This window comes from Ictidomys tridecemlineatus, chromosome 2, assembly GCF_052094955.1.
Source record: "Ictidomys tridecemlineatus isolate mIctTri1 chromosome 2, mIctTri1.hap1, whole genome shotgun sequence".
NCBI lineage: Eukaryota > Metazoa > Chordata > Mammalia > Rodentia > Sciuridae > Ictidomys > Ictidomys tridecemlineatus.
Window position 1 is genome coordinate 128,495,137 of NC_135478.1, and position 72,089 is coordinate 128,567,225.

At 38.0% G+C, this 72,089-nt stretch overlaps 1 long non-coding RNA gene across 1 annotated transcript; it reads left to right on the top strand.

Moving 5' to 3' along the window:
* The first annotated feature begins 14,691 nt into the window (after positions 1-14,691).
* On the top strand, positions 14,692-25,155 carry LOC144370076 (uncharacterized). Its single transcript, XR_013430031.1, has 2 exons — positions 14,692-14,824; positions 21,132-25,155. It is a non-coding gene; the product is annotated as an uncharacterized LOC144370076 (long non-coding RNA).
* Positions 25,156-72,089: the final 46,934 nt, after the last annotated feature.

Consider the following 72,089-nt stretch of genomic DNA (forward strand, 5'->3'; position numbering starts at 1 on the left):
ACTTGTTTCATTTACTTTCAATTAAGCCATTGAGTCTTACCAGAACTTCTGGATTATGCTATAGTTGAACAAATTCAAAGGACTTATGTTACATTTTTGTTTAAAATCAGGAGAAAACTGATCTAAATTAATTTCTCCATTGCTTCACTGTATTATGGATAATATGAGAAAATTATCCTGGCATAAAGAAATAGAGAAGCTCTTTTCAGAAGTAAATTAATCTTTCTTTGACTTAATCCATTCATGTTATCCATTACTGGCTTGGTTCCCTTATTTGAAATTTAGTCAACCATTTTTTGCCATCAAATGATAAGGTTCTAAGAGCATTTTTTTTCTATGTAAATGCTTATATAGATTTGGTAGATGTCAGAGCAATGGATGTGGACTTGGGCTGGAGGAGTTCACACACTATCGAATTTTCTGTGCACAATCCAAGCTGAATCATAGGTCCATTGGTGTCTCTTACAGGCAATTTCAATACACTTATTGACACCACTTGGATGCTAGACATTATGCTTAACACTAGAAGTGCAAGAATGAAAGAATAAAACACATGGAGAAGTAATCACATGTAATCTGGAACATCCTGTGATGGGGGGGGTCTCAGTAAATTGAAACTAAAGCAAATAGAAGGTGTGCAGACATAAAAATGTTAGGAGAGTCTTCTCACAAAACTGCTTCAGCTGTGACTTAAAGAATTATCAAACTTTAGCAGCTAATGAAGGTAGAAGATTGATTCAGACATGAGGGAGAGTGAAAGGCAAAATTACATGTACAAACATTTGAGGGAAAGGCAGGGGGCAGATCACAGGATGCCTTGTTGACCATTCTGATGACCTTCCACTTTGTTCTGCAGTTGTTGGGCAGCTACTGAAGTCTGAAGAGCTGGAGAAGCAGCATTGCTGGGTAGTTCTGAACAAAAAATAGAAAAGAGAGCACGATCCAGTACCTGATAGTCATTGATGACACATGGAGCAAGAGATAATGATAGATATAAATGATGAACACAGAAAGAGAGAATACATGTTACTTGAAATATGACATTACTCTTCTAAGAATATGACAAAAGCATTTTTAAAGACTAATCTTGGTTTTCTGAAACTCAAATGGCTTTTTCCCCCCACAACTGCATATATATGAATCCTTGCTAGGTAGTGTGGAGCCTCCACACTCAACAGACCTTTGGAAGGTCTCTATAAATTTATAAAGTTGTTAACCCTACATGGGAATGGGACATTGACTTATTCTGTCACATTCTTAATGAAGATACTTTGAAAACCAACATAATTCATGGGCTATTCTGTGGAGTCCTCAGAAGGTTTCAGTGACTCATTCAAGCACAAAATTAGTTTTGTATGAGGAAAATCTGTTACAGTGTGAAGCTTAGGAAAAAAAAAAAAGTTGTATCCTGGAAACATCCTGGAAGGAAACAGATGGCGCAATCAAAAGATGAACTGAAGAAAGTCTAACGAAGTGACAATTTTGCTGATGGTGCCAGGCTAGGAGAACCAAGAATAGATAGGAGAACTTGAGAGCTAGCAACCTTTCACTCCCAGACCTGAGGGTGCAAGAGGAGAGAGGGGGTGTTCCCCAAGTTGTCAAGAGATATAGCTCTGGAAAGAGGCAGCTGGAGATCCTGACAAGAGGGAGGTCATAGGTAGAGGTAGGGGCCCATACCAAAGTCCAAAAGAAGATGGGGGACAGGTGTCAGAACTCTTCTTTCACAGGACTACAAAACTAGCTGCAAAACAACAATGAGCAACAGAGCTCAGAGATGGTGTGGAAAATAGCTACCACCCATACTCAGACTGCAAAACAGGGACAGGGATGAGGGCTACTGAATAAATGGCAATGGACAAGGTTGTCATTGCTACTCTTCAGATGTTAGCATGGCAAGTCGGGCAGTCACTTTCCCAGTTTTGCATTTTGCAGAGACATGGACATTTGTATACACTGTTGCTTCAGCCTGGTCTACACCCACACCTAGAACTTGCCTTTCTAATTCCTGCGTGGATGTCACTTCTGTGCCAGATCTCTTTTGAGACCTATTTCCTACCAGTTAGAACTAACCTTCTATCCTTTGGGCTTGGTGGATAAGTCCAATTGTGCTATTTAATACCCTGAATTATGCTTTTGACATTTCTTTATAGAAACCTAAGTGCATAAATAAAACCAGCAAGAAAAAAAATGAGCAAAGAACCTTGATCAGTTAGCCTAAGAAAGCTCAACCTCAGAAGTGATTTTCCTGGGATCAAAGAACCTAGACATTCAGAGACGGTCCAGGGATTATTTAATTGTATTTGGTTTTGTCACTCTTCTGCCTGCCTTCTATTCTCTTCAGTTAATCAATTATCAATGCCTGGAGAAGATAAATGAGACCTTTTCTTTCAGGCTGACCTAAAATGTCTATACCAAAGGGGATGGAGGAAGATAACTAAAAACAGTAATTATTATTATATGAATTGCTCATTGAAATAACAACATTTTGGTGCAATGAGGATTTTGGCTTAATAGGTTTCTAGTGCATTAACTCAGCCAGTTTTATAGAATTATAGACTTATTTTTTCCAAAATGAGTAATCTACTTAGTATTCATAATCTTCAGAGCAGTAGCTTAATGTTAAATAGCCCTTAAAATACACTCAGTAAAATAGCAGCGCCTGTTTCCCCTCTTTCTTCAGAGACTTTTGGAGCTCTCTCCACAGCCCTGCTCAGACACCCAGAAGCTTACACTATTATTTTTGAGGCATAGCTAGTTAATCAAGTGTAAAGGCATGTTGCTCAGCCTCGCAGAATTGAAAGTTATAAATAACAAATAATGCAGAACTGAAAAAAGCCGAACGAATCACCCTAAGATTTATAACCCCGGTGTTTTGTGAGGAAACATATAAAAGGAAGAACGTTCGCTGGAATTCTGAGGGCTGCCTCCTCAAATGTGAACATTACAGATCGTGAAGGAAAAATAAGTTCCAGAGTGGGCATTCAAAGAAGTGAGACCCCGTCTTCCTGCATTGTCACAGAGAGGTGACAGTGCACTTAACTCAGAGCCTTATTTTGAAGGTGACAGTAGCCAACAAATGTGAAAGTGATGTGCCAATTATGATGATTTTATAAAGATTAATTGTTACACTGAGCATATCCATATATCAATAAGACATTCCGGCAGTTAGCTTATTGATCAGAGATGTGTCTTGATGCAGAAAGAAATGATAATTTATGCTTGAACATCTTGTGATTAAAAGAAATAAAGTTGGGTTCAATGAAGGATCATTAATATTCATCATAAATTGTTCCATTTCCATTCCCTGTTTCCTTTATAGAGTTCTGGCATGATGTGTTCAAATTCATTAGAGGAAGCCAAAGTCCCAGGCATGGTTCTGAGATTTGAAGTTAAGAGCTGGGGAAGTGTGACTATGTTTCTCCACTGATTTCATCTTCCACATAATTCTGGAAATGTCCTCAGTGTCTTCTGCTTCCACTTCTTCTCCTTTGTCAGAAGAAAAAAATTGGCAATCATTTCTTAACTCCATCTCCTCTTCTTTCCAACCATGACTGCCCTAAATTAGTCACAATGATATCTTGACTAGGCTATGTATTACCTTGTTTTTCCAACCTTCATTTTTACACAAAGTGATCATAGATCACAGTCTAAAAGTCCAAATTCCAAATCCCCAAATCATTGTTTCCAGTTGCTCCACAATCTAGCCACCACCTTTCCAAATCTCATTTGTTTTGGCTTTCCATTACTGTAACAAAGTATCTGAAGTAATAAGCTTATATTGATGAAAGGTTAACTTTGGTTCACAGTTTTGGAGGTTTCAGTCCATGTTTGAGTAGACCCTTTATGTTTGGACCACTGATGAGGTAGCATATTATGGAGGTGGTTTTTTGGTAGAGTGAAGCTGCTCACCACGTGGTGGATGGAAGCAAAGAACACCCCACCAAAACTTCCATTAGGCCTCACCTCTTAAAGGATTCATTCTAGATGTCAATCTGAGGACCAGGGCTTTGGAGAATATTCCAGAGTAAAACTACAGCATTGACTCTTGCCATTTTTTATTTGTGCTATATTACTCACTGGTATCAAATACCAAGACTGTCCAAAGTACCAAAGCCTTTGTGATAGTAAGTACATTTCCACTCCTTATGTGGTATGTGCTATTCATCTTCCAAGCATAAGGTCACAGATTTTCCCATTTATCCGCCTCCATAGCCTAAGTTAAAGTTTAGCATCTGTGTCACACTACTTCTGCTGTCATCATTATCATTAGGGTGAAATAAAATGACCAATTTATGAGTTTCTTTGCTTCAGTGTACCAAGATCACATGTTATGTCTGACTTATCCACTTAACCCCAGTTCCAAACACAGTGTGCTGCACACATGGTAAGTCCCTTACTCTAAAACTAAATAATATGCACTCCTTTATTTTTCAAATATGTAGAGAGTATCTGCAAATACTATAGGGTATCTATGTGGTGGGACAGTCTCTGTGGCTATTTCACTTCTATTACATTCACATTCACACTGGATATGTAAATAAATGATAGATAGTAGTGCCATGTCCATGAATGCAATATGGGAACTTTCCTATCCACTGTGTACCTACTGAGCAATTCTCCTTAATAACATCATTCTAGATCATCCACTGATACATGGGCTTAAGCAATGGAGCTGATTATCATGCAAAATATATACTTCATGAATTGGATCTACCTTTATTTCTTTTAGTCATTAAATGTGCAAAAGTGGATGATAAATTTTTTCTACTTCAATATATTTCTGTGACATAAAAAGCACTAAAAGGGAATTAAAATTTCATAGAAAACTCTAATATGCACTGTACTTATTTCCCTGTCAGACAAGCTGTTTTTAGTAAAGACTTGCAGGAGATTCAGTTTCAATCAGTGTAAATTTAAATAAATTCAATTCAATCCATACTTTCCCTTCCAGCTATAAATCTAGTGAGACCTGCAGAATTAATCTGCCCTCATTCTCAATGGAAGATCAATGAAAAAGACATTTTATTGATATTAAATGAAAACTTACAACAGATAGTTAATCTAAATCTTTAGTAAAGAAAATATAAAAATAGAGTGATATCAAATGCTGTCATCTTAAATCAAGGCATTTAATTTTAAACATCTATTGTCAGAGAAAGATAAAACTACTTCAGAAACAAGTTTTAATCAACTTTAAGAAAAGGGGGCTGAGGGTGTATCTTACCGATAGGGCATGTGATTAACTGTATAAGGGCCTGGATCTAATTTCCAGCACTAATAATAATAATAATAATAACAATAATAACAACAACAATAATAATAATAACAATAATGATAAATACTAGTTAAGGGAATGGAAGATATTTTTGACACAAATCCAATTTCACTTCTCTATGTAAATCCAACTATATGATTCTCAAAATGTAAAATGTCACACCCAGTATAAGTCATTCCTTTATTTATCTGTATTTAGTGGCAAAGACTTGTGCTATAGTTACAAGAGACAATGGTTACCAACTTTCAAGGAAACTAAGCTGTCTTCAAGACCCTTTCAGCTGAGAATCCAAGATTGTAAGTATCTGCAACATTACAAACTTGTCTAATAATGGTCCTACCGTGATGCTATGGTTTGGATATTGTAGTGTCCCACAAAAGTTCATGTGTGGGACAATGCAAGAATGGTCAGAGGCAAAGTGATAAAGTTATAAGAGGTGTAACTTAATCATGGCTTAATCCATTGATATATATTAACTAGGTGGTAATTGTAGGCAGGTAATTGACTTATAAATTCTGATCATAATTACCAAGACCATGTTCAGACTGTTATTCCCAAACCTTTAAAATGCCCTTTGATGAAAGTTCTCTCTTGCGAGATGCTCCAGTTCCTTAGAGTATATGTTCTTTTTTTCAACAACTGATTGTGGCGGGAGGTGGTTGGTCATGGGAGGTATGTATTTTGTATCTGATGAATGACACACTCTCCTTCCTTGTTTCCATGTCCTGAACTGCTTTCCTCTGTCGCACCCTTATGCCAGGATGTTCTGCCTCATCTCAGGCCCAGAGCTATGGAGTCAACCACTGATGAACTGGGACCTTTGAAAACATCAGCCAAATAAACTTTACTCCTCTAATCATGCCTGTCAGGTCCTTTGATCACAGTGACAAGAAAGCTGACTGAAATACGTGAGGTTATGGGGCAACGTAAAAGAGAAATCACAAAACTGTATTAGGATTGTTCACACAAATCAATTGTATCACATCCACAACCAGATATTACTGTGAAACTCTTTAAAAACTGCTAATTCATGGCCATGTTTTAGATAAGACCACAGCCAAAGAGGTCTAACCATAACTAACATGGATTATGTTCTAAAAATAAGTCTGTTGACTGTTTGACTGATTTACATGACTTATAAATTCTGATCATAATTATCAAGACTATGTTCAAACTGACTGTTACCCCCAAATCTTTAAAGTGCCTTTTGATGACAGTTCCCTCTTGTGATATGCTCCAGTTCTTTAGAGTATGTGTTCTTTTTCTCAACAAATAAGAGACCTAATATATTAAAATTTATTTACTTATTTATTTGTTCTAATTTGTTATACATGACAGCAGAATGCATTTCAATTCATAGTACACATATGGAGCACAATTTTTATTTCTCGGGTTGTACACAAAGGAGAGTCACACCATTCATGTCTTCATACATGTTCCTAGGGTAATGATGTCCATCTCATTTCACCATCTTTCCTACCTCCCTACCCCCTCCCTTCCCCTCCCGCCTGATTCATAATAGGGGCGGGGGGGGGGGGGAAAGCATGGGAGGAATGGAGAAACTTTGGCTAGACTTAAATATTTTAACCTAGGAGTGTTCCTCATGGTCTTTGATTGGGAGGCATCATGATTTGAGCTAGACCCAGTATCATTTCTCTTGGATAGTTGACACAAAGGCATTTGTAGAGGGACACCAGCCATTGACACAGGATATCCACAATTATTCCAGAAAAAGACTTCAAAATTCCTAGAGCTGGACTATGGATCCATGCATGTTCTCTTACCTTCACTGGTTGTCAATCACAACAGACGGTTTCATTCTCCTCAATCCAAACACGTTTTCCTGTTCTCCATTATTGCCGCAGCCTGTGGACCAGGTCTAAACTAGGGCAACCCAGTCAATTTCTCCACTACCCCAAGGCCCCACACCATTGCTTACAATGTCTGAAACTCAGCTTTAGGGAGGAGACTCCCTTCCTGTATCTGACCCTTTCTCTTTTCTCTCTTTTAGCTCTAGGGTCTTTTAAAGAATTCTTTCTTTCTTGGGAGGCAGCATGGCTTTTGTAAAAACACTAGCTGGGGGGTAATGCCACTGGATTGTTGGCACACATGCTGCCCTATAACTAACTACTGTGGAGAAACTTTATGAGTTGATAATTTATATTAATATCTGCCTGGTTAAATTACTTGTGTGTTTTCTGTCTCCTGACTGGGCCCTCAAACATATAACTGCTTGAAATACAGCTTTTTCAAATGGACCCTATTTACAATGAATTATGTCTAGACTTCCTGGCATCTCTTACTTTTTTCTGCTTCTTAACCTCAGACCAATTAGGCTTCGAAACTAAATCTAACACCCAATTTGGGACTATCTATCCTTTTAATGCCTTTTTACTTCCTAATTTGTGGTTCCTTTGCCAAGATATCAGTTTAAATCAGTCATTTGCCTCAGGCCTAGTTGGAAAAATGTCTGCTGGAAGATGAACTTCTTATCTCTGTCTCAGACTGGCATATTTCAGTAACATCCAGTTGTTAGCTATTTTGTTTTAACCCCTTTATATATTTGCACTAATCTTATTTTTCTACTTAGTAGTCTAGTTAATGCTGATATTAATTTTTTTGGGGGGGAGGGGGTACCAGGGATTGAACTCAGAGGCACTCAATCACTGCACCAAATCCCCAGCCTTATTTTGTATTTTAATTAGAGACAGGATCTCACTGAGTTGCGCCATTGCTGAGGCTGGCTTTGAACTCGCAATCCTCCTGCATCAGCTTCCTAAGCCACTGGGATTAAAGGCTTGTGCCACCACTGCACCCGGCTTGTATTAATATTCATAAAATTAATAATAATGCTGACATTTATTATATACTTACTTTTTTCCCAGGAACTATGTTAAAGACATTTAATTTCCAGAATAGCCCTTCTAGGTAGATATTGTTCTATATATAAGCCAATATGCATTGTTCTTCAGGAAAACCAGGTGCCAATCCATGGGTAATTATTGGAAAGTAAAGTCTCAATCCATGGGTAATTGTTGGAAAGTAAACTATTATTGCTTAGCTCATGTCAGTCCAACAGAGATTGCAATTCATTTCCCTGTGATTTTTAAAATCAGTTTTATTTTAATTAAATGCTTCACTACTGAACTTAACAATCACTCATGGTATTTAAATTAATATCAATATTTGCATATCCCTGTTCAGAGACATTTGATTCAGTAATTGTTTTAAAGATAATAAAAATCATCTGAATGTGTGTTCAACTGACTGGACTGACTTATGGAATGTTAGTGAGTACAAACATTTTGCCCCAGTGACTCTAGCTATTAAATTTGGGTGACAGAAAGATCACTAACTACACTTTAGTTCAATTGTATTAATTAAACTAGACCTTATTTATTGAAAGGATTATTTCTTCTTTGAACTACAGCTTATAAGCTCATGCCTAGAGTATATTTAGTCAATTTAAAATCAACTGTTGCTGTTTGGTGAACAAATGAATAATTTTTTTTTAAATATAATTATACACAGACCAAATAATTGGGAGAAACTGTGAGGCTAGAACCAGGAAACAGACTATGAATTCAACTAATTAGCTTTTATTTAATAATAGATGCTGTTAATTTATCTTACATCAGGTAACACAATATTTCAATTACCCTCCTTCACAAGTCTGATTTAGAAAAAAATAGTATTTATACATAATCTAAGAGAAATCATGAAAATCAGGTAAAGTAGTATATTCCTCATAGAAATTTTAGATAGTCAGATTTTGTATCACCTTTGCATTAATGAACTTCTAGGGCTGTAGTGAACACCATAAACAGTGATGTATATGTGCTGATAAGATAAAGTATTACACAAATATAAGTGAACAAGAATAATACACCTTTTGCAATCCTCCAATATGGCTCCTTTTCTTTTCCTGCTACTCTTATCTTTTTCGAGTCAATTGTTTATTACTGGTTTTAATTTTTTTCACCCTCTCCAATTTTAATATATTCCAAACTCTTTAAACCTCCTTTATTTTTTCTGATAAATCAGAAGAGAAAAAGATGTCCCCCAAACTTTTCTAACCTAGATCATCAGTCATAAGGAAGGAAGCTAGAATATAATCACTCTACCAGTATACCAAATGACAAAGCATTCTGTCATGTTCATTTCTATGGATTTTAAAATATTTTCTATTTTTATTTACATTCAATAAATTTCACTTTCTAGGATTCACATACTATGTGTTTTCACACAGGTCACCTAAACATTCGCACAGGGTGGGCACGAGGTGGGCATAAGGTCTCCATTACCATAAAAATAATCCTCCTGCTGCCCCTGCCTAGAATCCAAGCCCTCTCTCATCTTCCACTCCTGATTAATAGAGATTCCCCCCTTTGGCTTTATAGCCTTACATTTTCCATGATGTGACATAAATAGAATCACATGCCTTTTAAGTTTGGCCATGTTCGCTTTGTACAATGCACTAACATTAATTCACATTTTCTTCAGGTGTCGAGAGTTCATTTCTCTTTGTTTGAATAATATTTGTTGTACAGGTTCATCAGTTTTTGTTTGTTTTTCCATTCATCCCTTGAAGTCCATCTGAGTTATTTCTGGTTAGTTTTTGGCTGGTAGGAATCGTGCTGATGCAAACAGTTTTCATAAAAACAATTTTTTTATTTGTGTAGTATAAATACTTGGGAGTGGGATTTTTAAATCTGAAGGTAAGTGTATGTTTAACTTTATAAGAACTGTCCAACTATTGTAGAAAGTGACTGGACCATTTTTCACTCCTATGGATGATGAATGAGATTATCATTTGCTGAATCCCCTCACCCACTGGGCAGTGTCAGATAAGTCAAGTTTTTCCTAATAATTGAGAAGTAGTATGTTAGTGTGTTTTTTAATTTACATTTCCTTAAAAATAAGGATGTTAAACATCTTTTAAGGTGTTGGTTTCCCATTTATTATATCTTCTTAGGTGAAGGGTTTTTTTCAAACTTTTGGTCCATTATTTATTTATTTGTTTGTTTGTTTATTTATTTATTTATTGGTTGCTCAAAACATTACAATGCTCTTGACATATCATATTTTTGGTCTATTTTTAACTGAAATGTTTTGTTGAACTTTGAGAACACTTTATTTATTTCAAGATCAAAATCCTTGCTGATTGCAGAATTTGTATACTTCTTCTAATCTGTAATTTATCTTTTCATTTTCTAACAGAATTTTTCACAGAACAAAATTTTTATTCTTCATGGTACCAAATTAATCACAGATTTTCTATGTGATCACAGATTTTTCTCTTAGATTTCATTTTAAAACTGTAGTTTTATTATTTGCATTTATTTTCAGAATTCAATTTAATGTGATATCTTTAAGATGACTTTTTAACATAAAGGTTAATATTAATACTTAACTTGTATATAATTAGTTCTTTCAGCAAACATTTCTTAGAAAGATTAAACTTTCCCCATCAAATTCACTTTATATTCTTGCCAAAAAATATTGATCATATTCGTGTATATCTATCTCTAGACTCTCTGCTTTATTCCATTGAATCTATTTTTCTCATTTTTTTTTGCCAAAATCATCCTTTCTTGGTTATAGCAGTTTTTATAGTAAATCTTAAAATCAGGTAGCATAAACTCTCCAATTGCTTTCATTTCCAAATTATTTTGGCTATTCAAGGTTATTTCTTTTTGCCTATCAGTTTTATAATCACAACTTTCAACATGTGTGGGTGTTAAGAACAAAGAAGCAAAAACAGGAGCAGACCTCAGATCAGCAAGCTGTCTTCATTGGGCAGTGATGGAATGGCACGTGGCACATTTTCAGGGGAGGGAATGGTGACTGGGTTACAAGAGGGGTCTGCTTTTTATAGTCTTAATGAGAGTTCATCATAGCAGACTGTTTGGTGTGACTTAATCATTAAAGATTTAGGATGTGCCAGCTAGGCAGTCAGGAAACCAGCTGCGTAGGTTCAAAATCTAACTGAGGAAAACAGCTGTAAAAGCTCAAAATTCATTGTTACTGGGATAACAATCCAGAGTCCAGAATCCACTTGTTTGCCTTCTGCTCCAGGACTCAATGTTACTGGGAACATATGAAAGACCAGAATTCAGGGCTCAGTGTTTGCCTTCCCCTCCTCCCTCCTGGATCTTACTCTCCCTGTGGGCTGTCATTCCCCTTTTCTTGGGCGATGTTATTTTTCATATCCTTCAATGGAGAAAAACAGTCTGCTGATACTGTGGTTATAATCATATTAAACCTACTGAACAATCCATGAACAAGTAATTCATTAACTAGATCAAGTTAGCTAATCCACAACTGTAGTTTATCTTGCTATGATTTCTTTTACTAGTGTTTCATAGTTTGCAGCATACAAACCCTGTGCTTTAGTTTACTTCCAAAGTGATTGGCCAGCACACGGGCCCCGTTTCATTTCTTTTGTTTTATTACATCATCAACAAATGTAAATAAAATCAACAAAAATGTAAAATTATATATAAGATACACACTATTCTCTATTTTTAAAAAGTTGAAGCATTTCATTTCTTAAAGGGGCTAATTATGGTTTTGTTTGCTTCCTTGCTTTGAATTGTGACCTCTGTTTATTCATTGCACAATATTACTTGCCCTATGACATTGATTCTATATCTTATATCCTTGATAAACTCACATATTGGTTCCAGGAGACTTTTTTTTCCTTTGGATTTTCTGCATTTTTTTTTTTTTATGAAGATGACTGTGGCATCGGTGAATAGAAAAAAGTTTTATTTTTTTCCTTTCTACACTTTATTTTTTTCCTCCATAAATAGTACTAGATTTAGAAATTCATTGTCTATCTTCTGAATATTTGATAGATTTTCTAGTTCTCTCTTTTGTTACTAATTTATAATTTTCATTATTTCCAAACAATATTGGTCCCTATCTATACACCTGCTCTGTCACATCGTCCTGAAATCTTGTTGACTTCTGGGACAAAGTAACAGGAAGGACAGAGAGAAACAGAACATAGGATGGATTCTCCCAGCACTGCTAGGGCCAGGGGGAAGGTTTTTTACCTTACTTTTGTCAAGAAGGATTTTTTTTCTTCCAATTTTAAGTTTCTGAACAGCAGCTGCTACCACTTCCTCCTCTGAAGAGGACTTTGGGGACACAGACTTACCTTGGGAATAGGCTGGGAAAAAAATGAGAATGAAACAATAAAGGGGGGATTTTCCTCTCTCTCCATCCCTTAGGGAACTGGTGCTCAAAGCAGTAGGAGAGGTTTCTCTTGGAACTTTTCTGTTCCAGCCTGTTCCGATGTTCAGATATTCTGACTGTCCCAGTTCTACACCAAGAGACTTGGGAAGAAAGGCTTACACACCTCCACACACAATATCTTACCCTGAGAGAGTTGTTAGATGGTTTCCACCTAACAACTTAGTTGTGATCAGTGGAAAAGATAAAGTACCCCTTACTGCGTTTTAACACACACACAAAAAAAAAACAAATAATCTTCTGTTTACTTGACCTTGTAATTTGTCAGACTAAGTACTTGCAATCTTTTACAGTTTAGCTGACGCTGCTTTCTGGAAACTTAGTGTTTACAAAAATGTGCCTCTCATCTTCTGTTCACTCTCTCCCAAAGAAATTAGAAGATGGCCATACACCCAAGAAAAAAAGGACATTTTAAGGAGCCAGCATCACTGGGGCCAGAATTTAAACGGGTTCTTCTCTCAAGGCCCCACGGGATAGAATGTTATTCTTGGATGCTACATTTCTAACCTAGTGGAGTGGCATGGGACAGAAGGGATCCCAGGGACCCTTCCTTCCTCCAGTACAGTGATAAGTTGGATAAAAACCATAGTGCTTCGTCGTAGAGTGTTTGGGGTGAAAGATTAACCTTATTTCATCTGGACCTTAAGGAAAAATTCAGGTTGTTTTTGTTGTTGTTGTTGTTGTTGTTGTTCTTTATTTTTTGAGCAGCACTAGGAATTTAACTCAGGGCCCACTACCCCTGAACTACCACCCTTTTTTCAATTATATTTTGAGACAGATTCTCTCTAAATTGCTAAGACTGGTCTTGGAATTCTCCTGCCTCAGCCTCCCAAGTACTTAGGGTGACAGGCATGAGCCACCATGCGCAGATCTCCTCTTGATACTAACCAGGCAATCAGAACTTCCCCTGAAGTCCAACCTCATCCTTAGGGTCTTTAACTCGGCATTTTCATCAGTTGTTCAGTTTCATCTGTGCAGATATTTCCTGCCAGCAGCTGAAAGGCAGAGTGATCTAAAATAGGATTCCAGGGTTCTAGATCTCTTGCCCAATCTTCAGTTTAATCTTCTATCTCATTTGAAGTAGATCAAAGTATGTTATGTGCACATATGAACAAGTAACAACAAATTCCACTATCGTGTATAATTACATGCACCTGAAAAAAAATAATAAAACAGCAGAAAAAATAAAATAAAATGAATACAGCAACTCCTAAAACTACCTTCAGTTTCCTACATTCCTCATCACCAAACTGACAGGACATAGGCATGATCTTGTAGCTTCTGTGCTGCCTTCAAGCTCATCAGAGACCTAGATTTCCTTATAAAGAGATGTATCTTTGCTGTCACAGTAGGGATGTACCCTTCCAGGCTTGGATTCAAATCACAACTCTGCCGAACTTGAGAATGCCACTTAAGTTCTTTGAATTTTCCTTCCCACCTCCGTATGAAGAAAACAGTATTTTCTATTTCACCAAATTGGGGAGGTTAAATGAGGAATGTGTATATAAATTCCTAACAAACATAGTTTAAACCAAATATATTTTCAAAGAAAGGCAATTTAACTTCTCTCCTTAAAATGTTGCCCTTAGGTCTGAATTTCCCATATTCCCCTGCTAAACACAGCCTGTGAAATGGGGATGAGAGTAGGGACTCAAAAGATTCTGCAGTCAAATAAGGCTAAGCAATGCTAGGTATTTGGTTTTAGACTTGAAGACTTGCACTGCTAACTGGCTTTTTGAGGGCTCTAAGTACCAAAATCCCAATGGCCTCATTGAACCCTGAGAATCCCAGACTAATTGGGATTTGGAATATTTCCTTCTTGTCTGATCATCCTCAATTTCTGTTGAAAGTATGTCTCAAGTTTTCTCTTTTAAGCCATGACTTCTAGGACTACAGAGTCAATTCTAGCACCTCCCCCCACCCTCTGTTTGTAACTCATAGAGCACAGTAGCTTCCAAGAATCCCCCTGAGAAATAATTCAAAATACTTTCTTTAATCCTTCTCTACCAGCCAACTCACCCAGTCCTCTGGGGGTTCTTGCAAATGCTGCCTTTGAGCCAGGCTGCCTTCTCAGTCCTCAGGCCCACCACTAATCTCCACTAATCTGCAAGGTGTTGGTGATTAGCACAGTAATTATCATAGTGACAGCATGACAGTCTGGAAAGCATCTGAGCTTCCAAGCTGTTCTTATGAAAATTCTGCCTGAAAAGGTGATGAGAGAGAAGAATCAAGAAAACACTGCTGGGCCCCAAGCTTAACACAAGCTTTTCCAAAAGCCTTTTGCCTTTGGTGAGTCATGACGCAATACCGGGTGATCAACCAGGGATGGTTCTCTTTTGTTAACAAGCCATTTCCTTTCTTTTCCTTTTTTGTACATTGTACCTGATGGAGCAAACAGATATTGAGTTCAATGGAAGGAACTAAATAAGATAAAAAGCAAAAATAGCTTCTTGTTTTGTTTTTGGTACTTCGAGACTCAAATTTTAACAGACACTGCAAGTTTCTATGTGGTAATCAAAGAGTGGGTTTGTAAAAGGTGAGATGAATGTCTGTTGTAATAGAGGTGGAAGGGGGTAGCTGGGAGGAAGAGGAAAAGGCAAACACTGCTTCCTCCTAGAAGAATGTGAAAGAGTTTCTCAGAAGGAGAAGGATTTGCACAGAACTAAAGGGAATCCTCCATTAGATCTATCAATCAAGGCAACTGAGTCTCTCACTGGATTTTCTCCAGCATATAAATACATGCCTAAGTACACTGTAGATTCCAAAACAGCTTTGGGTTTTCTTATTAAAACTCTAAGATGTTGAAGATTATGTCTGCTAGCACGGCAGAAAAAAGCCTTTAGGCAGAAAATCCTAAATAAAAGTGTGAAGTGTTGTAATCCAAGTGGCTTTCAGGAACAGATAGAGAGCACAACACTAGAGAAAAGTTGGAGAACTGGGTTGAAGTCCCTAGAGTGCACACTCATGTAACTGTGTAAACTGGGTTTATAAATGTCATCTCCCTATGCCTCTGCTTTTTCAATTAGAAGGCAGTGACAATACCAACCTATATGGTTTGTGGAAGTGGCTTTGGAGTTGGGCAGATGACATTGAATCCCTACTTCACTGTCTACTATTCATTGTATTTCAATCATCCGAGTTGTATATATTTCTTTTCCTTTATAACACTAGTGATATCACATTTGCTTCATGTGGGATCATTTTATTAATTAAGTATGATCATAAATCTAAGAGTCTATTAGGGCGTGACCCATCAGACCTGTAACAAAGTCACTTTCTTCCTGGCCAGCCAGTACTCCTCTGGCTTGGAGTCCAAGGTGGTTGTTTCTTGTTTTGTGGTATTGCATTCATGGGAGGGGCCATGAATTTTTAAAATTTGAATGACACGCCAGGTATGGTGATGCTCGCCTGTAAATCCAGTGACTGGGGAGGCTGAGGAAGAATGAGCAAGTTCAAGGCCAGCCTCAGCAACTTAGCAAGGCTCTAAGCAACTTAGGAGTAACTTGTCTCAAAATAAAAAAATAAAAACTTGGAGGTGTAGCTCAGTGGTAAATCTCCCCTGGGTTAAATCCCCAGTACTACAATTAATAATAATCATAATCACAATTTTTGAATGAAAGTAAGTTTTGAAGGAAACACTGAGACCCAAACTTGAGTTCTAATCCCAACTCTCAAAAAAAAAAAAAAAAATTAGATTTTACTGATTATACGATCTGGGGCCAGTTATTTTATTTTATGAAACTGAACTACCTAAACTTGGGAAGAAATTCCTACATTCTGTAGGTGGTGACTATCCAAAGATGACTAAGGCTACAGCACAACTTCCAGCAAACCGAGCAGGGGCCAGTGACTGTTCTTTCCCTTCTCTGTTCCACACTTTCCTTGGAGAATATTTTCCCTCAGATCGTCATCTGTGACTGATCTTCAGTGCACTGTGCTGGTATTTGACATTTATCTCATTTGTATGGAGATAGAGTTTCTCCCTGAATGTGTACCTGGGACAAAAGTGAATGTATTCTAATTAGGTTTGAAAAATAAATTGGAGCATTCCAACGGGGCCATCTGAACAGAGCATAAGGAAGATCGATGCTCTCACTGCGGACATCCTGCGCCCTGCAAAGTGTCTTCTTATCAGCTAGGCAAAGTTATGCCATGCCTTTTTCTTTGATTCTCTGGAAGAGTTTCAAAATTACATTTCCACTTCACAGACAAGTATAAAACCGTGACCAATTTTTAACATGAAAGAGATTATATTAATAAAAGGAAAAAGAAATGTATGTATATACATATGTAGCTCATTCATTCACATAAAGCAAACATGCACAAGGTATAGAAAATTTTCCCATAAAAAAAAATAAGAGATCTGAAAATTGAAAACTAGGCTATGAGCTCCAAATGAGATCTGTCAATTAAGAGTCTGAGGTCACTGGCCTGTAGGTATCTTCACTGTGGTCATCTCACTTGCTGCATTTTGAGGAAGTGAAAATGCAACTCATCTGACGAAGGCTTGGGTCTGAAGTAGCACCAGAGAAGACAACTGGCTTTGTTTCATCAGCCTCGGCACTGAAAACCATCATTCCATAGTGTGAGTTGTGATAATTGTCTGCAGTCTGCTGGATCATAGCCAAATACACAATGTGAAAGCTGAATCCCCCCAAAATGCCCTTCAACCTTAGGCAAGACCAACCCTATCCAGCTCCCCAGTTCTCCCACTGGCACAACAATCCCTGCCATTCTGAACCACCCTGGGTCAGAATTGCAGAGCTCTCTCAACGCCACCTCCTATTTCTGTTAAGCCATCAAAGAAAAAGATATTTTGTTCAGGGATGCATCTAAGTATTTTCAATTTCCTAGTAAAAGGCTCTGTTAGCCAGGTGCAATGGCGTACACCTGTCATCCCAGAGCCTTGAGAAGCTGAGGCAGGAGGATCACAGGTTCAAAGCCAGCCTCAGAAACTGTGAGGTGCAAAGCAACTCATTGAGACCCTGTTTCTAAATAAAATACAACATAGAGCTGGGGATGTGACTCAGTGTTTGAATGCCCCTGAGTTTAATTCCCCAGTACCAAAAAAAAAAAAAAAAAAAAGAGTTCTGGTATGGTTTGGATCTGCAGTGTTCTCCAAAAACCTATATGTAAAAGGTTTGGTCCCCAGGTGGTGGCACTATTGGGAGATGGTGAAAACTTTTGGAATTGGGGCCTGATTGGAGGAAGTGAATCACTGGAGGTCTCATCTTGAAGGGTGTATCTTGTCCTGGCCACGTTCTGTCTCTTCTCTCTCTTTCTTTCTCTCTCTCTCTCTCTCTCTCTCTCTCTCTCTCTCTCTCTCTCTCTCTCTCTCTCTCTCTCTCTCTCGTCTTTGTAATGTGGCTACCATAAGGTTACCAGATTTGCCTTGTGCCCTGCCCCAATGATGATTTCCCCCACCGCAGTGGACTCAAGTGAACATGGAAACTTCTGATACCTTGAGCCAAAATATATCTTTCTTCCTCTGTGTTGATTTTTTTTTTTTTTGTATTTTGTCACAGCAATGGACAGCTGACTGTTGTTAGGTAGCCCCTCAGTCATTAGTTGCCACACAGCGGAACAGACAATGAAGGAGGACTGAAAACCCCAGGAAGCCTATCTGATAGGAAAGTGCCTGGAAAATAGGACTTGGGATGTCAAAACCTCTCCCAGGCACGCTGACAATCCCTGGCGAAAAATTATTTTAAGATCATGTCACACCCTGACACGTGGCCTGAACCCTCCCTTTATCACAAAATTGTCACAACCTTCAATCACCCTGACACCAAAACATCAAAACCCTAATAAAGAAAGTTTGCTGAGAGCTTTTGAAAGGGCGATAAACCAATTAGGAATAGGAAGAAAATAGTAACCCAAACAGGGAAATTCAGTTTCCTAAACTCCACTCGGTGAGCACCACACCATCCTCTCTCTGAGGCAGTTTGTACAGTTCCTATGGTGTCAGTAAAAAGCCAAAAACTGGACCTGGTGGGACTCTCTGGAAACTTCTTTGGAAACCCCAAAACACCTGGAGGTCAGGAGGGACCTGCCATCCTTCCACTGTCTCAGAGGACTCACTCTCCCTTGAGAGTGTGCTTTTTTCCTGTTTGCATCCCTTCTAAGAAGCTCATGCCTGCAACTCTGATCAACACATCTGAAATTTTTCTGGCATGATGCCAAGAACCAGGGACCTGTAAGGGCTGCCTCAGCTTTCAGGCATGTCTCATGTCCTGTAATGCTGTTGCTGAGGTCCTGAAATGTAGTTACTAACTCACAATCTGTCCTTCTGCCTAACACTTCTTCTAACCAAAATCACCAGCATCAAGAGCACCAGCACACACACACACACACACACACACACACACACACACACACGCACGCACACATCCTTTTTCAAGTCTTTATGGCTTTGGTTTGTCTGAAATGTGTTATTCAGCTTGGGAAATTTCTACCTATTCCTCAGAATATCACCTTGAAGAGAGGCCTTCTAGCTTCTTGCTCTTGCCAGAAGCACACGTTGAGGGCTCAGTGCTCTCAGAGCCACCACAGCAGACTTGTAAACAGCAGCATCCTCTTAGGAGTCTCTGTGAAGCCAATGACTGGCGTCTCAGAACAATGATAGACATGTAGTGCAGAAAGGAAGGAATGAAAAAAACAAATCCATTCCAACATTAGAAGGAGAATAATGGGGATAACATTCGTAATGTTGATACTGGAATATTCTCTATGCTCATTTTGAAAAACCTCCGACTGTGTCACACCAATTCTGATTGCTTCCACTGGAACCTTTTTCTAGAAATATATCATTTTGTAAAAGAGGGTTATTTCATGAATAACAGGAAGTGGACATAGGCCAGCGGCTTTCTTCATGCTTTGCAACCTCTAAAATATATTAGGGAAAGGAAAGAGGTAGGAGTCTGAAACTCTTTTTGGAAGATTTCTCTGAGTACTTTTTGTTAACAACAAAATGTGCTACAGAGTTATGTTTGACATAGGCAAACGGTTCCCTGGAGAGTCATTAATAAGCCCTTGTGGGATTGAAAGCTGGAGAGAAATAGTAAATGAATTGTGAGGAAATATTAAATCAGTAACAACCTCATTTATGGAACATATGCGTTATTCTAAATGCTAACAAAATCTCATTTTTGTTAGAAGGCTTATGCCACTATAAGGACAAATATATATAAAAAAAAGGAAAAAGAAATATATTTCCAAAATTTCCAGATAAAGAGGGGAAAGTGACATTCCTTCTTTTCTTAGACCTTTTCCCTTTGAAAATTTATAATTGTAAGTCCTTTCTGTGTCCCTTTGAGATGTATGTAAACCTTTTTAAAAGCTAAATAAGCCTCTCTGCAGTTTTACAGCTAGAGAAGCTTTTCCAAAGTGCCTGGGAGCCATCTCTTTGAAATGTAAATGTCAAGGAAGTTAGTGCCCCTATCTCCCTGATTTGGGGTGTGGGGAGAGTGAGATTTTAATAAGGTGACTGACTCCAAGTTCTAAAACTTGCTGCTTGTCAGAGAGATATGAAAAGTTCCTTTTCTCCTCTAGTAAAGGCAACTAACACAGAGAGATGGCTGCTTCAACTATCAGGTAAATTTAAAAAAAAAAAAGTGACAAAGAGCACTTAGCTCCTCTTGATTACTAGTTGTTGTTCATCCTGGGAAAAGGGTGACCTTTTCTTTCCCTTCTCCTTCCCCTCTTCCTCCCTTCCTTCCCTTCCTTCTTTTTTTCCCTGTTTTTCTCCTATTTTTTTCTTTTATGTGATCTCTTTAGCAAGTTCCCTATGCAAAGTTTTAACACTTCTTTTAAAAAAAATTATTGAGTTGTAGATGAACGCATAGTATCTTTATTTTTTATATGGTGCCGAGGGTCCAACCCAGTGCCTCACACATGAGAGGCAAACACTTTACCACTGAGCTACAGCCTCAGCCCCTGAAGTTTCAACACTTCTTTGAGTGCAAGTATTAATACTTTTCAATATTAAAACTCTTTTTTTTCAACATTTGTGAAGAGGTTTTTCTGGATTGACAGATTTTTCTTCTATGTATTCCTCAACATGATCAACCAATTTCTAACTTTCTATATTTTAATAATCTAGGCACTTATAAAAATAGTCAAATTTAAGTTTATTTAAAAACTAATAGACATAACAAGAAAAAATTTTATTCATACAATAATCCAGATAATCCAGAAAAGAATGGACTTCAAAAATCCCCATGGCCTAGTTACTATTTGTATGCTTGCTTCCCAAACAACAACAACAAAAAAGGTGAAATGTACTTATATGTGCCTTTATATATAGGTTTTTACAAAATATATACGAATATATACATAGGTACATATGTAAATAAATCGGTATGGAGCCTTGTGTAGAGAGTGGCTTTGCACAACACTTATGGGCTAATATTTTATGTCAAAGTTGAAAATATGTATCATCACCTTTTTCTTTTCTTTTCTGCTCTTCTTTTCTTTCTTTTTTTTCACAAATTGTAAATATTTTATAAGTCAAGTATTCAAAATATTTAAATTTTGATTTTTCCTGGATGAAAATCAGGATGATCAAAATTGTAATTTTTGGTTTCTTTTCTTACAGGGATCAATGGTATCCTTGACCTGCTTTTTACAACTACAGCACTGATTTCCTTTGACTCCTTCAAGAATCTTTTCCAGCAGCAGTGATATAGTTAACTAAAGGGTCAATAGGTACCTGGTTCTGTGATGAGGCGCTTTGACCACAGAGACCATCCAGCTAACCAAAGTCCTATGAAGACAACATGCTCTAACACAAATGACTAGATTGTCTAGTCAAATGAAATCAATTACTCAGAAGGCAGCCTTACTAGTAATTTCAAGAACACAAATAACCGAGAAACAAAAATGAAGTCAAAAGAGCTTGAGACATTCTTTGTAGATCCCCAGCTCCATCCTTCCCACTTTGGACACATACTCTCTGGTCCAGGCTAATTTCAATTGTGGGTCATTTCTTAGAGTGATGAATATTTTTATTCATCTATAAGGTTTTTACCTTATAGAATGAGAGAGAGAGAGATGTATTTGATATGACTTTCTCTGGAGAGGGAGCTCTTAAGAATCCATAGACGGTTGGTTTGTTTTCTACAAAGAATCTTAAAACAGAGACAATAGACTATTAGGATTCTACAGATATGGATTCTGCTTTGATCAAATGTCATTTCTCTCATTGACAAGAGATCAAATTACTAAGTTATGTTTCCAGAGAGTCAGGCTTCTTTATTCTTCAAGGTTGAATTGGATACAAGCCAGCTGCTCAACTTTTTTTTTTCTCTGGAAGGTAACCAGACTAGATGAATTTCTCCACTATCAAGTAGCTGTCAGAACTTACCTGTCTTGTCTGAATCTTAGCTGTAAATATCAGCATCTTCTTTTCTGGATTTCCATCAACACCAATTGTGATTACTGAAACCATAATGCAAATGCTTAAATCCTTTCAAGTTTTAGCATCTTCTATCACCCACACATGAAAAGACACCAAGCATAGAGAAAAATTTCAAGTCATCACATACATCAAATTACCTAGAATCTGTTTGTTTGCTTTGAATGCATATTTAGGCCCCAATCTTTGATCTACTAAATCAGAACTGGTGGTGATTGAATCTATTAGGAAACTGCATTTAAAATTTTCAGTATGATCCTTATGCATACAAAAGTCACAGACCATCTGTTTAAATATGAGCTAAAGTTGGCGGAATGTACTGGTAAAAATCACACACAATGTGTATTAAATGTGTATCCCAATGCTCAGAACATAAGATACTCTGAATGTTGATGATTTTCATGATAAGACCAACCAGTCAATTGTTTTGTACTGTGCTCTTCAGAGGTTGACCTAATCAAGGGCTCAACCTGTTAGGTCAGGAGCCATCATTTATTTGGAGATAACAGAGGTAAAAAAAAAAAAAGTAAAATATTTTGACCCATAGCACCATTTTTTAAAATAATCTTCACTCAGCAGAAATTTATAGGGACCTAGAGGCTGCATACATTTTGATGATTCTTTATCACCAAAGCCCTGTGAACGAGGTGCTGGAATGAACTGCCTGCCATATTTTGATGGGACATTCTTTAATCTCTTAGAGGTGGGATATGCAAAACCTGGATGTTAGGGAACAAGTTTAAAGATCAGCTATCTTATATTTCTTCATGTTTAGTGTTGAGGCAGCAGTAGACACAAGGAAAGAGGGCATGGTCTTAAATCTGGACTTGGGTACTGTGTGCCTGAGGCAAGTTTCTTTCCTTTCACTTTTGTAGAAATGATATTTCATTCACTTCCTGAAAGCCAAGGAAGGAAATTTACATGAAAATATCCCAAACAGTATCAACACAGAGTAGGCAACCATGGAAAACTTGTTCCCATATCCTATTAAATTACATCAAAATTATTCAACAGAAAAATATTTGACCTCCATCTTAAATACTGAGTTTTGGCTCCAATTGATTCTTTCATTGCTTTTCTTCTGCATTTATCACTGAGCTATACTTTGCTCTCCTGGTTCTGGTATTTGTTTGCATGACCAATCTCTTCCTCCTTCACCCATCAGGCCTGTACCAAGCAGATCCCATATACCTGCTCCCTCTTAGTTCTCTACCTTCAGATGCTCCAGTCTTAGCTGCCTCATTTTCTTTATGGATCTGATCTTGCTGGTTTCCAGAGGAATGTTTTGTTTTTATGCTTAATTGAATGGTATCACATTATCCAAAGGTAATTTAGTTATTTGAAAGTTTTGGCTGTATACTTCAAAATCTCTATGATACATATTTTATTTTTAAAAAAATATATTTGATTTCTTCAGACTTATCAATATTTTATTTCACATTTTTTCAAAACTCAATTTCCAATTTGTTAAGCATTGAACTTGGAAACCATTGATTCATTTTTGATGAAATTTATCCAGTAATCACTATCTAAGACTGCAATTAGTTTTAAAAATTATCCAAAAACTTTTTAAGAGAAAAAGTAATTGCCTCATACCATACCCAAAAATTAAGTCAATGTTGATTATAAGAATAAAGGTAAGCACTAAAATGATAACATTTTTAGAAGAAAAGTGGAGAAAAATGTCCGTGTCTTTTCAGATATGACTCCAAAAAGAAATAAGCCATAAAAAAGAACACAAATGGATTAAAAAAAATGTAAAATTTTGTGCTTCAAAGGCATGGAAAACAAGCCACAAACTGCAAATTTGCAAATCATATGATTGATAAAAGGATTACAAAGAACTCTTATTTTTCAATAACAACAAAAACAAATCAATTTAAAATGACGAAAATATTTTAATAGGCCCTTCATCACAGATGATAAACACATAGATGCTTAATATTGTCAGTTGTTAGGAAAGTGCAAATTAAACCAAAATATCATTGAACGTTTACTAAAATAGTTACCATTTTAAGAGCCGACAATGCAAAGTGCTGACAAAGGTGCAGAGAAGGAAGAACATTTGCACAGTGCTGGTGGAAATATAAAATTACACAACCACTTTGAAAATAGCTCAGCATTTTCTTAAAAGAGAAAATATAAACTTACCATATAGAACCCAGCAATTCTACTCCCAGGAATCTATTGAAGAAAAAATGTAAATATGTCTACATAAAAATGTGCACATGAGCATTCATGGAAGCATTATTCATAACAGCCCTAAATTGGAAATGATCCAAATGTCCATCAACACTTAAACACATAAGCAAAAATGCAGCATCTGCAATTTATTGAAAACTATTCAGAAGTTGAAAGGATGCACACTAGAACATGGACGGACCTAAAAACACATGCTAAATGAAGGCACCCAGATGCAAACAGTACATATTATGTGATTTCATTTACATAAATTGCCTAGCACCCGGACACTTTTGAAGACGAAAGCAGATTGGTGTTTGCTAAGGAAGGGAGCAAGGACTAACTGCAAACACACAGAAGAAAAATTTTGAGATTATGAAAAATCTCTAAAACTGGATTTCAGAGATGATTGCACCACTTCATAAACATACTAAAATAATTAAATTGTGCACTTAAAATTTATTTCATGATATGTAAATTATACTTTAGTAAAGCTGTTTAAAATTAACAGAAATAAAGGAAGCAAGCAAACAAGAAAGAAAGCAAAAGGAAGAAAGGAGCTGTGGAAAAGAAATCTACTAGAGTTCTACCCTTGCAGGCTGCCAGTGTCTCTTTATCATTAGGGTCTATCTCATCAATACTTAAACTTATCCTCACGTCTTTGTCTTAAAAATATCCTTCCTTTTCACTGTCTCTCTACTCCCATTCATATGATCTCTGTAACCAGACTCACACTCTCTTCCTTCCTGATTTCTTTCTAACCCCAAATAATTTGCAATCTGGCTTCTGGCTTCATTTCACCTAAATTGTTTATTTCTTAAGTCATAAATGACTTTCTTTCATTGAATTAAATGGATTTATTAAGGCTTTTCTTTTTGTATAATTTGTGTAATTTCTGATGCTGTCGACTTATTTAGCTTCTGTGTAAAACTCTGCCTCTCTTGGGTTCCTTGATATCAGACATTTTTCTCCCTCATTTTGGGCAAAAGTGTTGGAAACATTAAATGCTCATCTTGTGATCATCTTTCAGTGTTGGTTGAATCTATCCGAGGGCTCTTCTATAACTCTCTCCTTCCACATGTGGTCTCCAGTTTTACCCCAAACTGAATCATGTCTGTTCTCCTCCCTTGCCATCCACATGAATAGCTTCGCTTCACCAAAGTCAGGTGCCCAAACCAGAAATCTGACATCATCTTGGCTACTTTCCTTCCCTTCAATGCTCCACATCTAGCCATTTACTAAATCCTGCTAAATCTCCCTTCTAAATACTTATTTCATGATCTCACTTCTCCTCTGTGTAATGACTACCATGACCCCATGCAGGAGACCACCATTTCAAATCGCCTGAGTCTTCTACCTTGTGCCTTCCTCCATTCATTCTCCAATCAGCATAATGGGCTTCAGTCTTGTAGAATCACCCTTCCTCTGGAGTGCCAGAGCTCTCTGTGCTTCTCCTATTATGTTATTTTTCATACGAGTTGCATGCTACTCAATTAAATGTAAGATCTGTGATAGTGAGGTCTATGCAGACCTAATTCTTCCTTGTATCTACAGGGTCTCCCACATGGCAGCATTTCACATAATGCATAAATTGAAAACAAAGATTTTTGTTGTAAGCTCAAATGATTCAACGGAGTGATGCAATTAAAAGAAAATGTCTCACTGGGAACCTCAGCAGCACAGAAAACATGTCTGCACAAGAAGGAATAGTCCTGTCCTTTCTGGTCCCCACTGGTTTACTTTCAGAGTCCCAGCAGTAACAGAAACAAGTCCATTTCAGATCCAATGTTTACTCTTTCTGGTGGTCAGACTATGATAAATGAAGAAAGCTCCCTAAGGAATGGGAATATTTAAAAGTAATTTTAAGGTCTTGTATGTATATTTCTTTTTCTTTGCTACAAGGTTTATGACAAAAGCCACTAGAGGGAAGTTAAGGACATATTGATTTTAGTTCAGGAAGAACTTTATATCAAAAGATATAAATATATATAAACATATCAGAGATGGAATAGAATGATTTTGATTACTAGTCAGTGGACGTGTTAAAAATATTTGAGGTAATATGCTGTAATTTGGCACAATATCGGCAAAATTTTTAGTATTAAATGGAAACATTGATTTAGGTGACTAATAATCTTTCTTTGAGTCAATAGTATCTATGGTAAATCAGGAAATTGTTCCTAATTGCAAATCAATAGTTACATAATGAAGTGATCAGAAATATGATCTATTAATATAATTCCAAATTGCCTTAAGAAGTTAAACTTTACCCAAACAGATTTTATGGTGAGCTAACAATAAAAGTAACTTTGTAAATGCCAATATGTGAAACTTATATATGTGATTGATAATTGAATAAAAGTCAGAGAAGAATCCTTTATTACCTTGGAGAATTACCTCAAATAAATATAGATTTTTTAGAAAGTATAAATGCTAATATTTAGATATAAGAAAGCCTTTTCTGACTAATAAAAATAAATAAATGAAGAAACTAATAAAGCATATTTGGAAAATTCTTATCCTGGGGATAAATATTACAGAAAATAAAAAAGAAATGTTTACCAATATGCTGTGGACAAAATAACTAATGGTTATACCAATGGAAATTAGCAATGTATACATGCCTGAACCAAATGCTTGGAGGTGAGCAAGGGAAAAAACTGCAGTTAAAATGACATTTATGTAAATTATAGTACAATGTAAAAAAAAAAAATAGCCAGGAGTCAAAGAATGGGGGTCTTTTAGAAGAAAGGTGGAAAAGGTCTCCCTTCAAAGAGAACCAGGCCCTAACACCTGCTGAGAATTCCACCCCACCCTCCCTCTGGGAGTTCTTCCTTGTCAGCAGTCCTGTGGAAAACAACTGAGACTTTTGAGTGTTGGACGCAAAATATGATAAAACTTCTATGCAGATTCTTTGTTTCTTTTCAATATTCAGGGGAGGAAGAAACAAAGAACAGGATGAAAGTTAATTGTTTCATGTGAAGTAGGGGCAGTTAGGATCCCTGAGGCTTTGCCTAGGAGATAATCCCAGGAAACAAACAGTCAAGGATCTTGCAGTTTCTATTTTTAAAAGGATCTGGCCAATTACTGTTGACAAGCTCATGAATATGATAATTACCTCAGCCTCCCGTTTCCTTCTACTCCCCAGTTAAAATCCTCCATATGCATTCATCTCTAACACTCTCTCTCTCAAGGCCCTCGCCATGTTTTCTGCAGCATAAGTTAAACTCTCAAGTTGTTAATACTGAGCCCCTGCTGCTCATAATTCCTGTCTATTGCCCCCTCAACTGTTGGCCATTTTTATCTGATAAACATACTCACCACTGGCTTTGCAAGCAGGACATTGCAGTTATTCATTTATAACCCACAATTTATTAACTCTGTTACAGTCATGGACATAAAGGGTTTGGGTGTGATTCCAAAATTTGCTGTTCCCTTTGAGATTTATTTCAAGGCACTTTGTGACCCTATAACTTTGAAAGGCCCATATAAAAGAAGGTTTATTATTGGAGCTCCAACCAGCAGGGTAGCTTTCCTTATAGCCTTGGCAGTGGTTCTATGAGAGATTTCTCTTTTTAGCCCTTTCTGTGGAATAGATTTCAGTTAAAATTTAACAAGTGCAAACTCAAGCAAGCAGGAAGTGTGTGTTAACAAAACATCATTCCACGAGTTTGTCTCTTCTGAGATAAAGTAATGACAAGTCTTAAGAAGCAATAAGATACTACAGATGGCAGAGAGTTTTTCAGTTATTTATATATTTAAAAAATAACTCCTATTTCCTAAAGACGCGCGTGAGAAAATGGTAGGATTGATTGATGAGGAAGATTTGCTGGCAGTGAAAATCTGGGGGCTTAATTTTGCAGATTCCCTGTAATTTTCTTTCTTCTTATAAAAAATTATCTTTGGAATTATAATGAACATAGAATGATTAAACTGAAAATCAGCAGCAGTCAGCGGCAGCAGGTGCCTTTTGGCCATTTACCTATGATGGGTATCTACTGTGTGAATTAAGGAGCAACAACATTTCCATTCATCATCACAGTTCCAGTATCCAGCTTTACCAAAGGCATGCATGGTCATTAGATTGCAATCAGTTTAATCCTGTTATCAATAGTGAGGATACACAGCCTTTTCCAGTTAGTATGGAAATACAACTTTCTTTTGCTTATATGATTGCAAGACTAAGAGTAAATCATTCCAATACAACAGCAATAAATAAAAACAAAATATTTTAAAAATCAATTCATCCATTTGTCTTTATGTGAAAATAATTTATTGCCATAAACATTTATGATTATAAATCAAAAACACTAGACCCCAGTCCTGACAATTAGTCAAACTATCACTGCACCAAACTCTTTCTATCAAGCTATTGAGGACAGTGACCTTGTACTCAGAGGATTCCATACGAATTTTGGAGGAGAAGATAGCCTTTCCAAGGAAGGAACAGAAATTTCCTTGAGTCACTACTAATCCCAAAGTCCTGTATACAGAAAATCCACTGAATGCACACATCCAGAGGTGACTGAGACAACAAGTCTTCACCATTACATTAAAAAACTAAAACTCATAGATTTGTTCATAAGAATTATTAACTTTTTGTTTCTATTTTATTGATGATGATAAAATATTTGCCATAGACTGAATGTTTGTGTCCCCTTCCAAAGTTTATGTCATGAAACCTAACCCCCATGTGATGGTATTTTGGTTTACCCATGAATGGGATTCTAATTCTCATAAAAGGCCCCAGAGAGCTGGCTTACATCTCTCATCATCTGAGAATCTTGTAAAAAGATGACTCTGTATGAACCAGAGAGTGGGCCCTCACCAGACACCAAATCTACCCACTGATGCTCTAAACTTGGGCTTTCCAGCCTCAGAAGTACAAGAAAAAAATTATGTCATTTATAAGCCTTCCAGCTTAATGGCAATTTGATACAGCAGCTCTCATTGACAAAGGCAAGATCTTAAAGCATGAAAAACCCCCACATAATGCAGCCTTATTGCATAATAACATTGCTCACATTTGCCTGTGTGTTGTGATCACATTCATTCCCAAAATTATTTTAATAGTAGTATGCTAATGAGTAAATAAGTGAGGCAAGCTTAGCATGTAAATTGTGGATTTGTACCAAATCGCTTTGATGTATACTGTTCAAATAAATGTCTGACATTTGTTAATTTGACAAATGTTTTTGAAAGCCTTCTCTGACCTGAGCATTGCTCTGTACCTGGCCCTGGAGAAATAGGGCTGAAGGTGAAAACATGGCTCCTACTCTCATGGGAATATATATCCTCATGAGCCAGACAGGAAACAAATTAATTTTAATACATCAACACATTTGGTCACTCTTTTATTTAGTGGAAAAGTAGAAAATAGTGATATATGCTGAGCAGGACATACTGTGGAGTGGATGAGTGGGCGGAAGAGCAGAGTGAGACTGTCTAGAACATTGTCTCTGAGTGGCAACTGATGAGAGGAAACTATCAGACATGCATGTCGTAGGAAAGATATTCACTCCAGGAACAGCTTCTAGTCTGATGCCCCCATAGCAGAAATAGAAAAATCTAACCAAAACAGACACTGGGATAGAGTGTCAATGGCTGCTAGCTCATGACTCACAGGGAATGAAGTCAGATCAGGAGCAGTATGTGGGGGAGGGCATAAGGAAGCCTGTGGGTCATGCAAAAAGGTAGGGAAGAAGGTAGAAGAAGCCTCTGGGCAATTTTAAAGTGGAAAAACTGTGAAGTGAATTTCATTTATAAATGATATCCTAGGCTACTCTGGAGACAAATTGTGTAGGGGGTCAAGGGAGGAAATAAATAAGCAAGTGAGGTAGCTATTGCTGACATCTAGGTGGATGAGGAAGAAACTATTTCCTGAGATAAAATTGTCAATGGGGAGAAGTGCAAGAATGCTGAATATGTTTTAGAAGTAGTGATGCCACACACACATACACACACATATACACCACACACAAACACACACACACACACACACACACACACACACACACACACACACACACACATGCACTTTAGCGAGGTATCTCCAGAAACTCAGAATCAATAAGATAGATAGATGAATGGATAAATAGAAAGGTATAAATGTGTAGACGGGGTTTTATTAGAAAGGAGAGGGCAAACATGTTTATGGATGCTAAGGAATCCCATGATCTGACATCTATCAGCTGGAAACCCAGGAAAGCCTATAGTATAGCCTCCAATCTCAGAGTCCAAAGGCCTCCTCCCATGTTTTGTTTGATTCAGGTCTTCCATTGATTGGATATTGTTCATCCATGTAGGGAACAATCTGTTTTACACAGTCCACTGATTCAAGTGTAAATCTCATCCAGAGACAGCCCCCAAGACATACTCAGATTAATGTTTGATCAAATATGTAGACAACTCTCCATCCAGTCAAGTAGCCACATAAAAGGAACCATCATGTGCTCTATACTGGAATTTGGGGTAGAATTGGGATGAGAAAAAGTGTCCTATGATAAAGGTTGTGTCATTCCCTATATCATTCCCTTGCTTTTCTTAGTTATAAACTAAACACTCTAGGGAAAAAAAGGCAGAGGAGAGAGCCAACTTAGGAATCTGTCCCTGTGCCACTTGATGTCTATCAAAGAAGTGATGAATGAGCACATTCAATTATTAAGTGCTTATCAAAATGGATGAAACGTAGCAATAAAGAGATTAATTTAGGATGGACATCAATGGACACACATACACTGGGTCAATGATTTTGAGGTATTCTCATGAGACACTCTTCCAAGTTTGTCATTCTTTGTATTTGCCATTGATTTTCAGAAGAGAATTTTACATTCATAATCCATAAGTCATATACAGAAAGAACAGCTGACAGTAGACCTGTACAGAGACATTCCTCTACATACATCAGAGGGCATAGGTTAAGTCCTCCTTCTAGCATTTAATTATGTGATCTTGGTCCATATCTTTTTTAAAGTTAAATCTTCAAGTATTTCATGATGGAATTTTCCAATTAATATGCTTATAAAACTCAGCTCTTTACTGCACATGATATATGCTCAAGAATCTCCTATGCATCCTACCGGTAACCCCTTCAGCAAATCCATGTAGTAAGCATTACTGCTCTCAGTTCACCCAACTGGCAAGTGATTTGCATATGCAATGTGTTAAATTCAGGATCCTGCAAACTATTGGGGAAAAAAAAAAAGCCTTAACTTAAGCTGGGGAAATACACACTTAGGAAAATGAAGCTAAATAAAAGGGGTTGAAAATAAAATTTTAATGAGATGCCTTTCAGGTAATTGAAGATCCATAGTGGGAAATCATCTAGAAATAATCTTTTGTGATAATGTGTAGATGTTGTTTTATTATTCTGAGCTTTAAAGCTGTTCAACTCTCCAAACTAATAAAAAATGTAAAAAAAAATAAAATAAATAATAAAAAATAAATAAGGTGAGCGTGTGGTTTCAGGAAATTCTTACCTCCTCACTGTTTTCCCCCATGCTTTCAGATGCTTTGTGTGCTCTTTTTCCTGCCCCATACCTTTTAAAAGGTACTTTCATGGGTAAAGAAAATCCAGGAACAAGAAATATCTTAGTTTGAATAGATTTGTAAGAAATTGATTTAGACTAGGTATGGTTTGAGATTAGGGCCTACCATTCAACTAATTAATTTAGAATCCTCACGGTCCATCAGCTATACATACAATTAATAGCTGCAAATGAGCATAAATAAGAGGAAGTAAATTAAAATAAATAGAAATCAAATACAACAATTATAAATTCTGAAAGAAATACAGGGTTTTTTTTTTTTAAATCACATTTAGAACAGTTAATACATTATCTTCCCCAAAGAACAAAAGCATATCCATAATTCTGCCAGGAGACTGGTTAATAAAATTCACCCAAGTTCACAAAATATATGTGAAAGTCAATCAAGGCAAAAATGTTGGTGTGATGAGAGTAGAAATCTGAATGAAGCTTTCAGGATGACTTCTAAGCTCCCATTAATAATCAGGAGGAGATACAAATCATTCCTAAGGGAATCTAGCTATTGAATTAAAAGGCTCCTTTTCTTTTTTAAATTTGATCTGTGTGCTTCCAGATTTAAAACAGTTGAAGAGGGAAAGTCCTCTGTAAGCCTGAAAATTCAAAGCAAATATTATCTTTGGTCATTGCCTACCTCCATACCTTGTATTCATGGACAAACTGGAAATTTATTTATCTGAGTGCATGATCACACCAATTTCATCTCTTAGTTGGGTCAGATCATAAATAAGGCTACATCAGCTGAGTTCAGCCTCTAAATATAAGTTTTATGTTTAGTCTAAAAATATTTAACTCACATGAAGTGCAAAAGGTCCTGGATTCTGAAATATATTTTGAAATTTCCTTTGTGGATTGAAATGACTTTGTGCTTTAATTCATTTCTTGTTCTGCAGGGGAATGTGTGAGGAAAACATTCTCACTTTTAATGAAACTGTCATGGGAATGAAACCAGCATTTTTTTTTGTTTGTTTAATGTAAAGAAACTATATTTCTATATTTTGAATGGACCTTCTAAAGAGAACCTAAAAATCCATACAGGTATCAGTTGGAATTCATGATACAGGTTTATTCATCAGAATAATCATCTTCAATTTAGTGTTTACCTGCCTAGGTGACCAGCATTATTGAACAGGGGGAAAAAATGATTCTAACTTGCTGAAGTGAAACATTTAAAATACGTTGGAGTTTAGAAACCATTTGTATCTTTAACAGCCTCCCGGAAAAGTGCTCTCTGGGGTACCAGGCCCTTCAAGCAGATGTTACCTTGAAAGGAAGCTCTTTCCCTGTAGACCCCAAACAAATTATCACTACGTTGGTTGCAGTCTCCAGTCCCTGAGTCAAAGCCATATGTTCTCAGTCGGATCTACTGGAGCAGTTTGGGTTTGAACTTAGAAACAATTATTGTACTTAGATTTTAAAAATATGGCAGTATTTAGTGAAATACATTAAAGAAACTGGCCAATGACTTATAAATACTGCCAACCCCATGTTCTCTTAGTTCCTTACAAATTCTCCTGAGAGAGTTGGATATCACAGGTGATGCAGGGAGAGAGATCTCCACCTCAAAACCTTAGCAGTCCTGTATTTCTCTGAGGCACAGATACTGAGCCTCTTTTTAGGGCAGGCATTTGGGGTTTAGGAAGGTAGCCAAAAGTCACAGAGCTAGTCACCAGACTTTGATTTGGGGCCAATGTGATACCAGAGCCATTTGCACTCCTGTGTTCAATTGCTCCAAATACAAATGCTGGAAGGTTGGATTAAACATGGTTTTCTGCCGCAACATGCGACTAAGTCATTCAGGGTCACTCCAGGTGAATTTGGGTTGGCATGGAATAACCACACTGAGACAGAAAAAATACCTTTTTCTTGGGATTCTTCAGCGATGGCTCCTCTGCTCCAGCTTCCACAAGGGAGACAGAAAAAAGAAAGAAGGAGAACCTTCTGAAGCCACCCCAGTGAGGGGGGTCAGGTTTCAGGGGCTTGAGTCTAGCTTCCTGATATCTTGTGGTCACCAGATTGACAGACATCTTGGAAGGCCCCACCCACCTCAGGTGCTGTGTGGGATCAAAGGCAGAGCAAGTGAAAAGGACACATATGTGCACAGCCCAGACAGAGAGGCAACGTCAGTCCAGTCCACTTACGTGCTCAAAATGCTCACAGCTCACAAACATAGCTCATGCCTGGCCCGTGACTGTTTCATCTGATTGAGCTCTGAATTCCCACTTCCAGTTGTTCTCTCCCCCTCTGTGGTCCCAGCACAAAGAACAGATTATCCAGGTCAAGATTCTGGACCTCATACCCCAGCTTGAAGGGGAGAAAGAGCTGGTAACTTTCAGCTCACTACACGGAGGCTCATGTCGAGTAGCCTGTGATATCCCTGGAGTGATGGATTCACCACACATGGCAGCAGGCAGTGGTAGAAAATGTTCTGAGAGTTGTAGGAGTAATAACATGGGTTGGTCTGCACAAGAGAACAGTGGAACAAAGGAAGATGGGGAGAGATAGTAGGGATACTACCTGGAATTGAAAATTTGCTGGGTGCCTGACCCATGGCAGGAATTGACAGAGAATGGACAAGGGAACTCAAGGACACCCCATAGGGCTTTCCTATAGTGTCAGTTCTTACAGATAAAGAAAGTGAGACTTAAGAGTGAACAACTTGCCCAAAGTCACAACCACAAATTTAAGAAATTAGAATAAAGCAATTAATTGTATGTACTTATCTGATGATTTCTATCAGTTGGGCTGGAAACCATGGTCAGAGAGAAAAGTGGCAGAGAAAAATGGAAAGATAGAGGAGAAGCACCACATGGGAGATATGGTAAGACAGATTAAATGAGACCACATATGTATTTTCCCTGATACCAAATTCCGATCATTCTCTGAGATGCTCTCCCAGCATAGCACAAAACTGGTGCAGAGTATACCAATAGCACTGCCCGTGAAGAAGCACCCTGAGAATCATCAGGGGAGAGCAGGACTTGCGGAACACAGAGTTCTGGGGAGAACTCATCCACCAATTGCTTGGCTCATGACTTAGTTCATTCATTCATTGTTACAACCAGTCCTTCAAACAAAATGCAGACATAAATTCCTTGACTCAACACAAGATGAGAAGCAATCTCTGCCTTCCAAAAGCTTGTGGCTTTCTTGAGGAAATGGTTGAACAAAATTCTATGGAAGCTTAGGAAAGAGGATCATGTTGTGTATTAAGAACATGGAACAGCAGTATTTAGTCTGCAAACTGATATCAACAAGCTGATTATACACACACACACACATTTCTTTTAGGGAGCCCATTCCATTTTCCTTCCTATTTCTATAGAATTCCCAACAACTAGCTATTAAAGCCATTGCACAATCCTGGTTAGAGGTGAAGGACTAGGATCTGCTTTCAAGTGGTTTCACCTGATAGCATGAAGGAGACAGTAACAAGGGTGTTGCTGTAGTGAAAAGCCCCCTTCAGAGTCTAATGAACCCCAAACTTAGTCAAAGGAAGCTTTCAGATATGGGTAGGAAGGCATGCTTTAAATAGGTATCATTCTATCCTCCGGAAAGTCAAAGCCCATTACTAGACAGAGGTGACAATAGAGAACTATACAAGTACAGAACAAATTGTAAAACAATATCAACAACACAAGGACCAGTGAGAGGAATGAAGATTCAGTATAAATGCTACCATATTAAATAGATACATCCCACAAAGAAAAAAAATATTTTTGAAAACCTCTAATTCTTTAGCAGATTCAAGAAAGGGATATGGCTATCAAATGAGAACAATCAGAAATGAGGAAAGATTGCTTTCTGCTGGAGAATATGATCATTAACATTTCAAAAGCTAGAATCAATGACATTGAACAGGAAGGAAACGCAATCTTATTTAGAAGAAATTTTTGTCAACTTAAGAGGAAAAATATTAACAGATGAAGATAAAAAAAGAAAAAAAAAGAAAGCTTTAGAGCTTCAGAGCTTGGATAAAAACAGAAAACAGCTCCAGGTTTGAGTGTGTGTATGCTCACCTGTGTGCCTGAGGGTGCTCATGTGCTCACGTCTCTGCAAGTGTGTGTTCATGTGCTCATCATGTATGTGCATGTGTGCTTGTGCTTAACCAGAAGGAGACAGAAAACAGATAAAGTCACAGAATCTGCAGAAAGGCTATCTTCCATCTAAAGAAAAATTTCGAAGAGGAAAACATAAATAAAGAAGAGGAACTGATATCCAACCATATTTTGATAAAACTTTCTATTTTTTCAAAATAAAGAGAAAGATTGTAAGATATATAAAATATGAGAAGAGAAAAACTGACTATTTGTAAAGGAAAAGAATTAATCAATTTTCCCTAAGCTTTTCTTCTACAATACTAAGTGTGAGAAGATAATTAAACCCAAAGAGAATTTTATTGGGAAGAATGCAAAAATGTTGTCTTCTCCATCCCGGCTGTTCCCTTGACACATCTGACCTGGGTTGGTGCTGCTGTTTCAGCAGCAAATGCCTGCTGGGAGCCAGGGAGAGTGTCCTGATTCATTCCCTGGGAGAGGCACCTGTCCTCTGTCCTATGAGAGGATCTTCCTTTTCCATGATTCTCTGGGTGTGGGTGTGACAACCATGTGGTGTTGGGGGCAGTGTGTTGCTTTGCAGCCTGATTTCCTTAGAAAATACTGGCTACAAACAAACTGTTTCCAGTTTCCTGGGGCAGACAACATAAAGATACTTTTACTTCAGGGTTAAATCAGTCTGTTTCTGTCTCTTTGTCTCTGTCTCTGTTTCTCTCTCTCTTTCTCTCTCTCTCCTTTTGTTTCTTTTTTATATGAATGATATGTCTTTGGAGAATTTTGCCTATCATCTTTGCAAAAATCTTCATTATTTTATTCATCGTGCCATTAAGAAAATAAATGAGAAAAAAATTGCATCTGCCCAGTATTCTCTGATGTCTATCCCTTGTTTGATAGGTGTTAAAGGGGAAACTTTTGTCTTAGAACGAGGCAAATTCATATTTTCCTGCCAGTTCTGTGTCGACCACCACACCCCAATCCTTTTCAAGATAGTTCTCACATTTGATACATGTTGTTGTTGTTATTGTTGTTGTTTAATTTCTTCCAGCCCTTTCTCTGAACCCAATAGAGATTAGAGTGGAGCTACCTGAATAAAAGGTGGGAGCATCCTCTTCCTTAGTAAGATTTTTGCCTCCATTTATTGTACCCACCTGAGAGGCTTTGCTGGGACTTTCTCCAGGTCTTTTTTCTCAGGTCCAACTTCTAATATTTGGGCAGTATAAGCAGTTGCTTTCTCACCATGTAAAGCCACAGATCTTTGGACCTATCTATTCCCTTTCCATTCTGATTGCGAAGTAAGTCACAGATCAGATCTTCCCCTCCATCTCTCTCTGTCTCTCTCTCTCTTTTTCCTTGTCTTTAATACTTTGACAAATAGAGCTTATAGTAACCAATATACAGTAAAAAATATTCTATTATCAAACTTCTTCCACTAGAACTACAATTTCAGGCCACAATTTTCCGGCTATTGAAGGTGACCGTTACTAAAGATTGTTTCACTTCAAGGCACGGATTTCAATTGTTTATATACTTCCAAGAAGCTTTCGAACTGCATGCCACCCACACACCATGATGCCAAGTGGCTTCATCTTCTTTTTCTTTTCTTTCTTTCTTTTCTCTTTTTTTAGTTTAATTTTATTTTTTTTTTATTTTTATTTTGATACCAGGGATTGAATCAGGGACACTCACCTACTGAGCTATATCCCCAACCTTGTTTATTTATTTATTTATGTATACTTTTAGACAAGGTTTAACTAAGTTGCTTAGGGCCTCTCTAAATTGCTGAGGCTGGCCTTGATCCTGTGAGCCTCCTGCCTCAATCTGCCAAGTAGCTGGGATTATAGGTATGCCCCACTATACCTGGCTCCTATTTTTCTTATTTTTTGATGTGCATGGATTTGGGAGATAATTTGGAAAGACATGAAGGTTTAAACATAGAGTCTAGTCTTGCAGACAACTTTGTAAGGCTGAAATGTCAATTTTGTCAACTTTTAGGATCTTGGAAAACTTCTACTCAAAAAGTGTTTCCTCACCAGCAAAAATGAGTTTCCTAGTTGAGCAAACAATTGGATGTTTCTGAAGTCAATGTTTTGACAAATAAACATTCCACCACAGCTATACCTGGCCTCTGATACCTGCTCATCATTTATCTTGTCTATAGATCTTGGGTTTTTTATGCTCCAACAGGTTTGTTCCTTTAAGTCATTAGAATAAGGTACCTTATATGGTGTTAGCTGTCCCTTAGAATAAAATATATGTTTGCATCAGCAATTACGCTGGAAATCGGCAAATCTTCTAATTTAAGAAGGCTTGAGCTAATGAAGTATGTTAGGCTGAGAAAAGCCTCTTCTTTTTAAACTGTTCGCTAGTGAGACAAACATCATATTTTCTTGTTTGTTCTGCAAAGACTAAAGGATTTTTACTGAGTCAAGGGAATTTGATCTTTGGTATTAAAACTTTCTCAATTGCCTTGAAAATGTAGCCATGTCCTGAGACTCTCTCATCTTGTCCATACTCTCACATGCAGTTTGTGTGGGTTGCTACTGTCAGTTCCCAATTAACCAAGTTCCCATAAGCCTTATTATATTGGGTCCAGTGCATAACAAAAGTGGCCCATTCGTATGAGGCAGAACGAGGTGATATTTATGCTTTTAAAGTCTTTATAGCACAGAAATTGTTAGAGCTCATTTCTTCTGAATAATTTAAGTCAAAATCTCTTACCTGGAAACAGAACTCTGACCTGAATATACTTTTGGGAACCTGCTCAGTCTGTCATATGACACTCAGAGAAGGACTTTTTAACTTTCTGAAATCTTCACCTAAAAATACCCAAATCTGTTTCCTTGGACTTTAAATTTATTTATTTCTCTACATCTAGTTAGCCTTTCTGTTTTACTGCACAAAATATTTTTAATTATGAAAATAATTTAAAAAAATAATATAAAGTAAGATGCATAATATAAACAGTGAGACTCTCTATCAATAACCCAGTCCCTGGCTGCAGAAGGAACTACCATTAATATACCACTTACCAGGTAGTTTTTGTGCCTATACAAATTGCTTTGTTGTGTTTTTAACAGAACGAGAACATTTTGTACATAATGTTCTACAAAATACTTCACCTTTGAGTAGGAAATAAAAGCTGAAGGGAAATCAAGAGGGAGCGAGGTACATCATCCTCAGGACCATGACAGCTGGCAGCCTCCTCTCGGGGCCCTGTGACAATCAGGCAGTGATGGGCTGCTGGAGACAAACCCAGGCAACACTTCAAGGGCTGTTCACAGGCCCCACATCACCCATTCTAGCTAGAAATTGAATTGGTCTTTGCTGAAATAAAAAGTACAACAGTATTAGGCGAATGGTAGTGGGAGTGGGATACCAGGAACACTGGGAACCTTTGCTTTCCTCTGCCTTCTTGTCTCAGGTTCCTTCTTGTCTCTGTTCCTGATCTGTGAGATTCTAGCATTTTGGTTTTTTGCTATTTTAATTTTTTTTAATTTGTTCTAATTAGTTATACATGACAGTAGACTGCATTTTGAAACACTGTATACAAATGGAGCAAAATTTCTCCTTCCCCTGGCTGTACATGGTGCAGAGTCACACCTGTAGTGTAATCATACATGTATTTGGGTAATAATATCCATATAAACCCACCATCCTTATCCACACCCCATCCCCTTCCCTCACTCCCCTTTGCCCAATCCAAAGTTCCTTCATTATTCCCTCCTCCCCACTCCTCCCCATGGATCAGCAACCGTTTATTGGAGTAAACTTTCAGCAATTGATTTTTTTGGGTTTGGCTTATTTTTCTTAGCATGATATTCTCCAGCTCTATCTATTTACCTGCAAATGTCATAATGTCATTCTTATTTAGGACTGAGTAATATTCCATTGTAAATAGGTACCAAATTGTCTTTATCCAGTTATCTGTTGAACGGCATCTAGGTTGGTTGTGAATTGAGCTGCTCTAAACATTGATGTGCCTGCATCACTGTAGTATGCTGATTTTAAGTCCTTTGGGTATAAACTGAGGAGTGGGATAGATGGATCAAATGGTGGTTCCATTCCAAGTTTTCTGAGGAATCTCCATACTACTTTCCATAATGGTTGCACCAGTTTGCACTCCCACCAGCAATGTATGAGTGTGCCTTTTCCCCCACGTTCTTGCCAAAACTTATTATTGCTTGTATTCTTGATAATTGCCATTCTGACTAAAGTGAGATGAAATCTTAGAGTAGTTTTGATTTACATTTCTCTAATTACTACAGATGATGAACATTTTTCATGTTTGTTTGATCAATTATATTTCTTCTGTGAAGCATCTATTCAGTTCCTTAGCTTGTTTATTGATTGGGTTATTTGCTTTTATGGCATTAAGTTTTTTGAGTTTTTTATATATCCTGGAGATTACTGCTCTATCTGAAATTTTCCCCCAATTCTGTAGGCTCTCTCTCTTCACATTATTGATTGTTTCCTTTGCTGAGAAGAAACTTATTTAATTTTAAATTATCCCATTTATTGATTCTTGATTTTACTTCTTGCGTTTTAGGAGCTTTGTTAAGGAAGTCAGGTCCTAAGCTGACATGATGAAGATTTGGGCCTGCTTTTCCTTGTGTTAGGCACAGGGTCTCTGTTCTAGTACCTAAGTCTTTTATCCACTTTGAGTTGATTTTTGTGCAGGGTGAGAGATGAAAGTTCCTAGTATTTTTTAATTGAACAGAATTTAAGTGGCTCTTCATGGAGATCCAGTTTCTGGAAGTGCTGGGAGGCTGCCAACGAGGATGAATCCCCTTTCTTGACACCCTCACTCTGCTTTCCTGCACCCAAAGCCCATCTGCCAGGTGTTTCCCACAAGTCTTACCACTCAGCTGCCACAGTGAACTGAGCCTCAGAAGTTCTTAGATGGTGGTGCCTTGGGGGTTCTTGCAGATTGATGTAGGAGATAAATCCAAGTAGAGGGTTGGATGGCCTACCTACATGCCCTTTCATCACTTGTGACAAGGGAATGACACTGCCTTGTCTAGGAACAGGGAGCTCTGAATTCCAAATGAGTAAAATCTATTGAAATATGTTTTTTTTTAAATTTTTTCACCACAGACAGGGGGGTGAGTTATGTACAGCTTCCAAGTCCCTCTCCCAAAATTGGTATCTGCAGGGATGTCCTGCTTCATCAAAGTAACCAGATCCTGGTGACATGTGCCAGCTGAATTTTGCAGCATCTCTGGTTTGCAGCAAGTCTCCCAAAGCTTCAAGCTCATGTTTTTCCTGCAGGGTTTTTCTTGATACTTTCCTGTTCCCCTGATTTCTTACAATTCTAGCTCTTTGCTTTTCCTTGTCAGTGCCAACAGAGCTCTCAATGAACAAATCAAAAGAAACAACTGGACACAGGATTAATGATTTTTTTCTTTTTTCCTTTTCCAATGAGAATACAGAATGGAAAGGGATTCACACCAGCAAATCAGGTTTGCTCACAGACCCTTCCCAGGCACTTGCTCTGACTTATTCTTCTAAGCTGTAATGAGCCAAGTCCCAGGTGAGGATACCTGTGAACAGAGAAAGGATGAGACCACAACCAAGTCCCTGACCTGAAAAACAAAAGGCTGTTATTACTCTCAAGAAGGAAGGGTTCAATCTAGAAACTTTTTTGCAATGGAAAATTGTGTTGTGGGAACATAGGAATCATTCACTGGTGTTATGATTTGATGCTGCCCCCTCAAAAGCTTATGTGTGAGACAATACAAGAAGATTCAGAGGATAAATGATTGAGTTGTCAGAGTGTTAACACAATCAGTGATTTAATCCCTTGATAGAGATTAACAGAGTGGTAACTGAAGTGGTAGGGTGTGGCTGGAGGAGGTGGGAATTGGGTTGTGGCTTTGGGTATATATTTGTATCTAGCACTTGGGGACCTCTCTCTCTGCTTCCTGATCAGCACATGGGCTGCTTCCCTCTGCCACATTCGTCTATCCTGCTGTTCTACCTCATCTTACCTCAAACCTCTCTACCTCATCTTTACTCTGCGGCTAGAGACCTCTGAAACACCGCAAAAACATTTCCTCCTCTACAATTGTTCTGGTCAGATCCGTTAGTCACAGCAGCAAAGTTGACTAAAACACTAGAGATTGTATAAAGGTGGATAATATCTTCCTTCAAAGGTGTACAATGCTTCCTGTTTACCCAGAATTTTATAGGATTTCTGTTACACATGGTCAATAGTGTGGGAGACTAACCTCGCACGTAACTGAGTTAACTCCCTTGATGGGCAATGTGGCAGTATTAGGCACCCATGCTGCTAGACTGCCCCGCTCTTCTAGGGTTTGAGTGACTGTGTCTTCATGCCTGTGTCTTTGTGCCTAGGCATGGCTTCCTACAGCCCCATGGGTGAAGCTACACTCACCTGTTCCTTTGTAATATAACCCCTTGCCCTGTTTAGGATAGAATCTTCCATGGAAGTGCCTTGTGTGTGTCCCCTTCTCTTACTGTGCCCTTGGGTGTGGCCTACTCAGGGGTCAGTCAACCTGCTGACAGTAGACATCATGAAGATAGACTCAGCCCCCTGAAACCTGGCCCCTTGCCTCATTTGAATAGCTTCTCCTCAATAAAAGAGAACTCTTCCTGTGAACCCTTAAGGTCAGAGGAGCCGTCACAGTGACTCCAAAGAAAAAGGTATTTCTGTCCCTTGTGTGGTTATTTTGCGCAGCCCAGTCAGCCCAGTTTAACTGGAATAACCCTGAGCCTTTTAGTCTTGAACAGAAACCAGCACAATAGTAGTCCAAAAATATACTAGAATACAATAAGATATTTTGAGAGAGCACACTCACATAATTTTATTACAGCATATTGGTAAAATTGTTCTATTTTATTTTTAGCATATTGTTATAATTTCATATATATATATAATATATATATATTCTTAGATGGTGGTGCCTTGGGGGCTCCTGCAGATTGACGTAGAAGACAAATCCAACTAGAGGGTTGGATGGCCTGCCTGCCTACCCATTCATCACTTGTGACATGAAAATGACACTGTCTTCTCTAGGAACAGGGAACATTAATAAATATTAATATTATATTGTACATTAATTGCTTGATTCCTCTTGTTTAGTCTTTATTTTTTTAAATGAAACCTCATCTGATTTGGCTCTCCCAGCTGCACATCATTAAGGGCTCTCTCTCTCTCTCTCTCTCTCTCTCTCTCTCTCTCTCTCTCTCTATATATATATATATATATATATATATATATATATGTGTGTGTGTGTGTGTGTGTGTGTGTGTGTGTGTGTGTGTGTTATATATATATATATATATATATATATATATATATATAGCCTTGGGTGACTTTACCCAGAGACTCAGTTAGACAGAATCCCACTTCTGTGCCTAAAACAGTCCCAGACACACCCAAAAACATAAAGTGGAACTATGATGGGAGGTTGAAGTGGACCTCAGAATGGTCCCATCCCTCCTACTTCCATAAGTTTCTAGTGTCACTAGTTAAGTTGATGCCCACTGAATGTCTTTCCAAGCTATGGAAAACTTATGGAAATATGATAATGAAAACAGAGCTTTAAGATGAGACTAGATCCCCTACTTTGCCAATTTCCTCTTGTCAAAGGAAAGCAGGGATCTGAAACTCCAAATCTCGGTTCTTGTGTTTGGAAAAAAGAAAAGTTAAAATTAGGCACCAAAAGTCATGTAAGAGAACTTAATTATAGGTGACAGTAAAGTAAAAGCAAAGTGAGGCCTAAGTAGAAAGCACTCTCAAGAGAGAGGGTAGGCCGTCTCCAAACAGAGAACAACAAAACAGACAATGCTGTCACTGTTAGGTCCCTAGGCCAAAGTAACTCCCTTTTGAAAATCAGCACCTGCTCACCCAGGCATGACCTTTCCTAGAACCACCGGGAAAGAAAGAGTTAGTTCCTAACTACTGAAACCACACCAAAGAGCCAAGTAACAATCACAGGACCAGAGGGGTTATTTTTTAACTACTCCTTTGTACATAATTATATAGTTAAGAAGTTTTGTTTTTTTGTGTTTTTGTTTTTTTTCTCAGCAGACTGCTGCACCTTGCAGAAGGGTAGCCTGGCAGATATTCTCTATCAATAAACCTTTTCACTTTTCCTTCTCTGGGCTCCTGAGAAGTCTCAGCCATAGACTCTGCCCAATTTGAAATTCCCTGCTTTTCCTGCTTCTCCATTTGACTCCGGATCTCAGACCTCGCAGACTGATTTCCTACTGTAGCACAGCCTGGCCCTAATATAAAATAGATAATGATTCCTCTTGGCCAGAGAATGGGACTTTCAATCCCACCATTATACAGGACTTATACAACCTCTGTCACTGCAGTAGCAAGTTTGCAGAGATGCCCTAAGTTCAAGCCTTCTCTTCTCTTTCTCTCATCCCTCTCTGTGTCCGTCCTGCTCCCCTGCACAAGTCCTCCTTGCTTGCTCTCCCTTAATTGTTTCATCCCCAATCCTAGTGATTTTCCCTCTTTTGATCCAAAGGGTCACTCTTCACTTTCTCAACCTCCACCTGGTGCCTCTTGGTCCCCTTTGCCCAGCCACAACTTCATCATTCATCACCTCACTCGGACACACCTTCACTAAATAGGGACTCGTCTTCCCTGTCCAGCCCCATCCTTTATCCCCCTTCCCCTTTTTTTGACCTCAACAACATATCTCCTACTCCTGCCTCCCCTTCTCCTTCTTTGGCCCCGCCCGGCAGCTTCAGCAGCCCCCCTCATACCACTGTGGGAGGTGGCTGGAGCCAAAGGCATTGTGCGTATTCAAGTTCCCTTCTCAATCAATGTCCTCTACCAGATTGAGAAAAGTTTAGGCTCCTATTACCAACCCCAATTCCTATACCAAAGAATTCCAATACCTTAGCCAGTCCTATGATCTGACATGGCACAATATCTAAATCATTCTCTCTTCTACCCTCCTCCTGGAGGAAAGGCAGGATTTGAGATGCTGCCCAAGCGCATACAGATGAGACACAGGACCAGTCTTGCTCATCCTGTTGGAGCTACCGCAGTTCCCTCAGAAGAGCCTAACTGGGGTTATCAAACCAATGGCTGCACACTAAGAGATCAGATGGTTATGTGTCTCCTGGCAGGTTTCAAAAAGGCCACTCAGAAGGTGATTAATTTTGATAAACTTAGGGAAATTACCCAAGAACCCAATGAAAACCCAGCCCAAATTCTCTCCCCCTTTACAGAGGCTCTTCAATGCTATATTAAAGCTGACCCACAATCCCCAGATGGTACTATCATCCTAATGACTGATTTTATTTACCAATCTGCCCCAAACATTCGGAAAAAACTTAAGAGGTTAGAGGAAAGCCCCGAATCAACCATTCTTAATGTTGCCTTTAAGATTTTTAATTATAGAAAACAACAACAATAAAAAATAGAGAAAGAGAAAAGAAATAAAGCCTAATTTCAACTTTTGACACAGGCCCTGCAAGGCAAACCCAAGGGTGCAACTTCCAACAAAGGGCACTACAAAGCACCTCCTGGACCTTGCTTCAAGTGTAAACAGGAAGGACGCTGAGCCCCTGAGTGCCCTAATCCACCGGCCCCTGCCCTAAATGCAAAAGGGATGAACACTGGGGAGTTGATTGTCCTTCCACTCCACCTCATGAGGCTAGGAGCCAAATATTCCCTCTCCATCCTCCCTGACTAACCTCATATGTCTGGCTTCTGAGAATTATGGGTGCCCAGGACTCTCTGCCTCAATGATCATCACCCACCGGGAGCCCAGGGTAACTGCCACTGTTGAAGGTAGACCAGTCTCTTTCCTTATTGATACAGGACAGACTTTTTCAGCTTTGCCTGAATTGGGGGGACCAATTCAGCCTTCCAAAACCTCTATAATCAGGGTAGAGGAAATAACTTCCAACCAAAGCATAAGAAACCCTCTATTAAGCAACATTGAGGGGACTATACTTCATTGTCCCACTCCTTAATGGGTCGAGATCTCCTCTCAAAATTTCAAGCCTCCCTCACCCTTCATTTCCCTTCCATAAGGCCCAATGTGGAACAATGCATCCCAGAGGCTACAGATCTTTTTTCTTCCTTTTCTTGTCAATCCTGTTTTCCCTTCCACACACCATGATTTCCTATTAACCAAAGGCACTCCCATAGTTAATGGGCCACTAATCCTTGAGCTGCTTAACATGACTCACCTTTCTTCCAAACTAGGGATCATTCACTCTAAAAGTCACCAAGCTGACTCCTCTCCCATTACACAAGGAAACAATAAAGCTGATAGAGGAGTCAAAACAGTAGCACTTTCTAATCACCCAGAATCCAACTTCTTCTTACTCCTCATTACCTACTAGAGGGACCCAGTTCATTCAAACAACAAGGTGCCACAAGAGAAGATCCCTGGTTAAAGATTAATGATACATACGTGCTCCCACAGGAACAGCTTCTCACTATCTCATTCAGATACACAACTCCCTTCACATTGGTTTCAGATCTCTCCTTTGCCTCCTCCTGCCCCTTTTCTTTCAACAGAACTACTCCCAGCTCTGTGAGGTCACTCAAAAATGCTCCCTATGTGCCATGATATCACCATAAGGTAGATCCCAACCTCCCTGCTTTCCCACCCATGAAGCCCAAGGCCATACTCCTGCAGAGGTTTGGCAACTCAATTTTATTCACATGCTCCCCCGCATCAGACAAAATACCTCCTCACTTCAGTCTGTAGTTTCTCAAGATGGATAGAGGCTTTCCCTACAACCACTGAAAATTCAGCCACTGTCACTAAAGTTCTTCTGGAAAAAAAATATTCCCGGATTTGGCCTCCCTTGCCCATTTCAGACTGACCAAGATCCCTCCTTCATCCCAACAGGTGGACTCTGCCCTTAACATTTCCTGGAAGCTTCAAATTCCCCCATCATCCTCAGTCCTTAGGAAAAGTAGACACATCTGATTCTCTTCTTAAATCCCAACTCACTAAACTATCCCTAGAATTAAAACAGCCCTGAACTTCCTTTTACCTTTGGCTCTAATGTGTTTAAGAGTCACTCTGTCCATGTTCCCCTTCCTTCATTAATCCTTTTGAACTTATGTAAGGCCACCCTTTCCTCCTGGGATCCACCACTGTTTCCCCAAGTCCTCTCAGTGACTACTTTTCCACTCTTTCTCTAATCAGGCATCTGTTCCATGAACACGTGGACAGGTTTCTGCTCCAAACACAACCCTCCTCTCCACTGTTTGCCTATCCCATATCCCAAAGACTGGGTGTATCTCAAGAATCTTCATCCTTTTTCTTTATCCACTAAATGGACAGGACCATTCCAAGTTCTCCTGACTACCCCAATAGCCATCAAGTTTTCCAGGAGACCCTTATGGTTCACCTCAGCAAGGTTAAACTGATCCCTGCTGATGGCCTGCCTCCTCTGCCTCCTTCCTCTGGTCTGGGTCCTAGGTACTCCTACATAGTAAAGAACCCCACTACAGTCAGATTAGCATGACTCTCAGAGGAACTGCAGTCCATGCACTCTTGGTACCATTACTGGTCTTTTGTTCATATCCTTTTCTTGGAACAATAGTATTTCCCTTGTGTCATGTCTTCCCCAGACCAATTTCAGGCATGGATCTCATCCTTCCACCTATAAGGCATGCTTTCCAACTTCTTTCTGGAAGAAATCTCTTCTTTCTCTTCCTTACTTCTATTCTCTTTTGCTTTCCTATGCACTCCGAAATGTTAGGCTATTGGGAATTCCAGGTCCACAAAACCTGGGGCACACAAACTCTTCTTCACCTGCTGGGATGGCACACCCAATATTCCTGTCATTCTCCAACTTGATGCCTGCGCAACCACCATGCCCCAAAATTTTATCACAGGGTGCTACTCCGATACTCCTTCAATTGGGAAAGAGAATACACTTCCCAACACAGATACATTCACTTCTAACACAAAGGCCAGATTTCAAAGGTAGCTGTCATGAGGCTGATTGTCCCTATTGGTCTTGCCATCATGTCACACAGCTACACCAGGCAGTTACTTTCTCAAACTTTGCCCTCCACCAACAGTAAATCTGACCAATGCCACCCCATACAATATACCATTCTTGACCTTCAAAACCCACTTTGGGACTCCACCATCAAGGCCGGGGTTCATATAGATGATCATAGTAGAGATCCAGTGGGAATAATCAAAATTATTAAGGCCTATATCCAACTGGTTGACAAGCCATTATGCAACATAGCCCAAATCATCAAAAACACTGCTAACCCCACACTAAATTATTCCCTCTGCTCACATATCTTAATTCAACCTTTTAACTCCTCAACAATTCTAATCCATCCTATGCTTTTGACTGCTGGCTCTGTGTCCCTCTTATGTCCCTCTCATGGATAGCAAACCCCCTTCCTTCTCTATGGTCTTCCAAACTATCCCCTCTCTTTAACACTTCTTCATGTAATTCTTCAGGACCACTTTATTCCAATGTCTCCTACTTTGCTGCACACTCCCCCACCCTATGTCTCTATACCACCATGCTACCTAAGAGTTCCCTATGCAATACAACTTATAATGTCACTCAGCCACTCCAGAGCCAACCTGGCATCTTTTTCCTCTGTGGAAGCTCCATTCTTTGCTGCCCAACATCCACTGTTCCCACACTCTGCCTCCCTATCCTCCTTACACATGATACAACCCTATACTCTGAGTGGGAGGTTGAACTCACCCTTTCTTCCCTCTTCCGGACTCCAACGTCCCAGATGCAAAAGAGTGATCCTCACTCCAGTACTCATTGGATCAGGCATATTGGCAGCAGCTGGCACAAGGGTAGCAGGAATAGGTACAGCCACCCATCTTTACTATAAATTCTCCCAAGGACTGAATGAGGACTTTGCATGTTTGGCAGACTCCCTAGAGTCTCTTCAAATCCAAGTCACCTCTTTAGCCAATGGAGTTCTCCAAAATAGAAGAGCCATTGACTTGCTAATGACAGAGAAAGGAGGCACTTGTGGTTTTTTAGGAGAGGAATGATATTATTCAACCAAAAAATCTGGAATAGTCTGAAGAAAAATAGCTGAGCTCTGGAAGAGCATAGAGAAATTCTACTGGGAGCAGCAGCCATCATCTCCCTGGAACCTTTTGAGCCAGAATCTCCCCTGGCTACTCCCATTGATGGGCTGTCTCCTTACATTCATCATAGTGCTCTTAATAACACCCTTGTCTGGTAAAATGCCTGAAAAACTTTTTACAAGATCGAGTAAAGGCACTCATTAATCAGACTGTAAACCAGTTCTTTGTAAGCCAGTATAGCTGCCTCCCCAAATTCCAGCATAAACCTTTCTTTGCCTTCATTTAGCTAGAAGAAGCCAGAATGAATGATGCCCTTTATTATTATAAGACAAAAGGCCAGAATGTTAGGTCCCTAAGCCAAAGTAACTCCACTTTGAAAATCAGCACTTTCCTGTTAGGTCTACCCCCAAAGAGTTCCTAACTACTGAAACCACACCCAAGATACCAAGTAACAATCACAGGACCAGAGGGTTATTTTTTAACTACTCCATTGTACATGACTATATATTTAAGAAGTTTTTTCCAGAAGGCTGCTACACCTTGCAGAAGGGCGAACTGGCAGATATTCTCTGTCAATAAACCTTTGCTTAAACTCAGAGATATGTCTCTTGTGGATATTTGTACCAACTACCCTAAAAGTCCCCCAATTTTATTACTGTTTGATGTTTACCAAGAGAACTAGGGACTGAGAAACTGATGTGACTCCATTTTTGAAAATAAATAAATAACAGCAGCGTCTACCTCAAGGCCTGTCCTAAGGAAGTGGGTGTGACCCTTGTCCTTGGAAAAACCCACAGAGCACTCCTAGGCACATACCCACCCTGCTGAGTTGTTTGTCTACAAATAACAGGAGAGATCTTCGGGGCCAGGTGTCCCTGACTCAGTTAGGCTAGGTGAGGACCCATAGCAACCCCCTAGAAATCACCAATCAGCATCAGTCAGGGAAAATACCTGGGGTGCCAGATGACCCCCCAGTAGTTTATGGTGGTTGATAACACGTTGGTAAACCATGTAGTTTAGCATGTACACCCCTCGTGGCTTAAACCAATCAGTTCAAAGGAATCCCCCTCTTGTACTAACCAATCACCCCTACTCAACTTGTTCCCGCCATTGAATGTGCTAATCAATGTTAAGAGTTGTTGTTTGACTTTCCCACAGTATGGAATGATTTGCTGTGTGATGTTGTGACGCATAGAGTATCCCCCCAAAACCTATAAAATCTCATTGGACAAAGGACTGAGACTCACTCCCTGGGACAGCTAGAATGGTTGTGAGTCCAGGCTCAAGCTTGCAATAAAGTCTCTTGTGTGATTGCATCAGATTCTGCTCCTGGAGGTCTATTGGGGGCCCATGAATCTGGCATTACAGGGACCACTTTCTGTACTCTGCCAATCAGGTGTTCAACTCCTCTTTTATATCAGGCAGTGGAGTTTTGGACCTTAGTGGTCCTTTTCTGGAACTGTCATGGTGGCTATCCTATTTATGTGGGCTTCATCTATAAGTCAATCCCATGGTAATGTGGGCACTGGGCTCAATAGCTGGTTAGTGCACATGCACTACTAAAAGAATCTTCTTTCCCAGACAATTGGAGACACTTATAGCTATAATTCCTAGTTTGCATCAACATCAATGGACTCTTTCAAGACTTAGTCTCATTAATCCTTTTCTCTTGATGTGATTTCCAACTAGCTCCCTTGATTCCATTTTTTTTTAACAAATTAACTACCACCTTTTGCTTTCTCATTTACTTTGCAAGTGTTTAACGAAGACATTAAAGTAATTTAAAGATTACTTGTGACCTTGCCTGAATTTCACTGTTCATTGTTAGCTAATGCCTAACACTCTGGGTTCTTGTCTCACAAATTTTGAAGAATAAAACCCATAGACATTCGTGGAAGGGAAGAGTAAATGGAGCAGGATTTACTTAAGTGAGAAGAGATAGAACACCCACCATTCAGGAGAGGGGGTCTGAGAGTAGAAAAACCCATTTAGGTGTGTCAGTTTAGGCATTCATATATAGTTTGGGGCAGAACATGGAGCAAAGTCTATGTAAAATAAGTATTAAAAAAGGCATTCTGGCTACAATTTGACTTTTCTTTCATTCTCCTTTCTGTAACCCATCCTCCTTTCTGTAACTTCCATCTGGGTTCATCCCCACCTTCTGTTTTCATCTCTGGGACCATGGAGTTGGCTGGAGATATTCTCACAGGTAAACTAAGGTCTTTTACATTTGAAATGGGCCTTGATAGTGTTCATTAGTATGTCTAGCAGTTAGCCCCCAGGTGTGGTTGAATGGGGGCCATTACTCTGACATTTTACTTCATTCTACAGGAAATCTCAAGTCTTGTGTATATTCTAACTCAAATAGTCAAATAAGATAATCAATATATCTTTAGTGGGTCATTATTCCCAATTGACTTGTCTGTCTCCACCATCTCTTGATTCTCCAAGGATAGATTATTTATGCTGTTCCTGTTTGAACTTCAGGCTTGGGAAATCCAAGATGTGTCCCTAATTTGATTTTATTAAATGGAATACTGTGTACTTTAGCAAATACATTAAATGTTATCAACAGTAGATAAAATAAATAATGTTAATATGAAGATTTAATCAACAGTTTCTTTGCATAGTATAAGAATGTACATCAGCTCTCTCCTCCTTGTGGGCTTCATTAGCATTGTCATGTAATTAAATAACCATGGCTTGAAGAATGAAATGTTCTTGAAATTAACATATTTACACAATAATATTTATAATAAACGTTGAAAATTGTTTTGGAAAATTACAGTTTTAAGGCATGTTTTATTTTTAATTGAATTGCAGACTTTCAATTAGTAGGAAAAAAATAAAATCTAAATCCAGTTTTTGAACCCAGGGAAAAAATTTATTTCTCCATCAATCATTTCTATATATACTTATTTCAAGTGATTTAGACCTTAATAATAATTGTTTATTAAACAATAGCAACTATATTTTTGGAAAAGATAAACACAGCAGACTTCCAGTTCTTAAGGGATTATCATTTGTGAAAAATACTTTTGAAATATTGGCTGAAAATAATTACTGCATAATAATTATGTATTACTGTAGGTTAATAACATATAAGAGTTGTAAGCACAAATGACATACAAATGACAAAAGTGGGAAGCCAGAAGCAGGAAGCAGATCTCAGATGAGCAAGCTTTTCTTTATTCAGTGGCAGAATCAATGGGTGAAACACTTGGAGTGGCTCATTTTCAGGAAGAAAATGGTGGCAGGCCAAAGCAAGGGTCTGAGTTATATAGACTATATTTAGGGTAGGACAGAAGGGTAGTTCTTTAAAAGTAAACCAAAAAGACATAGACATGGTTGAGATTAAATAATGGTTGAAGGCTAACAATTGAAAATGACACAAATTAAATGTGTATAAATTCAAGTAGTCCATAAACTACTAGCACTCAGAAAAGTAAATGACAAATGATAACAGCAGGGTTATATTTCAATCAGAAGAAATGGAATTATGATGCATATTATAAACATGAGCATTGCCAATTGACCCCAATTTTCCCATATGAACAATTTCTAATTTTGTTACTTCTGTTTTTGCACTGAACTTCCATAATTCAATTTATGTCATCTTCCCTGCCATTAAAGACAGTTACCCTAAGATGTCAGTAGAATTCTTTTATCTTATAATCATTTGCTAAACATAATTGAGTACATTCATTTATTAATGCAGCAGATATGCACTGAGTTTTTGTTATGTGCCAGGTGATTTTGAGTTCCATCAGGCTATTAAATAAGCTAAAATTTCCTCCCTCCTGAAGCTCACATACCAGTGGGTAAGGTACGTGCTACACAAATAAGTATCACACACAGTGGCTGTATGTGGTATAGAATAATGGATATAGAACTGCCAGGGGAAAACTAGTAGGGAGGTGATCAGGGAGTGCTAGGGTAAGACACTAAATTACAGAGAGCAGAGAGGGAAGTTCTGTCTGAAATGCTGTGATTGCAATTATCAGGAATATCTTTAGGATGAAAACACTGTTCAACAGTGGCTTAGAGATACAGAGTTTTATTTTTCTAATATAATAAGTAACAAAGACATTATTCAGTTGCTGGAAGACTCTATTATCCAGTTGTCACAAAAGTATCATTTTTACTATTCTACCGTTATAAAAAAAAAATTACAGGAGGCCATTGCTGTGGGTTCTAACAGACTAAGTTAAAACTCAAAATGGTATTGTTACAAAGCTGGGGCCTTCCGGAAAACTGAGGCAGCATGAAGATCCTTACCTTCAAATCCCTATTCTTGCAATTAAGTCAGAAAAATTTCAGACATGTTACTCAGAGTAATAGGCATGAGTTTATTGAAGCCATAGGAAAAGGGGACCCTCTCAAGAGAAAAAAATGAATTCTCTCAGAGACAATGAGGATAGTGTGCCTCTCTTGCACTCCAGTTTATTCCCAGAGAAGTTGCCAGAGAGTCCCTCCCAGGTCTTCCTCTAGACTTTGACTGACAGAAGGGTGACATCAGACTTTCAAGTTTCTATTGCCGTGACAACTCTAGGTCATCTTGGCCCTGGCTAACAAGTTCTAATTGGACTCTTAACCATAGAGGGCTTATGGTTAGGAGGAATTTTCCTTATCTCCCTGAGTCTATGAAAAAGGTCACAAAAATCTCTCCCTTCAGAGTAACTTATGTTCTTATTGACATTATTTGGGATCTGCATTTCTCATGCAGAGAATATCCTGTCCACCGAGGCTCGGCAAGGCTGCAGGTAAGTTGTTTCTTAGTAAAGAAAGCATTTGAGATCAGCACAGTGGGCCCATTTTAGAGAGTGATTCCTTTAACCTCATGTTTCCACCACTGGCACCTGTCCTCTATCAGTATCACCCACACTAAAGACCCAGGTCACTAAATGAGACTAAGTCCTGTATTTGACCTCGGAAGAAATCAGGACAAATGAGAAAAAAAGCCCAATTTTCCAAACTGACCAGTGTCAAATGGCATGGTAATGAAGTTGCTAGGCTCTAATCCTTACCCAAAAAAGGCAACCTGATATTAACCAATCAAGTTATCATTCTCTCTCCCTCTTCCAGCCTTACTTTGAAATGACCAGTCTATTTTTCTTTCTTTGTTTCTGCTTTCTTTTTCCCTTTTCTGTTGATAAAACCAACCTCTTCTGCTCAGCCCACCAGATCACTTAATTATGTTTGATGAAATGAATCGTTACTTGATTGTAGAATTAAAAATAAAATTGATTAATGTCTTCTCTAAATTTTTGTAATTTTGCTTTCAGATCCTATCTTTGTTATATGTACTTCTCCTCCTAACATTTGTGATCTTACGGTTACTAAATGGCTACAGTTATTCCTGACATCAAAAATAGGGACCACCAACAGACAACCTTTCTTTCTCAACATTTTACAAACTCACATATTCCTAGAACAACAACTTCTCAATCCCCTCAGCTACAATAGTTCCTCAATCCAGAAAGCTACAGTAAACCTCAGTCTCCACCACTGACTTTCCCTTGCATTACTGTATTAACCATGTCTTTTTGTTTTCTATATTTGTGTGATTTGATATCTGGGATTTTGCTGACCTAGGAAGAACTGCTTCTCTCAGATTTAGCCAAGTCCCAGCACCTTTCAAATGCAAACCTACTACTCCAGAACCCAAACTCTAGCCACCTCCTTTATTTGACTCTTAAACTCTAAGCCACACTGTACCTGCTATAATCACCTTTGGGCCACATTCCAGACAAGCAGAGACAGTCCTATGAAACAGAACTCCATGGAATTATTTGCACTGGCCACTTCTAAAACTACTTTCTCAGCTTTTTCCATTCTATTTCCAAAACCACAGTTAAGGTCCTTGCCTACATTTCCCTTTGCTCTGTGTGCCTCCTGAACATCTGGGTGCACCCACTAGACTCCTACTCCCTACCCCCACTTCTTCCTTCCTCTTGGGACCTGTGAGGATAACCGGCAATCTTTCCAACGGTTGTCATCTCCTAATCTGCTGGTATCAACCATACTTAGATAATAATAATGACTATATTGAAACTATGACAATATTTTTTTTTTAAAAAAAGACCCACAACAAGCAACCCTAGCTATAAATATTTGGCAAAGAAGAGTAGAGTTGTGAGGACTGTTCGTTCACATTGGTTTCATTTTGGTAATGGTCAAATAAGGATGGGATGGGGGGAATGTAAGGATGGCCTTAGGCCTTAGCCTAAGCCACTCCATTTTAAAACTCTAGTTTGAATCCTGCAGTCTCAACAGGCACAGCTACAGAGCCCTCCAGTTTGGCCCTCATGCACAAACAAGTCACTTCTCCCCACCCTGACAAACTCAGAGTGAAAGTCTCTGGCATTTTCCATTTGCCCAGATAAATTTGGGTGGGAACCACCAGACCAGATGCTTTAACCTCAAGGATAAATAACATTGCTGAGAAATCTGGTAGCAGCTGATAAGGATTGAAATGGTGATCAGAAGCCCCAAAATTTAGTATAAATGATAGAGTAAATAAACAGACATTCAACCAACCAACACTGCTGTACACAAGCCTGAGAGCCTGAGGAGAACCTAGACTGACGTCCCAACTCTTCTCATCTGCCTGATCCTCTGCATTGTTCTCATGGCTCTCAAACTCCACAGAAGCCTCTTTAGTCTGGTGAGAAAAAGACTTTTCCCTACAACCTCCTCCTTAGCCAGCCATCAGCTCCACCCCAGGAGAAGCCTGCCTTGGTTCCTGATCTGATCAACACAATCTGAGTGAGTGTACATCTGCTGGACTTAGAGCCTAAGGCTTGAGACTTCTGACTTGACACTTGTGCTTAGCATGCAGAGAGAATGTCTGTCATGAGCCTGTCCAGATTAAGTGTGTTTTCAGTATTTAGAATTAATCTAGAATTGTTTGATGTGAATTGATTATGTCTATGGCAGTGCATTAAGATTGCCATTTTCTTGATTGAGAACCTATAGAGTGAAATGGTCTTCCGTGACTTGAGAGAATAAAGCATTGAAAAGGGCAGAAGCACGTGGACATTCTTTATTTCTCCCCCTCGACTGCATAAGTCGAACTTTTGCCTATCGCTATAGGGGGACACATTATGCTAAGAAAAATGGGAGATGATTTATTGATGAATAAACCCCTCAACAGCAGAACGTATTATCTCTATCCAAAGGACATCACAGCACCATGATCCCCCAAACCTTGAAAGGACTAAAGAGAAGATTCCTCACACACTAGCATTCTGTCCTCTTCTCAAGCCCCATTATCAAGTGCAGTCATGTACCCCCTATCCACATTTTCTGTTTACATGGTTTAAGTTAAATTTAAGCCAACCAACCTAAAAATATTAAATGGAAAATTCCAGAAGCAGATAATTCATAAACCTCAAATAGCACACCATTCTGAGTGTGGTGATGAAATCTCACGCCATCCTGATTCGCTCTGCTCGAGATGTGAATCATCTTTGCCCAGCATATTCACACCGTAGAAGTCACCCATCTGTGTGCGTCATTAGCTGCAGCTTGGTCACCAGATCAACTATCATAGTACTGTAGTAGTTGTGTTTAAGGACCTCTTATTTACTTGATAATGTCCCCAAAGCATAAGGGTCATGAAGATGGCAAATTTATTACAGGGTATTCTTATAATTGTTCTGTGTTATTAATAATTATTAAATTTTTACTGTATCTAATTTATAAAGTAAACTTTACATAGGTATGTATAAGTAGGAATAAAAGTGTTTGGCACTATTCTGGCTTTCAAGAATCCATGGGGGTCTTGAAACATAATCTCAGAGGATAAGTGGGATGGTGGGGAGTATTATTCTTAGCATTTTTGTTTGTTTGCCTAACTCTTGAAGTTTGGGAAGTCCCTTGCCTGCAAAATTCCTCCTTAAAAAGCTCAAAGAATTTTTTTTTCTGGTCTTTAGAGACATTTCTTATTTTTTAGTCCAAATTGTTTTATACCTTTTTGCTTCAATTCAAAGAAGGAGGTGTCAAGATTGTGAACCCCATTCTTTTGAACCAGAGGTTCATGATAGTACACTTACTTTCTATCAGAGCTCCTCCTCTCCTTAGGTAGCTAGTCATGCATGAATGGGTGGGCAGGAAAAGGACAATGAAAAGTGATGGAAAACCACAGAGAGCCTTATCCAAGAGGCAAGCACCTGGAAGGTGGGGCCTGTTATGTCAAAATCTCCCCCAGCCATACTGACTTCTCCTCAAGGAAAACTATTGTTTCAAGGTGTGTCACACACTACAAGGTGCCTTAGACCCTCCTTATCACCAAAACTGCCACAATGCCCAAACATTCTGCAAACCCCAACTTTAAGACTCTCACAAAGAAAGCTTACTGAGGGCTTATTTAAACGGTAATAAATCAATTAAGGGGGCAGAAAATTGGGGCCAAAACAGGAGAACTCAATTTTATTAAAAACTCCAACTCTGTGCAAACTACACCATTCTCTTTTTGAGGTGGTCTGTGCAGTTCCTTTGCTGTCAGTAGAAACTCGAGATATAGACCTGGGTGGGATTCTCTGGATACTTCCCCAGGACCCTCAATAGAACTGGAGGACAAGTAAAGTGTGCTCTCCTCTTCTTTGACAGGACCCCTTGTGTCACCACTGTTTACCATGACGAGTCCTTGCTTCCCCAAATGCTGACGTATAACACCAGAGAAGCACAACAGACAAGATTAGAGTGGAGAGTGGAAGGCTTCATTAATGATAGCAGAAGTCACCCTCTGCCCCCAGAAGGGGACCCAAAAGGCAGAATCTGTGGAAAGGGGAGGTCTTCCCTTTTATATATCTAAGGTCTACTTTTGTCCTCCCACATTCCTTTCCTTTATTTCCCCCTATCCTGCATGTGATGGGGGATGCAGGTGGGAAGGCAAAAGATGGGAAACAGGTGGACCAATGGGGTAGGGAAGAGAGATCTGGGCAGGAAGGGCCTAGGTCGGTTTGATTAGCATCTTCCTATTTTGCTGGAAGCTACTTCATTAACAGTTCTTTAGGACAGGCCTAGGCCTTGGGCACATTAACATTTCAATTTCCCCAGTTGTTATTCTGGTTTTCCCAGGCTGAGATCAGACTTCATTTTCTTTATGAACTCCATTTTCTATATGGTCTCCATTCGATATTAGACCCCATTTACTTAACTACACTAACTACCTATCTTTAAATCTGGCTTCAACTGTCTCCCTTGAGAATTTCCTCTTTTCCGATCCCTTCTAATAAACTCATGCCTGTTACTTTGAGTAACGTGTCTGAAATCTTTCTGGTGTTATTGCAAGAATTGTGGTTTGAAGAGGGGACCTCTGTGGCTGCCTCAGTTTCACAGCAGACCACTGTCCTGTAACACTGTGGTAGTAGGAAGTACAAGAAGTGAGGTCTTTCTTTCTTTCTTTCTTTCTTTCTTTCTTTTTTAATTGAAGATTTGAACCAGTAGAAACCACCATGTTGTTATTGAAACAAGTTCTGGAGAAGTGCTACCTAGGAGAACTTCCTGCAAGAAAGGAGACAGCAGTCTGCTCAACTGTCACCTAGCCACATGTGATTCTGAGCACTTTCAATGTGGATAGGGTGATAGAAGAAATGAAGTATTTTTTTCCTCCATTAAAAATAAACGTTGTTGATAGACTTTCATTTTATTTATTTTTATGTGGTGCTGAGAATCAAACCTAGTGCCTCACACATGCCAGGCAAGTGCACTACCACTGAGCCACAGTCCCAGCCCCTCTCCATTCTTTTAATTGTTTAAATAGCCATCTAGGGCTAGGTAATTTTATGTAAGACAGCATAGCTGTAGAGACTCAAAGGTGCATGAGCAAAACAAAATGTTTCCTTAGTTACAAGGATGAAAAACAGTACTTGCAGTCCAATTCTCTATGTGTTTATCTAATAATTACCATTTTCTCCCCATTCCCTGCCTAACAGAGAACAAGCAGAGCAATTGTTCTATGAGCTCCTGCCTCCTTCCAGATTTAGCCTGGAACTGAACATTTTGTGCTTCCTGCATTCCATGAGTCCCACAAGACTGCAGACTCTCTCAGAAAGGATGGGCTCAACCATCAGGGAAGCACAGAATAGACAACTCCTATTTAAAATGGATTCCACTCCTAAACTACCACTGCCATGTGGAGTTTCTGAATATCTTCTTCTGGGAGGCCCTGTTTCTAGGCACTAGAATTGGACTCCTGGGTTCATGGTAAGATGGTACCAGACAGTTACAGAAGAACTGTTTGCAAAAATATCAAGACTCATTCTATATAGGTTGATGAACTGCTTCTAATTCAAACTGCACCACATGCTGGCAGGTACCCAGGCCCATTCAGCCAATCACTACATTCCCACCCACAGTCATCCAATCAATTGACCAAGGGCTACACATGTTGCAATTGGTGCTACCGCCATTTCCACTGCTCAGCATTTTGAATGTCACTCTTCTCTGGCTCTAAACTTATCTGCCAAGTGACAATTCCATGGGGAATCCCCTCCATCAGCTTGGGGAGACCCCTTCCCATCTTGCCTTCTATCTAAAGACTCAAATTTTTAACAACCTCAGAGTTTCATGGCTTATTCTATCCTGGTTGAGAAAACAAATCTCTTCTGAAGTGCACTTATTTTCTCAAGAAATAATGCTATACTTTCAATTTTTGCGATAACATTCTCGAAAATATTCCAGGTAGATTTTTAACTGAAGTGAATCTGCAGTGCTTTGTTTTTATTTCCTATTTGTCTATAATTTGGAATGAAGAGGGACCTGAACTCCTGTAACTGGTAGGTACAGCCAAGTAAATGCATGCAAACTGCTGGGGACATTTGCTAACATTATCTGTCCCTTTAAAATAATTGTATCTTTCAAATTTTTAATTCTACCTTATCAATGATTTGACATGTGATATATCTAATAGCAGGTTTTTTACAATAATAAAAGTAAGAAAATCTAAATGCCTGATGCTAGGGAAAGACATGTAAATAAAGATTCGGACTTACTGTGGGATACTAGGTATTCAGAAAAATTGAGCTATAAATGCATTTTAATGCCATGAGAAAATAGGTATTATTAGGTTAAATCAGGATTAGAGAAATTTCTTTTAAAAGCTGGCATATCTTAATAATAGTGGTTTCTCATAGATGATAGGATCATGAACAGTATTCTTCTTCTATTGTATGATTTATTTCATTTTGAATATCCTAATATAAATATGACAATTTTAAATCACAAAATATATTTGAACACACACATACACGCACCTATAGATTTAGTGTGTACATACACATAAAATATCCCAGAAACATGGATTAGCTAACAAGACACTTATACAGTGTTTAAGAAAATATAAAAGATGATGAAAATATAAAAGCATACTGGGTATGCTTTTCCCCTATGGCAGTGTTTTCACATTGATTTTAATGAATGAATGTACACATACCTCTTCTGGAATTTGATAGATGTATCATGAGACAGGGTGACAGCCTTTTAATAGTTAGTGTGATAATTCTATCCCATGGCTGCTAATCCTCACTTTGGGTTGAAGACAGTTATATACTCCATGTATACCCCATCAATATGCTTTCTTTTTTTAAAAAAAATATTTATTTGTTCTTTTTGGCTATATATGACAGTAGAAAACATTTGGCTATATTTATATAAGTTTGAACTCTATTTTATGTAATTAGGATACCAGTCTTGTGGATGTACATGATGTTGCATTTGCTAAATTGGATAAATTCTTGCTTTCTCAGGTTAGTTGGAATTTTAGAAAAACATTCCTAAAATCTAAATGTGCTAATTTTGATTGTGTATAGATTTCACCATTATTATTTAATCCTTTCAAAATACCTTACACATGGCCCTTTTTCTTTTTGCCAAATTCGTTTTCCAGATAATAAAGTAAGTATGTTGGGGTGGCTTGGGAGCTAGATTTTTTTTCATATTGTTATTGCAGAATCGCAAAAACAAATAGAGGCCCTCTTGGGGTATGCACAGTTCTTGAAAATAAGCCATACCTAGCAAAATCTACTGAGTCAGAAAACATCTCAGAGCAAGCTTTTCCCTCACCTTAATCTCAGTAGTCTTCAATGTTCCACTTTAGCAAATTGAAAAAAAAGCTTTAAAAAGTCCTTAGGTTTAAGTTTACTTTCCTGCCCTTGGAGAAAAGACACTAGTTTTGTTTTGTGTTTTTAAAATTAGTCCCTCAGATGCCCGATAGTTATCTGTGTCAAGGAGAAAGCATAATGATCATACATACTGATATTCTCTTCTTTTACATTCAGAATTCCCACGGACTCTGTGTGATTCCTCACAATATGGACACAGGGAACCTGGAGGCAGCAAATTCAGATCCATTTCTGCAAGAAAACAGCAATTCTACAGGACCAAATGTTATCAGAGATAAACAAACAAGAATTAAAAAAAATATCTGAAGGTCTTTTGGGAGCTGGAAAAAAGAAAAAAAAAAAGAAGTAAACCTCCTATGAGTGACCTGTAGCTGTTGAAAGAACTAGGGGCTCTGGGTCTGGGACTATGCAGTTGGTCTGAAAGCATCATATTTTCTTCCAGAGACTTCCAGTCCTCAGCTGTGAGATGTGAAGGCAGCTCCAGGACAGTTGAGACATGGGTCCAGGAGATGAAGGGCTACATGTAATACATACATTGGATCTTGGGTCCACCATGCGGCCTGCACAATGGTTTCATTAATGAGGTTCTTGGCATAAAAGTTAGTTAGATGAGATCGAAATAAAACACACAGACTCAGTTACCTTATTTCTATTGCCAGGTCCGAGACGGCTCCCCTCTCTGGTTCCCTCCTCTAACCGCCCAGCAGGGCAGCAAGGATTACTCAGGGCTAGCAGGAGAGAGATTGAATACACCTGGGAGTAGCTTTTTATTGGGGAACAAGAGATTCAGGGGAGAATTCCATCCAATGAAAGTTGAGGGGGGACTACACTCCAAGGTCAGGGTCAGTGATGGGGGCCCCCCGGGGTCAGTGGTCAGGCACACCCCCACATGGATGGGCTGTCTCATCAGGAAAGGGCCGGGAAAGTTCTGAAACAGCCAGAACGCCTCAGACCCTTAACGGGAGCCACCCAATCGCGTGTCAGAAATGGCTTCCCACACTTGGGGACATTGGTTTTCTTATTATTTCTTAGAACTCTAAAGATATTACAATTACATCATGTTCAGATTAAAAGTGATAACAGTTCCTTCATCATTATTCCTTTTTATAGAGTTGTCATTATAAATAACTGAATTATCATTAAGGGGATCTACACAGAGAATAAAATTCTCTGAAATTTTTATCCTTTATGAACATTGGTAATACTTTTCTTTCTCCCTATCCGCCTTAGTTCCATGTTTGCAAACAAGATTTCCATAGCTTGGGGACATATATATTCATTCTCAAATCTGTAATAATTTCCTCACTTTCCTGAAACCTCTGAGAGAAGAGTGTGGGAAGAAAACAAATCAAGATTAAATGTGGGAACATATAATGCTGAAAAAAGAGGAAAATATCACATTTCTGGTGACATAATAGAGATAACAGAATAGGAAGAAAAAAGAGATTAGATTTATCTTGTGGGGGAAGCCAAGACGCTATTTGAAGAAGAAGCCACTCTGGGGGACAAGATTTGGCAGTCACTGATGATCTGTTTGTCTGGGGGATGCTGGTGACTGTGAAGAGAAAAAGGTGAAGGAAGACAAGCAATGGGTCAGTGGGCTGCCCAGAGGTGACAGTGGGTGAGTGACGGAAGGACAGTAGGTGGTAGAGATATCAAATGTCACTTGCAAAACTTAGAACCACATTTGTTGTAAACAAGAGACTGTGGTATAGACTGCAGACGAAAATACTCTGATTATTGGTGACAGGCAAGTTATCGACATCATGCATTTCAATAAGCTGGTTTTACTTACACAAGCACTTTTTAAAAGACAGCAACTAGGTTTCTAAAGGAAGAATAAAGGAGATTGTATTTTCATAGTCATTATATTGCTTGTGAATTATATACTGGTCCCCTGTGTCCCCCTTTGACTTGAATCTCATCTACCTTCTAAATATAAAAAAAAGTACATCTTCTTATCTTGTTAGAAAAGGTTACAGATATTTGTTGCATGTATATTCAGGCTGTATTTTATTTTAAAAAGTTGTGAAGAGAAAGCAGAACTTGGGATACACAACATGGACTCTCTAGGGTACCCAAAGTATTTGCCCTGAGTGTGCACCTTACAGTGCTGTAGGGCTCAGCACCACATCAGGCTGCAGAATAAAACATGAGGTGGTGATAGAAAGAAACTGCACAGTGCCAAGATCTCAAGGTTTTTGCAAAGACATATTATCCATAGGATTCTTAATCCTTAATTATTTGCTGAGCACCTAAAATGTGCTTCCACTAAAAACAGAAGAAAATTTCTATATGTACCTATTTGTTTGTATAGCTCTACATCTATCATCTATTTATCATCTATCCACCTGTTTACCATTATCTATTTATTTTTAGAAAGAGATGCATAGATCTATGTGTATACAAATTTTTCAATTTATGATTTTTTTTAACTTTCAAAAATTGGAAAGTGATGCTTCAAATCTGAATTTTGATCTTGGCCCAGGTGAGCAATATATGGCACAATACTTTCTTACAACACTGGGCAGCAAGAATGAGTCACAGTTCCATATCAGCCATGTGATTAGCAAGGGACACAACTGGTGAGTACTGCACAGTGTGTTGTGTTGCTAAGCTTGAGTGTTTGGTAGGCTGGGTGGGCTAAACACAGTTTTGATTTACAGTAATTTTAATTTATTGAACTGTATGCATATATATAAACCTGTCTTTCATCCATCTAGCTCCCTCTACCCTCAAAAGACATGCAGAGTTCTGTTTGGGAACTTTAAGAGAAAGTTGTTTCAGTTCACTTACTTCTTGCTCCAAATTCCTATCCGTCTGGGCACTTCTGACTCACCTAAATAAGAGAGGAAGCTGGATTGAATTTTCCTCCCATTGACAGAATAGGTCAGTGACAGTTATCTGGGATTTTATAGCAGATATCACATTTTATTTAAATGTTTGATTTTTCCATATGGTTCTCACCCATGACCACAAATATTTTTTGTTGTTGTTAGTATTAGTCATTGTGTCTAGCAAAAATAAATAAATAAATAAATAAATATATATATATATATATATATATATATATATATATATATACACACACACACACACACAGAGAACTATATATATATATATATATATATATATATATATGAGTCAAGTCTGCATTAGGTCTGTACATAGGTCTGACATAGCATGTCAAGGCAAGAAATATTTATTTATTTATTTATTTATTTATTTATTTATTTATTACTGGGGATTGAACTCAGGGGCACTCAACCACTGAGCCACATCCTCAGCCCTATTTTTAATTTTTATTTTTTAATTTTAGAGACAGGGTTTCATTGAGTTTCAACTAAGCACCTTGCCATTGCTGAAGCTAGTTTTGAATTCGGGATCCTCCTAACTCAGCCTCCAGAGTTGCTGGGATTACAGGTATGCCCCACTGCATCCAGCAAAATTTTTATTACTTAACAAACAAAATGATTCTTTCTAAATCACCTGGATCTGAATTAGCCATAGTGCAAAATGTCAGGGGACAAAATTATATTTATAGGGATGAGGCCTATGTTGAATTTTCTTTAACCTCAGTTATATCTCGATTGCTTCTTTGTTCTTAGGTGATAGATATTTCAAAAAGAAAAAAAATTACTTTTATCTTTGCACAAGAAAAGCATATATATATATATGCATATACATATATATTTTTCTTTTCTAAGGCAACAGAGGAAAGAGCACAGATTTGGATTTATATAAACCAATGGAGCAGAATAAAAGACACAGAAAAACCCACAAAAATGCAGTTACCTTATATTAGACAAAGGGGCTAAAACCTTATATTGGAGAAAAGAAGCCTCTTCAGCAAATGGTGCTGAGAAACTGGAAATCCATATGTAACAGAATGAAATTTAAGCCCTATCTCTCACCCTGCACAAAATTCAGCTCAAAGTAGATCAAGGACATAGGTATTAGACCAGAAACCCTGAACACAATAGAAAAACAAGTAGGCCCCAAACTATAACATATTAGTTTAGGAAGTGACTTCCTCAACAAGGCTCATAAAGCACAAGAAGTAAAATCAATAATAAATGTTACGGCATCAAACTAAAAGGCTTCTTCACAGTGAAGAAAACAATCAAGAGCATGAAGAGAAAGCCTACAGAATGGGAGAAAATCTCTGCCACCTGTACCTCAGGTACAGCATTAATCTCCAGGATATATAAAGAACTCAAAACCCACAAAATAATAATAACAACAACAACAACCCAATCAATAAAGGGCAAAGAAACTGAACAAACACTTCACAGAGAAGAAATGTGGTCAACAAATATATAAAAAAGGTTCAACATCTCTAGTAATTAGAGAAATATAAATTAAAACTACACTGAAATGCCATCTTACTCCAGTCAGAACGGCAATTATCAAGAGTATGAGTAACAGTAAATGTTGGCAAGGATGTGGGAAAAAGGTAAACTCATACTTTGCTGGTGGGACTGCAAGTTGCTGCAACCCCTCTGAAAAGCCATATGGAGATTTCTCAGAAAACTTGGAATGGAACTATCATTTGATCCAGTTATCTCACTCCTCCATATATGCTCAAACGACTTCAAATCAGCATACTACAGTGATGCAGCCAAAGCAACGTTTATAGCAGTTCAATTCACAATAGCTAAGCCATGTGGCCTACCTACGTGCTTTCAACAGATGAATTGATAAAGAAATTGGGGTATATATACACAATGGAGTATTACTCAACCATAAAAAAGAATGATTTTAAAACATTTACCAGCAATTGGATGGATCTGAAGACTATCATGCTAAGTGAAATAATCCAGTGCCCCCAAAACAAAGGTTAAATGTTTTCTCTGATATGGGGAAGCTAACCCACAATAAGAGAGGTGGTAGGGAAAGAACAGAGGTTCAGTAGATTTAACAATGGGAATGGAGGAAAGAGAGAAGGAACAGGAAAAGGAAAGACCTTGGAATTAATCTGACCTAATTTTTCCATGTGCATATATGAAAACAACATGATGAATTTCACCACCATTAATATCAATAAGAATGGGATCCTACATAAGATAAGAAGTATTACATACTTGTATAATTATGTCAAAATGGATTCTGCTGTCACGTATAACTAAAAAGAACCAATAAAAAAGAAAAACTATTGTAATCTTGCAAAAATGTTCAAAGTGGTATAAATAAAATCATTTTAAAATTAAGAAAAAAAATACAGTTCCAATATTCAGTTCCACCCACAGTGGTCTTGTGACTTGAGGCATATTGCTTAATCAGAGAACATCAGTATCCTCAAGTGTAAAACAGGAATTACAGAGTCTCTCATGTGGGACTGTTATAAGGACTGGAGGAGATAGTATAATTTATTGTCACATTGTAAGCACTAAATCAGTAAGGTTATTAGCATTATCATTAACTGCAAAGCAATGCACACTGGCTGTCTGCATAGTATTTTACTTTCCCTGGTGAGTGTTACATAGGGCACATGCTTGTGAGCACACATACACACCACACACACACACACACAAAGCACATAGCTTGTATTGCTTAGCAACCAGAACACATGCTGAGAAATGCGTTGTCAGTTGATTTTGTTGTTGCTTGAACATCATAGTGTCTATTTACACAAACTTAGACTGTGTAGGTCGGTCATTCCTCATGCAATCAAGAGACACTGAAATATGAGATACATGAGGCTACTACTGGAAAAAAATGGCATACTGTTATAGAGTAAATTTTATTTTTTGTAAGCCAAAGTATACTCTAAAATAATGATAATAGTATGATAATTATATAAGCCATTTTTGTTGTCAATATAAAGTGCTATTATGTGCTATCCATAATTGTATGAGCTGTATTTTTATATGAAAGGATTTTTATATGAAAGGATTATTTGTGCCAAATATCACCACAAATCTGTGAGTGATGTGTTACATACTACAATGGCTACAATGTTGCAATGGCTACATTTACATGGTTTTTTTTTTTTTGGCTCCATAATAATCTTATGGGACCACTATTATATGCACTGTCCATTGTTTATAATAATAGAAACTCAACAATTAAAACGAAGACAAAAAAATCCCCTAGTTGAGGGGCTAGTTGGTTTTGATGTTGTAGAAATGCTCAAAGCAATAATACACATCAAATAAAATTATACTTATCAGATAAAATACTGGTTTCATGCTAAGTAGAAAAGCAGGATATGCAACTTAATTAAAACATGATAGCAACTATGATCTAAAACTAAACTTAGAACTGCAAAAAAATATATAATAAATTTTCAGTAATGGGTGTAAAGTATTTTAAGTGTTTTACAATTATCATGCACACATTTAAAATGAGAATACTTTAATACAAAAGTTACTTATCACTGCTGAAAATATGAGCTGTACATTGCTTTAGAGAAGTGATTTCTATGTAACTCTCCTGAGATAGCAGAAAACAGATCCTAAAACTTAGCATCAGAATCTAAAACTCTGAAAGAAACAGCCCAGAGCTCTATGAAAAACACAAGGAGGTTTAAGTTAGTTGACCACTCACATCTCTTGGGCTAAGAAACCAGTGTCAAGGAGCTGGAGATGATGGAAGTATAGACACACAGGGAACACTTGGGGTTCATGGAGAAATGGTAGTAACTCTTAGAGAAAGCCCTCATACCTCAAAGAAATCCAGTTTTGTGGGGCAGATGAGCCACATGCCTGTGGTTTGGAAAATCTCTGGAACAGGAACTATGTGAGAATATGCTTGGCTATTTCCCAACCCACATCCCAAGGACCGTGCTGAAACAAAAATGTGGGTGAGTACTCCTATCTTGTTGTAACTTTCTCTGAAAGAGTTGCTCAAACTCAAAGGATTTTTTTTTTTCCTGCTGGACTCAGAGGAAGGAAAGCACTGAAGGAGTTTGAAAATTGGTGCCCAGCCAGAGGTCAGCAGCTCTAAATTTGATTGTCAGCAACTTGGCTGTTGACATTGTTAACTACTAAGAAAGAGTTCAGTTGGTTCAGTCAATAAGTGAGAGAGAACCAGCCTCCAAGTCCAGAGTCTAGAGAGCCACTAGCAGCAGTCACCACCCAGAGGCCCCCTAATGAGACTAACTCTTAGGTCATTGGCATATATAGAAGCTCAAGATATATCAATGGGAGGAACCGACAATGTGTTTTTTTTTTCAAGGATTTCATATCCTATTAGGAGATACAAAATGAACAAAAAAATTTATTATCACATAAGGCTCAAGAAGAGTAGGTTAGGTAGATTCCCAACTCTCTCTCTCTCTCTCTCTCTCTCTCTCTCTCTCTCTCTCTCTCTCTCTGTCTCTCTCTCTCTCTCACACACACACACACACACACACACACACACACACAACACACACACACACACACACAAAGTAGATGATGAACCAGGGTGCTAATATGGACTGAGTAGTTGGGAAAGACCCAACAAAGCAAAGACGACATTTTAAACTACTCTGACAAACTCAAGCTATTGAAGAATCACACAATAAATTCAGATTGTAAAGAAATCTAGACCAAGTTTTCATCTTTGTTGGTAGAAATGTGTTTATAGTACTAAGAATAATTGATGTGGTAGTTTAAAATACTCTCTTGCTTCAAAAATAATTTATTTCATTTACTGTAAGACATCAAAAACATAAAAAGATTATTAATTACTCATATAAATGGTATAAATATTTATGAAAAATTTGGCTAATATCACAATTATTGTAATGAATGAGAAATCCCCAGTTTATATTTTAGTTTAGAAAAATCTGCAGGTTTTTGTTGCTTTCTGGTTACGAAAGGAGTAAGTCTGTTATCTCAGGCTTTTATACTCAGCGCTTATTTACTGGGTCTCTGTAAAATGCCTGTGCTTTCTTAGAGGCAGAGATGAAAAATGAGGAGTGAGGCACGGTGCTGTTTTCATATACTTCATGATCAAGTATTAAATTTGAAATCCCAGCAGTGGATTTCTGTGAGTTCATTTCTAATAGCGTTAGCGAGAGTAAATAAATAAATAGAGCTTTCTAATAGCAAAATTAATCTCTCTGTGTGTCACTAAGAATCTTACAGAAGGTATCATATTCTGTGAAATAAATTTACTCAGCGGATTAGTGAGCATCGAGTGAGTTCCACACAGAGACTGGCATTTATTCTCACGGGCCCGTGTCCTGCTGGCTAAAGACCAAGATGAGGATCATGGGAAGGTGGACATTCAGCTTTCATGGTTGTTACCAGAGTGTTTCTCAGAGTGTTTATCAGTTTGCTCTTCACAATAAGGATCATGTAACATTTTGCCTCTATACTAGCATCTGACTTTATCTACCTTGGGTGGGCAGCATCATGCCTAAGACAGAAAATAATCCATAAGGCAATTTTTATTTGTTCATTTTCTCTTTCCTAGTAGGATAGAATCTCACTTTGTCAATAGTGTCCACTGATATATAGCTCAAATTACAAGTGTACAAGAACAAACTTGAGACATGTATGAAACTCCTGTTGCTCAGTATCCTCACCAACATTTAGAATTAAGAGACTTTTTAAAGTTTTTTTTTTATTAATACGGTGGTCATTCTCCTCTTTTACCATCTTCCCTTCAGCAAACTTGCAGTGACTGAGAACCCTGTCATCCTCCCAAGGCCCCTTCCCTTCCTCTTATCCCACTCAGTACCTGTTCTTTACTGTTACTGAGTCAGAAAAGGATCTCATAACTAAATTTTTAAGAAAATTTCACAAATAAAAATTGTCTAATGGAATGGGGAGGGGGATGGGGGCAGGAAAGATGATGGGATGAGATGGACATCATTACCCTAGGTTACATGTATGCACATATGGTGCGATGCGACATCGTGTACAACCAGAGAAATGAAAAGTTGTGCTGTAAATTTGTACAATGAATCAAAATGCATTATTCTGTCATATACACCTAATTAGAATAAATCAACTAATTAAAAAAATGTCTAATAGATTATCTTTTGTCTCAGGTAGTGACTGTTGTAGGTACTCCAGTGTAGATAAAGTCAGAGCCGATGGAGATACAAACTATGTCAGGGCTTCTGTTTCTCTCAGGAGTAACTAGTGAGATAATTGTTCTCAGCCTTCACAGTGTAGTCCTTCTAATGACTGGTGGGGGAAAGAGAGAGAGAGAGAGAGAGAGAGAGAGAGAGAGAGAGAGAGAGAGAGAGAATGAATCATGAAGAAAGCTGTGTTTCTACATTTCTGCAACTAAACAAAAGCATATAATCCTTTGTATCCTAAAACTGTTCTTGAAGATGTGATTTTAGTAAATAATCTTATTTTAATCTTTGTATCAGAGGTAGGTACTAAGTTTTGCAAAAGCAAATTTATCTTTCAACAGCCTATACTTTTTGAATAATTTGTATCCCTGGTAATTCTATGTAAATTTTTATTTCTATGTTCTAAATGATAAAAAGAAAACTTTGCTTTTGTTTTGTTTTTCTTTCTGTTTGTTTCTATTTTCCACTATCTCCCATATGGTTCTGCTGAAATTCCCATATCAAGAAATAGTCTGAGAATTTTACTCACTTAATTAAATACTGGTAATATTCCGATAAAAAACTATATACAAAATCCTGTAATAGAAACCATGAAACATTATAAATAAAGTTGAAATGAGACAGGTATTTAAAATACAACATTTGCAATACATGGCAAATGATTAAAATCATTAATTTATAAATCTTTCTTAAAGCTTAATTAGAGAAAAGGTGTATAGTAGGAAAAAATGAGTAAAGGATTTAAAAAGGCAACATTAAAAAATAAGAATATTTAATATACTAAACTTTAACTACAACAGTAATGTAAAAATATTCATATAAAGACCCAATAAGAATACATTTAAAAAAATGTATTATACTAGAAAATATTAGATAGGTAAGGCAGTATTGACAAAAATGAGAGAATGTCATCTTAATAAAACAGATACTGATAAATGTCTCAAACAGATACTGATAAATGTCTCATACAAGATTAAAACCTTATGTCTGGCAAGGAAGCTGGGCTTTAGATTTGCTTTATCATCACCTTTTTCTCTAATTATGGAATGAGAGTACATTCGGCTCTGATATGTATGTATTTTTCTATTGGAAGAATCCACTCCTGGCACTCATGGGGAAAATGTTTCCCAATGACCGCACCCTCCTCAACACCCACTAGCAGAAATAGCTGAAGTTGAGAGTTGAATTGATTCATGCTTCTCTGAACTGTTTTTTTTTTAATATCACCTTTATGGAGATATAATTTGCATACAACTAAATTTAACCCTCCTAATAATTTAGTTTGCTTTCTTTTCTTTTCTTCTTCTTTTTTAGACTTTTCAGAGTTGAGAAAATGTCACCACTTTGTAACCTTAGATCATTTCTATTCCCCCTCCAAAAGAAACTCATACTCATCTGCAGTCTTGACCATTACTCTAAGACAGAATGCATCTGGAAAAGAAAACATAGAGAAATATATTCCTAATATATACTCCTGGGATTCTCAGAGATGTAGATAAACCAAAAATTAACAAAACATAATACAAAAAGACAAATACTATGGGAAGAAATAATACTTTTACATCTCAAAAATTCAGATATTAAGATTATCAGAAACAGACCAGAAAAGGAACATGTTTAAAATTATCAAATCATAAGTAACTAAGAACTATGAGAAATAACAAAAGAATACATTTCTTAATTCTTTAAAAATACAAGATGTTAAGAATTAAAATATAAACATTGAGACAACAAGAATTACAATGCATTTGGCTATCATTTATTTTTTTAAAAAAAATCAATAAAAAATGTGGATGGGTTAAAATAGTTTAGACATAACCAAAGGATTAAGTAGAATATAAAATAGAAAAAATTTTTAAATGCAGAAAGCAATAGGAATTTTGAAATTTTTGTGTTAAAAAATGAAGCACATTAAACCTCAGATTTCAATGTCTAAGTACAGCAGTTGAACATGAATGCACAGGTGACCACCATAGCAAGATCATGGAACGTGAAGGAGAAATGTTTTGCTGCATACATATTACTTAGATTATTATTTTTTTAATGGCACCAATGAAAAACCAGAAATTATTCAAATAAAATTATCAGAATGGTGTAAGAAAATTATCAATCTATTCCCAACTAACTTCCATTAAAGGATAACAGATGAAATGAAATTATTGGGATGTTAAT